The sequence below is a fragment of the Podarcis raffonei genome, chromosome 6, assembly GCF_027172205.1.
Source record: "Podarcis raffonei isolate rPodRaf1 chromosome 6, rPodRaf1.pri, whole genome shotgun sequence".
Classification (NCBI taxonomy): Eukaryota; Metazoa; Chordata; class Lepidosauria; order Squamata; family Lacertidae; genus Podarcis; species Podarcis raffonei.
Genome location: NC_070607.1, coordinates 15,127 through 87,215, shown reverse-complemented (window position 1 = coordinate 87,215; position 72,089 = coordinate 15,127).

The following is a 72,089-nucleotide window of genomic DNA, read 5'->3' as shown; positions in this document are numbered from 1 at the left end:
CTTGGAACGTGCTGGCTGACAGTGTGGGTGTGAAAAGCCAGTCGTCAAAATACTCCGCCGGCATGGGTCTGTGTGGGAAGATCGAATGGAACTCGTCTTTGAGATAGTGCTCCTCCACGGCGTAGCACGGCACCCACTCGTTGGCGCTGGCCGGAGTACCCTCCCTGGCGAGGAGATATTCAACTCCCTCTTCCCCCCATCTGGAGTCCAAAATCTCTGTGACCTCGTTGAGTGGCGTCGCCCTCTGTGGTCCCTCCCCTGCTGGCGATGGGCTACGTGGAGCTGGTGCGGTCCCTGGCGCCTGAAACCTGTGGGGTGCCTTGGAAGGCGTGAGCACTGACCTGTGAAAGACTGGGTGCATTCTGGAGCCCTCCGGGAGTGTCAACCGGTAGGCCACTGGATTGATTTGTGCCGCGACCTGGTAAGGTCCCAGCTGCTTGTGTCCTAGCTTCCTCTTAGCTAGCGTTCTGGCCGGCACTGCCTGAGCTGCTAACCAGACCCAGTCCCCTACCTGTATGTCTTCCCCAACCCTCCTGTGCCTGTCTGCCTGCATCTTGTAGGCGTGTTTCGCGAGTTCCAAGTGCCTTCGGAGTTGCTCATGGACCTCCTGTAACTCTGCGGCTAAGTGCTCTGCCCCCCGTGGCTCCCCCTCTGCCTCGGTCTCCAACCCCGGGAAGGTTCTGGGGTGGCGCCCATTGTTGGCGAAGAACGGTGTCACCCCTGTAGACCCGTGCTTCGTGTTGTTGTAGGCAAACTCGGCTAGCGGTAGGTAGTCCACCCAGGTCGAGGGCTGTTGATTGGCGTAGCATCGCAGGTACTGCTGCATGATGGCGTTGACCCTCTCCGCTTGTCCGTTGGTCTGCGGGTGTCGTGCCGACGCTAAGTTGATCTTGACGTTCAGGATGCCCAGCAGCTTCTGCCAAAAGTTCGAGATGAATTGGCGGCCCCGGTCGGACAGGATGGACCGCGGCAGGCCGTGAGCTTTGAACACGTGGTCTATGAACAGCTTGGCGGTCTGTTCCGCTGTGGCCACCTTCGCGCACGGAATGAAATGCGCCATTTTGGTGAAGAGGTCTACGACCACGAGTACTGCTGTTTTGCCGCGCGAACTGGGCAGATCTGTAACAAAGTCCAGGGCCACTTTCTCCCATGGTTCGAGCGGCGTCTGCAGCGGTTCCAGCAGACCCGCCGGCTTCCTGTGTACTGGCTTGGCCCTTTGGCAGGTGTCACACCTGGAAACGTAATCCGCAACTTCTCCCCGCACCTTGGGCCACCAAAAGTCCCTGGTGACTAATTCCGCCGTCTTGTCCTTGCCGAAGTGCCCAGCGCTGGGCGCGTCGTGCAGCTGCTGCAAGACTCTCGCGCGAAGGTCTTCTCCCGGTACGTAGAGAGCCCCTTTGCGGAGGAGTAGTCCGTCGCGTATCTGGAACTCGTCGTCCCTCGCTGTGCCGTTTCGCACCTCCTCCATCTTGGATTGCGCAAACGAATCCGCCTGTAGCGCACGACGGACTGCGTCCAGGTCCACTGCGGCTGAAGCGCACGCCCACACCTCTGGTGCGAAAATGTGTTTGGCCGCTGCCGGTGCCGCTTCCTCGAGATACTGCGGCTTCCTGGATAGCGCATCCGCCATGACGTTGTTGTCTCCCGGGATGTATTCTATCCGGAAATCGAAATCTGCAAAGAACTCCGCCCAGCGGATGTGTCTCTGGTTCAGGAATTTCGCCGTGCGCCAGTACTCCAGGTTCTTGTGGTCCGTGCGAACCTGCACCGTGTGTCTGGCTCCGACGAGGAAGTGCCGCCACGCCTTGAAAGCTGCATGAATGGCCAGCAACTCCCTGTCCCAGATGGTGTAGTTCTGCTCCGACGTGCTGAGCTTCCTGGAGTAGAATGCGCACGGTCTCCAGTCCCCTTGCGGATCTTGCTGCAACAGGACCGCCCCCACCGCTCTGTCCGAGGCGTCCGTTTCAACCCTCATCGGTTTGCTGGGGTTTACGTGTAGCAGCTGTTCTTCGGACGCGAAGAGACGCTTGAGCCTCCGAAAGGACTGCTCCGCCTGGTCCGTCCAGGTGAACTTCTTCTTCTTGGAGCTGAGGGTGTCCGTGATGGCCGCTGTCTCCTTCGCGAACCCCTTGATGAACTTGCGATAAAAGTTGGCGAAACCGACGAACTTCTGGACCTCCTTCCGGTTGCGCGGGCTCTTCCAGTCCAACACTGAGCGGACCTTGGCGCTGTCCATGGCAAGTCCCTTGTCGGACAGCTTGTAGCCCAGGAAATCCACCTCTGTCGTGTCGAACTGGCACTTCTCCAGTTTGGCGTAAAGTCTGTGCTCCCGTAGTCTCTGCAGGACCTCCTTGACGTCCTCCTCGTGCGCCTCCTGCGAGTCCGAAAAGATCAGGATATCATCTAAAAAGCAGACGCACTTCTTGTAGAGGAGTCCCGCTAGCACGTGGTGCATGAAAGCTTGGAAACAATGGGAGCCATTTTGGAGACCAAACGGCATGACTCTGTATTCATAGGTTCCTAAAGGCGTAAACATGGCTGTCTTCCACTCGTCGCCCTCCCGCATGCGTATAAGGTTGTAGGCCCCTCGTAAATCCAACTTGGTGAAGATCCGTCCCTTCCTCACCGTCGCGAGCAGGTCGTCAATTTTGGGCATGGGGAATGCTGTGGGCTTTGTCCTGGAATTGATGATTCTATAATCCACTATGAGCCTCCGTTCGGGCGTGTCTCTCTTCTTCACGAAAAACACGGGACTGCCCCCCACTGCTTTGGATTCCCGGATGAATCCCCGCTTCAAATTGCGATCTATGAACTCCCTGAGTTCTTGCATTTCGTCTTCAGACATGGAGTACAGTTTCCCAGTTGGCAGCGTCGCCCCTGGCAGGAGGTCAATCTTGCAGTCGTAGGGTCTGTGGGGAGGCAGCTTGTCTGCTTCCTTCTCGCAGAAGACTTCCAAAAAGTCCTTGTACTTGTTGGGCACCGCTTGCACCACGCCTAGGTGTAGCTGCGGTGCATCCTCTTGCCCCTCTCCTTCCTGGCAGGTCTGGAGGCAGTGCGCTGCGCAGTAGGAAGAGCAGAAGGTCAATTGCCGCTGGTACCACGCTAATGCCGGGCTGTGCCTATCCAGCCAACTCATGCCCAACACTATGGGCGTGTCCGACAGGTGGGTGACGTTGAAACTGATGACTTCGCGGTGGTTTCCAATTTGCATCACCAGAGGCGGTGTTTGCTGTACCACCTCTCCTCCCAGTATCTTCCTGCCATCTACCGTGACAACATTTAGGGGCATCGTGGCTGGCAGGAGTGCTATGCGATGCTGCTTGACGAAGTCCAACCCTACAAAGTCTGCGTTGCTACCAGAGTCAATGGTAATAGGGACCTCCAGGGTGAGCCCATCGGGCAGCTGGAGCGATGCAGTGAGTTGCACCACTGGTTTGGGTGGGAGGGGGTCTGTGGGCTGCAAAATCTCTGGGGACTGTTTCACTGACTCGCCTGGTTGAGCCCCAGAGCCTCCATCTCCAACCAGGCGTCGCCTTTTCCCTGCTGCTCAATTCCCTGCTGAATTCCTCCTTTAACAGTTGCTGAGGCTGCAGTGTGCTTCTGGAGCCTCTGGGGACACTCTTTCGCCATGTGCTGTGCACTGTCGCAGATGTAACACTTCCTGCTCCCTCTAGGAGCCTTCGCCTTGACTGCTCCTGGTGTCTGGGCTCTGCTTGCTGTCTGAGCCCTTGCACCTCCGATTTCCATTGGCTCCTCTCCACTTATGAGAGGAGGCGTGGACTGAGCGCGCTCTGTCTCTCTGGGTAGGAAGGGAGTCGTTCTAACTGACGTGTTTGCTCTTCGCCCCTCCTCCCTGCTCCACGGGCGTTCTTCCAGGCGCACCCCAATTGCAAGCGCCCTTTGGACTACTTCTGTTGTATTTTGGGGTCTCTCCCCCCTCGCCAGTTCATCTTTAACGGCTCCATTCAGCCCCTCCCAGAACAGATCCCTGACGGCAGCTGAGTTCTTCTGCCAGCCCAGCACATTTACTAACCCAAAAAAGCGGGAATGATACTGGCGCACCGTCGCTCTCCCTTGTCGCAATCCATGCATTTCCCTTCTAGCGACATCCACATCCACCGTTGATTTAAAGCAAGCGTCCATGGCTCCAATAAAAGCGCTTGAATCTTTGAGGGCGGGGTCATCTTCGCGTAGCAAAGTTCGCAGCCACGACTTAGCTTCCCCATGCAGATGAGTGATTATGAAACCCACTTTCTCCTCCTCATCTCTAAAATCTTTCCGAAGCAAATTGAGCGCGAAGACTACTTCTGCTCTGAAGTTAGGGTACTGCTGCAGGTTCCCGTCAAAATGGGTCACAAGGCTTGCCCCCCTTTTCCCGAGGCTAACTCCCTCCGGCTTGGCTCCCAGCTGCCCCTCCTTTCCCCATTTGTCCCACCTGGCTTGCAGATCCTGGCAGAGCGCAGCTGTGTCTTCTTCTTTTTTCCTAGACGCAGCTAATTCTGCGTAGAGCGTTGACACCGCTTCCTGCAATTGCTTGACTTTTTCCTCAGTCGTCATCTTTGCTTATCTCCGTGAGCTCGCAGAGTTTATTGGAGATGGGACTTACTGTCAGCGCTGCCCAAGGTCCCAGCTCACACAAGACCAACGCTGCTTCTTGCTCAAGTTCAAAAGTCTTTATTGAAGTTCAGTCTCATTTCCAGACGTGCAGCGCGCAACGCTACATCTATCCGTCAGATCATAGAAGTCCCATCTGAATCTCCGCCCCCCTGACACCAGCTTAAGATTCTAGCTTTACTCCACCTCTTCCTCTGTTCCTTCTTTCTCTGGGTCCTTCTGCTAGTCGGAGTCTCTGCCCTCCGAGATTCTTCTGACGCTGATTCTCCCGACTCCTCCTCCCCCCTCTTTCGGGCTTTAGGACCTGGCTCCCAATCCGGGTTTTCTGCTGTCCCGCGCTCCTCCACATTTGAACTTGGCGCGCGCGCGCAGCCTCCCACTTTCCTTCTGACCGTTACACTTGTGTCACTGCTCCCCCTTTCGGGGAGGCTAGCTGGACCTGCCCTTCCCTCCGTCTCCCCACTCCCCGATGGAGGAGACGCTGGTCCTGACTCCCATGCCTCTTCTCCCCCACTGTGCTTTGGTGGGGGAACTGGCCCTACTTCTCCGCTACTCCTTTGGGACTCCCCTCTGGTTCCCTGTTTATGGATCGTCCCCTCTGGGATTCGCCTCGCCCTTACCATAGGCGCCCCCTCCTGGGAATCTTCTGATTCGCTGGAGAAGCTCATGGAATCTCTCGGTCCACTGTCATATTCCCCTACGCTCCCCTCTGATTCCTCTCCTCCGCTCTCTATTTGCTCTCTCCCATGCTCTTCTGCTCCTGAGCCTCTGACAACCGTCTTTTGTTATTTTGGTCTCATTACATACAGTTTGCTATTTTTGGGTAAATGTGCATTAACACCAAAGAACACGACTTTGAAAATAGCGAAATGCAAGATTCTTCTTTCTATGTAGATGGAACCCAAAACAACCTGTTTTGCTTTGTTTATGCTTATGACACTTCGCTTTGCAGTTTCTGGGTGAATGAACTCCGAAAGTGCAATCCAATCTTCTTCTTCCTCTTTGTATTGAGATCGAACCAAAACATCTATGCTTTATTTGGGCTGATAACAAACATTTCACTATTCGATTTTTGGTTGAATGTGCATTCAAACCCCAAAAACACTAATTTGAAATAAGCCCAATGAGTGCGTTATCACCTTCTTTTTATGTAGATGGAAGCCAAAAAACCGTTTTGCTTTGGTTGGGGGTGATCCTGGTGCACACCGAAATAACACCATTCGAATTGAAATAAGCCCAATCGAAGCGTATTCATTTTCTTTCTACGCATATGGAAGTGAAAAGACGGTCTTTTGTTATTTTGATCTCATTACATACAGTTTGCGATTTCTGGGTAAATGTGCATTAACACGAAAGAACACGACTTTGAAATGAGTGAAATGCAAGATTCTTCTTTCTATGTAGATGGAACCCAAAACAACCTGTTTTGCTTTGTTTATGCTTATGACACTTCGCTTTGCAGTTTCTGGGTGAATGAACACCGAAAGTGCAATCCAAGCTTATTGCTCCTCTTTCTATTGAAATGAACCAAAACACCTATGCTTGATTTGGGCTGATAACAAACATTTCACTATGCGATTTTTTGTTGAATGTACATTCTAACACCAAAAGCACCAATTTGAAATAAGCCCAATCAGAGCGTTATCATCTTCTTTTTATGTAGATTGACCCAAAATACCTTTTTGCTTTGGTTTAGGGTGATTCTGGTGCACACCGAAATAACACCATTCGAATTGAAATAAGCCCAATCGAAGCTTATTCATTTTCTTTCTACGCATATGGAAGTGAAAAGACGGTCTTTTGTTATTTTGATCTCATTACATACAGTTTGCGATTTCTGGGTAAATGTGCATTAACACGAAAGAACACGACTTTGAAATGAGTGAAATGCAAGATTCTTCTTTCTATGTAGATGGAACCCAAAACAACCTGTTTTGCTTTGTTTATGCTTATGACACTTCGCTTTGCAGTTTCTGGGTGAATGAACACCGAAAGTGCAATCCAAGCTTATTGCTCCTCTTTCTATTGAAATGAACCAAAACACCTATGCTTGATTTGGGCTGATAACAAACATTTCACTCTGCGATTTTTGGTTGAATGTGCATTCAAACCCCAAAAACACTAATTTGAAATAAGCCCAATGAGTGCGTTATTAACTTCTTTTTATGTAGATGGAAGCCAAAACACCGTTTTGCTTTGGTTGGGGGTGATTCTGGTGCACACCGAAATAACACCATTCGAATTGAAATAAGCCAAATCGAAGCTTATTCGTCTTCTTTCTACCCATATGGAAGCGAAAAGACGGTCTTTTGCTATTTTGGTCTCATTACATACAGTTTGCTATTTTTGGGTAAATGTGCATTAACACCAAAGAACACGACTTTGAAAATAGCGAAATGCAAGATTCTTCTTTCTATGTAGATGGAACCCAAAACAACCTGTTTTGCTTTGTTTATGCTTATGACACTTCGCTTTGCAGTTTCTGGGTGAATGAACTCCGAAAGTGCAATCCAATCTTCTTCTTCCTCTTTGTATTGAGATCGAACCAAAACACCTATGCTTTATTTGGGCTGATAACAAACATTTCACTATGCGATTTTTGGTTGAATGTGCATTCAAACCCCAAAAACACTAATTTGAAATAAGCCCAATGAGTGCGTTATCACCTTCTTTTTATGTAGATGGAAGCCAAAACACCGTTTTGCTTTGGTTGGGGGTGATTCTGGTGCACACCGAAATAACACCATTCGAATTGAAATAAGCCAAATCGAAGCTTATTCGTCTTCTTTCTACCCATATGGAAGCGAAAAGACGGTCTTTTGTTATTTTGGTCTCATTACATACAGTTTGCTATTTTTGGGTAAATGTACATTAACACCAAAGAACACGACTTTGAAAATAGCGAAATGCAAGATTCTTCTTTCTATGTAGATGGAACCCAAAACAACCTGTTTTGATTTGTTTATGCTTATGACACTTCGCTTTGCAGTTTCTGGGTGAATGAACACCGAAAGTGCAATCCAAGCTTATTGCTCCTCTTTCTATTGAAATGAACCAAAACACCTATGCTTGATTTGGGCTGATAACAAACATTTCACTCTGCGATTTTTGGTTGAATGTGCATTCAAACCCCAAAAACACTAATTTGAAATAAGCCCAATGAGTGCGTTAACTTCTTTTTATGTAGATGGAAGCCAAAACACCTTCTTGCTATGGTTGGGGGTGATTCTGGTGCACACCGAAATAACACCATTCGAATTGAAATAAGCCAAATCGAAGCTTATTCGTCTTCTTTCTACCCATATGGAAGCGAAAAGACGGTCTTTTGTTATTTTGGTCTCATTACATACAGTTTGCTATTTTTGGGTAAATGTGCATTAACACCAAAGAACACGACTTTGAAAATAGCGAAATGCAAGATTCTTCTTTCTATGTAGATGGAACCCAAAACAACCTGTTTTGCTTTGTTTGTGCTTAGGACATTTCGCTTTGCAGTTTCTGGGTGAATGAACTCCGAAAGTGCAATCCAAGCTTATTGCTCCTCTTTCTATTGAAATGAACCAAAACACCTATGCTTGATTTGGGCAGATAACAAACATTTCACTCTGCGATTTTTTGTTGAATGTACATTCTAACACCAAAAGCACCAATTTGAAATAAGCCCAATCAGAGCGTTATCATCTTCTTTTTATGTAGATTGACCCAAAATACCTTTTTGCTTTGGTTTAGGGTGATTCTGGTGCACACCGAAATAACACCATTCGAATTGAAATAAGCCAAATCGATGCTTATTCGTCTTCTTTCTATGCATAAGGAAGCGAAAAGACCGTCTTTTGTAATTTTGATCTCATTGCATACACTTTGCGATTTCTGGGTAAATGTGCATTAACACCAAAGAACACGACTTTGAAATGTGCGAAATGCAAGATTCTTCTTTCTATGTAGATGGAACCCAAAACAACCTGTTTTGCTTTGTTTATGCTTATGACACTTCGCTTTGCAGTTTCTGGGTGAATGAACACCGAAAGTGCAATCCAAGCTTATTGCTCCTCTTTCTATTGAAATGAACCAAAACACCTATTGTCAGAGGCTCAGGAGCAGAAGAGCATGGGAGAGAGCAAATAGAGAGCGGAGGAGAGGAATCAGAGGGGAGCGTAGGGGAATATGACAGTGGACCGAGAGATTCCATGAGCTTCTCCAGCGAATCAGAAGATTCCCAGGAGGGGGCGCCTATGGTAAGGGCGAGGCGAATCCCAGAGGGGACGATCCATAAACAGGGAACCAGAGGGGAGTCCCAAAGGAGTAGCGGAGAAGTAGGGCCAGTTCCCCCACCAGAGCACAGTGGGGGAGAAGAGGCATGGGAGTCAGGACCAGCGTCTCCTCCATCGGGGAGTGGGGAGACGGAGGGAAGGGCAGGTCCAGCTAGCCTCCCCGAAAGGGGGAGCAGTGACACAAGTGTAACGGTCAGAAGGAAAGTGGGAGGCTGCGCGCGCGCGCCAAGTTCAAATGTGGAGGAGCGCGGGACAGCAGAAAACCCGGATTGGGAGCCAGGTCCTAAAGCCCGAAAGAGGGGGGAGGAGGAGTCGGGAGAATCAGCGTCAGAAGAATCTCGGAGGGCAGAGACTCCGACTAGCAGAAGGACCCAGAGAAAGAAGGAACAGAGGAAGAGGTGGAGTAAAGCTAGAATCTTAAGCTGGTGTCAGGGGGGCGGAGATTCAGATGGGACTTCTATGATCTGACGGATAGATGTAGCGTTGCGCGCTGCACGTCTGGAAATGAGACTGAACTTCAATAAAGACTTTTGAACTTGAGCAAGAAGCAGCGTTGGTCTTGTGTGAGCTGGGACCTTGGGCAGCGCTGACACCTATGCTTGATTTGGGCTGCTAACAAACATTTCACTACTAATTTGAAATAAGCCCAATGAGTGCGTTATCATCTTCTTTTTATGTAGATTGACCCAAAATACCTTTTTGCTTTGGTTTAGGGTGATTCTGGTGCACACCGAAATAACCATTCGAATTGAACTAAGCCAAATCGAAGCTTATTCATTTTCTTTCTACGCATATGGAAGTGAAAAGACGGTCTTTTGTTATTTTGGTCTCATTACATAGTTTGCTATTTTTGGGTAAATGTGCATTAACACCAAAGAACACGACTTTGAAAATAGCGAAATGCAAGATTCTTCTTGCTATGTAGATGGAACCCAAAACAACCTGTTTTGCTTTGTTTATGCTTAGGACACTTCGCTTTGCATTTTCTGGGTGAATGAACACCGAAAGTGCAATCCAAGCTTATTGCTCCTCTTTCTATTGAAATGAACCAAAACACCTATGCTTGATTTGGGCTGATAACAAACATTTCACTCTGAGATTTTTGGTTGAATGTGCATTCAAACCCCAAAAACACTAATTTGAAATAAGCCCAATCAGAGCGTTATCAACTTCTTTTTATGTAGATGTAAGCTAAAACACCGTTTTGCTTTGGTTGGGGGTGATTCTGGTGCACACCGAAATAACACCATTCGAATTGAAATAAGCCCAATCGAAGCTTATTCGTCTTCTTTCTATGCATAAGGAAGCGAAAAGACCGTCTTTTGTAATTTTGATATCATTGCATACACTTTGCGATTTCTGGGTAAATATGCATTAACACCAAAAAACACGACTTTGAAATGAGCGAAATGCAAGATTCTTCTTTCTATGTAGATGGAACCCAAAACAACCTGTTTTGCTTTGTTTATGCTTATGACACTTCGCTTTGCAGTTTCTGGGTGAATGAACTCCGAAAGTGCAATCCAATCTTCTTCTTCCTCTTTGTATTGAGATCGAACCAAAACACCTATGCTTGATTTGGGCTGATAACAAACATTTCACTATGCGATTTTTTGTTGAATGTACATTCTAACACCAAAAGCACCAATTTGAAATAAGCCCAATCAGAGCGTTATCATCTTCTTTTTATGTAGATTGACCCAAAATACCTTTTTGCTTTGGTTTAGGGTGATTCTGGTGCACACCGAAATAACACCATTCGAATTGAAATAAGCCAAATCGAAGCTTATTCGTCTTCTTTCTATGCATAAGGAAGCGAAAAGACCGTCTTTTGTAATTTTGATCTCATTGCATACACTTTGCGATTTCTGGGTAAATATGCATTAACACCAAAAAACACGACTTTGAAATGAGCGAAATGCAAGATTCTTCTTTCTATGTAGATGGAACCCAAAACAACCTGTTTTGCTTTGTTTATGCTTATGACACTTCGCTTTGCAGTTTCTGGGTGAATGAACTCCGAAAGTGCAATCCAAGCTTATTGCTCCTCTTTCTATTGAAATGAACCAAAACACCTATGCTTGATTTGGGCTGATAACAAACATTTCACTCTGCGATTTTTGGTTGAATGTGCATTCAAACCCCAAAAACACTAATTTGAAATAAGCCCAATGAGTGCGTTATTAACTTCTTTTTATGTAGATGGAAGCCAAAACACCGTTTTGCTTTGGTTGGGGGTGATTCTGGTGCACACCGAAATAACACCATTCGAATTGAAATAAGCCAAATCGAAGCTTATTCGTCTTCTTTCTACCCATATGGAAGCGAAAAGACGGTCTTTTGTTATTTTGGTCTCATTACATACAGTTTGCTATTTTTGGGTAAATGTGCATTAACACCAAAGAACACGACTTTGAAAATAGCGAAATGCAAGATTCTTCTTTCTATGTAGATGGAACCCAAAACAACCTGTTTTGCTTTGTTTATGCTTATGACACTTCGCTTTGCAGTTTCTGGGTGAATGAACTCCGAAAGTGCAATCCAATCTTCTTCTTCCTCTTTGTATTGAGATCGAACCAAAACACCTATGCTTTATTTGGGCTGATAACAAACATTTCACTCTGCGATTTTTGGTTGAATGTGCATTCAAACCCCAAAAACACTAATTTGAAATAAGCCCAATGAGTGCGTTATCACCTTCTTTTTATGTAGATGGAAGCCAAAACACCGTTTTGCTTTGGTTGGGGGTGATTCTGGTGCACACCGAAATAACACCATTCGAATTGAAATAAGCCAAATCGAAGCTTATTCGTCTTCTTTCTACCCATATGGAAGCGAAAAGACGGTCTTTTGTTATTTTGGTCTCATTACATACAGTTTGCTATTTTTGGGTAAATGTGCATTAACACCAAAGAACACGACTTTGAAAATAGCGAAATGCAAGATTCTTCTTTCTATGTAGATGGAACCCAAAACAACCTGTTTTGCTTTGTTTATGCTTATGACACTTCGCTTTGCAGTTTCTGGGTGAATGAACTCCGAAAGTGCAATCCAATCTTCTTCTTCCTCTTTGTATTGAGATCGAACCAAAACACCTATGCTTGATTTGGGCTGATAACAAACATTTCACTCTGCGATTTTTGGTTGAATGTGCATTCAAACCCCAAAAACACTAATTTGAAATAAGCCCAATGAGTGCGTTATCACCTTCTTTTTATGTAGATGGAAGCCAAAACACCGTTTTGCTTTGGTTGGGGGTGATTCTGGTGCACACCGAAATAACACCATTCGAATTGAAATAAGCCAAATCGAAGCTTATTCGTCTTCTTTCTACCCATATGGAAGCGAAAAGACGGTCTTTTGTTATTTTGGTCTCATTACATACAGTTTGCTATTTTTGGGTAAATGTGCATTAACACCAAAGAACACGACTTTGAAAATAGCGAAATGCAAGATTCTTCTTTCTATGTAGATGGAACCCAAAACAACCTGTTTTGCTTTGTTTATGCTTATGACACTTCGCTTTGCAGTTTCTGGGTGAATGAACACCGAAAGTGCAATCCAAGCTTATTGCTCCTCTTTCTATTGAAATGAACCAAAACACCTATGCTTGATTTGGGCTGATAACAAACATTTCACTCTGCGATTTTTGGTTGAATGTGCATTCAAACCCCAAAAACACTAATTTGAAATAAGCCCAATGAGTGCGTTAACTTCTTTTTATGTAGATGGACGCCAAAACACCGTTTTGCTTTGGTTGGAGGTGATTCTGGTGCACACCGAAATAACACCATTCGAATTGAAATAAGCCAAATCGAAGCTTATTCGTCTTCTTTCTACGCATATGGAAGCGAAAAGACGGTCTTTTGTTATTTTGGTCTCATTACATACAGTTTGCTATTTTTGGGTAAATGTGCATTAACACCAAAGAACACGACTTTGAAAATAGCGAAATGCAAGATTCTTCTTTCTATGTAGATGGAACCCAAAACAACCTGTTTTGCTTTGTTTGTGCTTAGGACATTTCGCTTTGCAGTTTCTGGGTGAATGAACACTGAAAGTGCAATCCAAGCTTATTGCTCCTCTTTCTATTGAAATGAACCAAAACACCTATGCTTGATTTGGGCAGATAACAAACATTTCACTCTGAGATTTTTTGTTGAATGTACATTCTAACACCAAAAGCACCAATTTGAAATAAGCCCAATCAGAGCGTTATCATCTTCTTTTTATGTAGATTGACCCAAAATACCTTTTTGCTTTGGTTTAGGGTGATTCTGGTGCACACCGAAATAACACCATTCGAATTGAAATAAGCCAAATCGATGCTTATTCGTCTTCTTTCTATGCATAAGGAAGCGAAAAGACCGTCTTTTGTAATTTTGATCTCATTGCATACACTTTGCGATTTCTGGGTAAATGTGCATTAACACCAAAGAACACGACTTTGAAATGTGCGAAATGCAAGATTCTTCTTTCTATGTAGATGGAACCCAAAACAACCTGTTTTGCTTTGTTTATGCTTATGACACTTCGCTTTGCAGTTTCTGGGTGAATGAACACCGAAAGTGCAATCCAAGCTTATTGCTCCTCTTTCTATTGAAATGAACCAAAACACCTATGCTTGATTTGGGCTGATAACAAACATTTCACTCTGCGATTTTTGGTTGAATGTGCATTCAAACCCCAAAAACACTAATTTGAAATAAGCCCAATGAGTGCGTTAACTTCTTTTTATGTAGATGGACGCCAAAACACCGTTTTGCTTTGGTTGGAGGTGATTCTGGTGCACACCGAAATAACACCATTCGAATTGAAATAAGCCAAATCGAAGCTTATTCGTCTTCTTTCTACGCATATGGAAGCGAAAAGACGGTCTTTTGTTATTTTGGTCTCATTACATACAGTTTGCTATTTTTGGGTAAATGTGCATTAACACCAAAGAACACGACTTTGAAAATAGCGAAATGCAAGATTCTTCTTTCTATGTAGATGGAACCCAAAACAACCTGTTTTGCTTTGTTTGTGCTTAGGACATTTCGCTTTGCAGTTTCTGGGTGAATGAACACTGAAAGTGCAATCCAAGCTTATTGCTCCTCTTTCTATTGAAATGAACCAAAACACCTATGCTTGATTTGGGCAGATAACAAACATTTCACTCTGAGATTTTTTGTTGAATGTACATTCTAACACCAAAAGCACCAATTTGAAATAAGCCCAATCAGAGCGTTATCATCTTCTTTTTATGTAGATTGACCCAAAATACCTTTTTGCTTTGGTTTAGGGTGATTCTGGTGCACACCGAAATAACACCATTCGAATTGAAATAAGCCAAATCGATGCTTATTCGTCTTCTTTCTATGCATAAGGAAGCGAAAAGACCGTCTTTTGTAATTTTGATCTCATTGCATACACTTTGCGATTTCTGGGTAAATGTGCATTAACACCAAAGAACACGACTTTGAAATGTGCGAAATGCAAGATTCTTCTTTCTATGTAGATGGAACCCAAAACAACCTGTTTTGCTTTGTTTATGCTTATGACACTTCGCTTTGCAGTTTCTGGGTGAATGAACACCGAAAGTGCAATCCAAGCTTATTGCTCCTCTTTCTATTGAAATGAACCAAAACACCTATGCTTGATTTGGGCTGCTAACAAACATTTCACTACTAATTTGAAATAAGCCCAATGAGTGCGTTATCATCTTCTTTTTATGTAGATTGACCCAAAATACCTTTTTGCTTTGGTTTAGGGTGATTCTGGTGCACACCGAAATAACACCATTCGAATTGAACTAAGCCAAATCGAAGCTTATTCATTTTCTTTCTACGCATATGGAAGTGAAAAGACGGTCTTTTGTTATTTTGGTCTCATTACATAGTTTGCTATTTTTGGGTAAATGTGCATTAACACCAAAGAACACGACTTTGAAAATAGCGAAATGCAAGATTCTTCTTGCTATGTAGATGGAACCCAAAACAACCTGTTTTGCTTTGTTTATGCTTAGGACACTTCGCTTTGCAGTTTCTGGGTGAATGAACACCGAAAGTGCAATCCAAGCTTATTGCTCCTCTTTCTATTGAAATGAACCAAAACACCTATGCTTGATTTGGGCTGATAACAAACATTTCACTCTGAGATTTTTGGTTGAATGTGCATTCAAACCCCAAAAACACTAATTTGAAATAAGCCCAATCAGAGCGTTATCATCTTCTTTTTATGTAGATTGACCCAAAATACCTTTTTGCTTTGGTTTAGGGTGATTCTGGTGCACACCGAAATAACACCATTCGAATTGAAATAAGCCCAATCGAAGCTTATTCATTTTCTTTCTACGCATATGGAAGTGAAAAGACGGTCTTTTGTTATTTTGATCTCATTACATACAGTTTGCGATTTCTGGGTAAATGTGCATTAACACGAAAGAACACGACTTTGAAATGAGTGAAATGCAAGATTCTTCTTTCTATGTAGATGGAACCCAAAACAACCTGTTTTGCTTTGTTTATGCTTATGACACTTCGCTTTGCAGTTTCTGGGTGAATGAACTCCGAAAGTGCAATCCAATCTTCTTCTTCCTCTTTGTATTGAGATCGAACCAAAACACCTATGCTTTATTTGGGCTGATAACAAACATTTCACTCTGCGATTTTTGGTTGAATGTGCATTCAAACCCCAAAAACACTAATTTGAAATAAGCCCAATGAGTGCGTTATCACCTTCTTTTTATGTAGATGGAAGCCAAAACACCGTTTTGCTTTGGTTGGGGGTGATTCTGGTGCACACCGAAATAACACCATTCGAATTGAAATAAGCCAAATCGAAGCTTATTCGTCTTCTTTCTACCCATATGGAAGCGAAAAGACGGTCTTTTGTTATTTTGGTCTCATTACATACAGTTTGCTATTTTTGGGTAAATGTGCATTAACACCAAAGAACACGACTTTGAAAATAGCGAAATGCAAGATTCTTCTTTCTATGTAGATGGAACCCAAAACAACCTGTTTTGCTTTGTTTATGCTTATGACACTTCGCTTTGCAGTTTCTGGGTGAATGAACACCGAAAGTGCAATCCAAGCTTATTGCTCCTCTTTCTATTGAAATGAACCAAAACACCTATGCTTGATTTGGGCTGATAACAAACATTTCACTCTGCGATTTTTGGTTGAATGTGCATTCAAACCCCAAAAACACTAATTTGAAATAAGCCCAATGAGTGCGTTAACTTCTTTTTATGTAGATGGAAGCCAAAACACCGTTTTGCTTTGGTTGGAGGTGATTCTGGTGCACACCGAAATAACACCATTCGAATTGAAATAAGCCAAATCGAAGCTTATTCGTCTTCTTTCTACGCATATGGAAGCGAAAAGACGGTCTTTTGTTATTTTGGTCTCATTACATACAGTTTGCTATTTTTGGGTAAATGTGCATTAACACCAAAGAACACGACTTTGAAAATAGCGAAATGCAAGATTCTTCTTTCTATGTAGATGCAACCCAAAACAACCTGTTTTGCTTTGTTTGTGCTTAGGACATTTCGCTTTGCAGTTTCTGGGTGAATGAACACTGAAAGTGCAATCCAAGCTTATTGCTCCTCTTTCTATTGAAATGAACCAAAACACCTATGCTTGATTTGGGCAGATAACAAACATTTCACTCTGAGATTTTTTGTTGAATGTACATTCTAACACCAAAAGCACCAATTTGAAATAAGCCCAATCAGAGCGTTATCATCTTCTTTTTATGTAGATTGACCCAAAATACCTTTTTGCTTTGGTTTAGGGTGATTCTGGTGCACACCGAAATAACACCATTCGAATTGAAATAAGCCAAATCGATGCTTATTCGTCTTCTTTCTATGCATAAGGAAGCGAAAAGACCGTCTTTTGTAATTTTGATCTCATTGCATACACTTTGCGATTTCTGGGTAAATGTGCATTAACACCAAAGAACACGACTTTGAAATGTGCGAAATGCAAGATTCTTCTTTCTATGTAGATGGAACCCAAAACAACCTGTTTTGCTTTGTTTATGCTTATGACACTTCGCTTTGCAGTTTCTGGGTGAATGAACACCGAAAGTGCAATCCAAGCTTATTGCTCCTCTTTCTATTGAAATGAACCAAAACACCTATTGTCAGAGGCTCAGGAGCAGAAGAGCAGGGGAGAGAGCAATTTGAGAGCGGAGGAGAGGAATCAGAGGGGAGCGTAGGGGAATATGACAGTGGACCGAGAGATTCCATGAGCTTCTCCAGCGAATCAGAAGATTCCCAGGAGGGGGCGCCTATGGTAAGGGCGAGGCGAATCCCAGAGGGGACGATCCATAAACAGGGAACCAGAGGGGAGTCCCAAAGGAGTAGCGGAGAAGTAGGGCCAGTTCCCCCACCAGAGCACAGTGGGGGAGAAGAGGCATGGGAGTCAGGACCAGCGTCTCCTCCATCGGGGAGTGGGGAGACGGAGGGAAGGGCAGGTCCAGCTAGCCTCCCCGAAAGGGGGAGCAGTGACACAAGTGTAACGGTCAGAAGGAAAGTGGGAGGCTGCGCGCGCGCGCCAAGTTCAAATGTGGAGGAGCGCGGGACAGCAGAAAACCCGGATTGGGAGCCAGGTCCTAAAGCCCGAAAGAGGGGGGAGGAGGAGTCGGGAGAATCAGCGTCAGAAGAATCTCGGAGGGCAGAGACTCCGACTAGCAGAAGGACCCAGAGAAAGAAGGAACAGAGGAAGAGGTGGAGTAAAGCTAGAATCTTAAGCTGGTGTCAGGGGGGCGGAGATTCAGATGGGACTTCTATGATCTGACGGATAGATGTAGCGTTGCGCGCTGCACGTCTGGAAATGAGACTGAACTTCAATAAAGACTTTTGAACTTGAGCAAGAAGCAGCGTTGGTCTTGTGTGAGCTGGGACCTTGGGCAGCGCTGACACCTATGCTTGATTTGGGCTGCTAACAAACATTTCACTACTAATTTGAAATAAGCCCAATGAGTGCGTTATCATCTTCTTTTTATGTAGATTGACCCAAAATACCTTTTTGCTTTGGTTTAGGGTGATTCTGGTGCACACCGAAATAACACCATTCGAATTGAACTAAGCCAAATCGAAGCTTATTCATTTTCTTTCTACGCATATGGAAGTGAAAAGACGGTCTTTTGTTATTTTGGTCTCATTACATAGTTTGCTATTTTTGGGTAAATGTGCATTAACACCAAAGAACACGACTTTGAAAATAGCGAAATGCAAGATTCTTCTTGCTATGTAGATGGAACCCAAAACAACCTGTTTTGCTTTGTTTATGCTTAGGACACTTTGCTTTGCATTTTCTGGGTGAATGAACACCGAAAGTGCAATCCAAGCTTATTGCTCCTCTTTCTATTGAAATGAACCAAAACACCTATGCTTGATTTGGGCTGATAACAAACATTTCACTCTGAGATTTTTGGTTGAATGTGCATTCAAACCCCAAAAACACTAATTTGAAATAAGCCCAATCAGAGCGTTATCAACTTCTTTTTATGTAGATGTAAGCTAAAACACCGTTTTGCTTTGGTTGGGGGTGATTCTGGTGCACACCGAAATAACACCATTCGAATTGAAATAAGCCCAATCGAAGCTTATTCGTCTTCTTTCTATGCATAAGGAAGCGAAAAGACCGTCTTTTGTAATTTTGATCTCATTGCATACACTTTGCGATTTCTGGGTAAATATGCATTAACACCAAAAAACACGACTTTGAAAATAGCGAAATGCAAGATTCTTCTTTCTATGTAGATGGAACCCAAAACAACCTGTTTTGCTTTGTTTATGCTTATGACACTTCGCTTTGCAGTTTCTGGGTGAATGAACTCCGAAAGTGCAATCCAATCTTCTTCTTCCTCTTTGTATTGAGATCGAACCAAAACACCTATGCTTGATTTGGGCTGATAACAAACATTTCACTATGCGATTTTTTGTTGAATGTACATTCTAACACCAAAAGCACCAATTTGAAATAAGCCCAATCAGAGCGTTATCATCTTCTTTTTATGTAGATTGACCCAAAATACCTTTTTGCTTTGGTTTAGGGTGATTCTGGTGCACACCGAAATAACACCATTCGAATTGAAATAAGCCCAATCGAAGCTTATTCGTCTTCTTTCTATGCATAAGGAAGCGAAAAGACCGTCTTTTGTAATTTTGATCTCATTGCATACACTTTGCGATTTCTGGGTAAATATGCATTAACACCAAAAAACACGACTTTGAAATGAGCGAAATGCAAGATTCTTCTTTCTATGTAGATGGAACCCAAAACAACCTGTTTTGCTTTGTTTATGCTTATGACACTTCGCTTTGCAGTTTCTGGGTGAATGAACTCCGAAAGTGCAATCCAAGCTTATTGCTCCTCTTTCTATTGAAATGAACCAAAACACCTATGCTTGATTTGGGCTGATAACAAACATTTCACTCTGCGATTTTTGGTTGAATGTGCATTCAAACCCCAAAAACACTAATTTGAAATAAGCCCAATGAGTGCGTTATTAACTTCTTTTTATGTAGATGGAAGCCAAAACACCGTTTTGCTTTGGTTGGGGGTGATTCTGGTGCACACCGAAATAACACCATTCGAATTGAAATAAGCCAAATCGAAGCTTATTCGTCTTCTTTCTACCCATATGGAAGCGAAAAGACGGTCTTTTGTTATTTTGGTCTCATTACATACAGTTTGCTATTTTTGGGTAAATGTGCATTAACACCAAAGAACACGACTTTGAAAATAGCGAAATGCAAGATTCTTCTTTCTATGTAGATGGAACCCAAAACAACCTGTTTTGCTTTGTTTATGCTTATGACACTTCGCTTTGCAGTTTCTGGGTGAATGAACTCCGAAAGTGCAATCCAATCTTCTTCTTCCTCTTTGTATTGAGATCGAACCAAAACACCTATGCTTTATTTGGGCTGATAACAAACATTTCACTCTGCGATTTTTGGTTGAATGTGCATTCAAACCCCAAAAACACTAATTTGAAATAAGCCCAATGAGTGCGTTATCACCTTCTTTTTATGTAGATGGAAGCCAAAACACCGTTTTGCTTTGGTTGGGGGTGATTCTGGTGCACACCGAAATAACACCATTCGAATTGAAATAAGCCAAATCGAAGCTTATTCGTCTTCTTTCTACCCATATGGAAGCGAAAAGACGGTCTTTTGTTATTTTGGTCTCATTACATACAGTTTGCTATTTTTGGGTAAATGTGCATTAACACCAAAGAACACGACTTTGAAAATAGCGAAATGCAAGATTCTTCTTTCTATGTAGATGGAACCCAAAACAACCTGTTTTGCTTTGTTTATGCTTATGACACTTCGCTTTGCAGTTTCTGGGTGAATGAACTCCGAAAGTGCAATCCAATCTTCTTCTTCCTCTTTGTATTGAGATCGAACCAAAACACCTATGCTTGATTTGGGCTGATAACAAACATTTCACTCTGCGATTTTTGGTTGAATGTGCATTCAAACCCCAAAAACACTAATTTGAAATAAGCCCAATGAGTGCGTTATCACCTTCTTTTTATGTAGATGGACGCCAAAACACCGTTTTGCTTTGGTTGGAGGTGATTCTGGTGCACACCGAAATAACACCATTCGAATTGAAATAAGCCAAATCGAAGCTTATTCGTCTTCTTTCTACCCATATGGAAGCGAAAAGACGGTCTTTTGTTATTTTGGTCTCATTACATACAGTTTGCTATTTTTGGGTAAATGTGCATTAACACCAAAGAACACGACTTTGAAAATAGCGAAATGCAAGATTCTTCTTTCTATGTAGATGGAACCCAAAACAACCTGTTTTGCTTTGTTTGTGCTTAGGACATTTCGCTTTGCAGTTTCTGGGTGAATGAACACTGAAAGTGCAATCCAAGCTTATTGCTCCTCTTTCTATTGAAATGAACCAAAACACCTATGCTTGATTTGGGCAGATAACAAACATTTCACTCTGAGATTTTTTGTTGAATGTACATTCTAACACCAAAAGCACCAATTTGAAATAAGCCCAATCAGAGCGTTATCATCTTCTTTTTATGTAGATTGACCCAAAATACCTTTTTGCTTTGGTTTAGGGTGATTCTGGTGCACACCGAAATAACACCATTCGAATTGAAATAAGCCAAATCGATGCTTATTCGTCTTCTTTCTATGCATAAGGAAGCGAAAAGACCGTCTTTTGTAATTTTGATCTCATTGCATACACTTTGCGATTTCTGGGTAAATGTGCATTAACACCAAAGAACACGACTTTGAAATGTGCGAAATGCAAGATTCTTCTTTCTATGTAGATGGAACCCAAAACAACCTGTTTTGCTTTGTTTATGCTTATGACACTTCGCTTTGCAGTTTCTGGGTGAATGAACACCGAAAGTGCAATCCAAGCTTATTGCTCCTCTTTCTATTGAAATGAACCAAAACACCTATGCTTGATTTGGGCTGATAACAAACATTTCACTCTGCGATTTTTGGTTGAATGTGCATTCAAACCCCAAAAACACTAATTTGAAATAAGCCCAATGAGTGCGTTAACTTCTTTTTATGTAGATGGACGCCAAAACACCGTTTTGCTTTGGTTGGAGGTGATTCTGGTGCACACCGAAATAACACCATTCGAATTGAAATAAGCCAAATCGAAGCTTATTCGTCTTCTTTCTACGCATATGGAAGCGAAAAGACGGTCTTTTGTTATTTTGGTCTCATTACATACAGTTTGCTATTTTTGGGTAAATGTGCATTAACACCAAAGAACACGACTTTGAAAATAGCGAAATGCAAGATTCTTCTTTCTATGTAGATGGAACCCAAAACAACCTGTTTTGCTTTGTTTGTGCTTAGGACATTTCGCTTTGCAGTTTCTGGGTGAATGAACACTGAAAGTGCAATCCAAGCTTATTGCTCCTCTTTCTATTGAAATGAACCAAAACACCTATGCTTGATTTGGGCAGATAACAAACATTTCACTCTGAGATTTTTTGTTGAATGTACATTCTAACACCAAAAGCACCAATTTGAAATAAGCCCAATCAGAGCGTTATCATCTTCTTTTTATGTAGATTGACCCAAAATACCTTTTTGCTTTGGTTTAGGGTGATTCTGGTGCACACCGAAATAACACCATTCGAATTGAAATAAGCCAAATCGATGCTTATTCGTCTTCTTTCTATGCATAAGGAAGCGAAAAGACCGTCTTTTGTAATTTTGATCTCATTGCATACACTTTGCGATTTCTGGGTAAATGTGCATTAACACCAAAGAACACGACTTTGAAATGTGCGAAATGCAAGATTCTTCTTTCTATGTAGATGGAACCCAAAACAACCTGTTTTGCTTTGTTTATGCTTATGACACTTCGCTTTGCAGTTTCTGGGTGAATGAACACCGAAAGTGCAATCCAAGCTTATTGCTCCTCTTTCTATTGAAATGAACCAAAACACCTATGCTTGATTTGGGCTGCTAACAAACATTTCACTACTAATTTGAAATAAGCCCAATGAGTGCGTTATCATCTTCTTTTTATGTAGATTGACCCAAAATACCTTTTTGCTTTGGTTTAGGGTGATTCTGGTGCACACCGAAATAACACCATTCGAATTGAACTAAGCCAAATCGAAGCTTATTCATTTTCTTTCTACGCATATGGAAGTGAAAAGACGGTCTTTTGTTATTTTGGTCTCATTACATAGTTTGCTATTTTTGGGTAAATGTGCATTAACACCAAAGAACACGACTTTGAAAATAGCGAAATGCAAGATTCTTCTTGCTATGTAGATGGAACCCAAAACAACCTGTTTTGCTTTGTTTATGCTTAGGACACTTCGCTTTGCAGTTTCTGGGTGAATGAACACCGAAAGTGCAATCCAAGCTTATTGCTCCTCTTTCTATTGAAATGAACCAAAACACCTATGCTTGATTTGGGCTGATAACAAACATTTCACTCTGAGATTTTTGGTTGAATGTGCATTCAAACCCCAAAAACACTAATTTGAAATAAGCCCAATCAGAGCGTTATCATCTTCTTTTTATGTAGATTGACCCAAAATACCTTTTTGCTTTGGTTGGGGGTGATTCTGGTGCACACCGAAATAACACCATTCGAATTGAAATAAGCCAAATCGAAGCTTATTCGTCTTCTTTCTACGCATATGGAAGTGAAAAGACGGTCTTTTGTTATTTTGATCTCATTACATACAGTTTGCGATTTCTGGGTAAATGTGCATTAACACGAAAGAACACGACTTTGAAATGAGTGAAATGCAAGATTCTTCTTTCTATGTAGATGGAACCCAAAACAACCTGTTTTGCTTTGTTTATGCTTATGACACTTCGCTTTGCAGTTTCTGGGTGAATGAACTCCGAAAGTGCAATCCAATCTTCTTCTTCCTCTTTGTATTGAGATCGAACCAAAACACCTATGCTTGATTTGGGCTGATAACAAACATTTCACTCTGCGATTTTTGGTTGAATGTGCATTCAAACCCCAAAAACACTAATTTGAAATAAGCCCAATGAGTGCGTTATCACCTTCTTTTTATGTAGATGGAAGCCAAAACACCGTTTTGCTTTGGTTGGGGGTGATTCTGGTGCACACCGAAATAACACCATTCGAATTGAAATAAGCCAAATCGAAGCTTATTCGTCTTCTTTCTACCCATATGGAAGCGAAAAGACGGTCTTTTGTTATTTTGGTCTCATTACATACAGTTTGCTATTTTTGGGTAAATGTGCATTAACACCAAAGAACACGACTTTGAAAATAGCGAAATGCAAGATTCTTCTTTCTATGTAGATGGAACCCAAAACAACCTGTTTTGCTTTGTTTATGCTTATGACACTTCGCTTTGCAGTTTCTGGGTGAATGAACACCGAAAGTGCAATCCAAGCTTATTGCTCCTCTTTCTATTGAAATGAACCAAAACACCTATGCTTGATTTGGGCTGATAACAAACATTTCACTCTGCGATTTTTGGTTGAATGTGCATTCAAACCCCAAAAACACTAATTTGAAATAAGCCCAATGAGTGCGTTAACTTCTTTTTATGTAGATGGAAGCCAAAACACCGTTTTGCTTTGGTTGGAGGTGATTCTGGTGCACACCGAAATAACACCATTCGAATTGAAATAAGCCAAATCGAAGCTTATTCGTCTTCTTTCTACGCATATGGAAGCGAAAAGACGGTCTTTTGTTATTTTGGTCTCATTACATACAGTTTGCTATTTTTGGGTAAATGTGCATTAACACCAAAGAACACGACTTTGAAAATAGCGAAATGCAAGATTCTTCTTTCTATGTAGATGGAACCCAAAACAACCTGTTTTGCTTTGTTTGTGCTTAGGACATTTCGCTTTGCAGTTTCTGGGTGAATGAACACTGAAAGTGCAATCCAAGCTTATTGCTCCTCTTTCTATTGAAATGAACCAAAACACCTATGCTTGATTTGGGCAGATAACAAACATTTCACTCTGAGATTTTTTGTTGAATGTACATTCTAACACCAAAAGCACCAATTTGAAATAAGCCCAATCAGAGCGTTATCATCTTCTTTTTATGTAGATTGACCCAAAATACCTTTTTGCTTTGGTTTAGGGTGATTCTGGTGCACACCGAAATAACACCATTCGAATTGAAATAAGCCAAATCGATGCTTATTCGTCTTCTTTCTATGCATAAGGAAGCGAAAAGACCGTCTTTTGTAATTTTGATCTCATTGCATACACTTTGCGATTTCTGGGTAAATGTGCATTAACACCAAAGAACACGACTTTGAAATGTGCGAAATGCAAGATTCTTCTTTCTATGTAGATGGAACCCAAAACAACCTGTTTTGCTTTGTTTATGCTTATGACACTTCGCTTTGCAGTTTCTGGGTGAATGAACACCGAAAGTGCAATCCAAGCTTATTGCTCCTCTTTCTATTGAAATGAACCAAAACACCTATGCTTGATTTGGGCTGCTAACAAACATTTCACTACTAATTTGAAATAAGCCCAATGAGTGCGTTATCATCTTCTTTTTATGTAGATTGACCCAAAATACCTTTTTGCTTTGGTTTAGGGTGATTCTGGTGCACACCGAAATAACACCATTCGAATTGAACTAAGCCAAATCGAAGCTTATTCATTTTCTTTCTACGCATATGGAAGTGAAAAGACGGTCTTTTGTTATTTTGGTCTCATTACATAGTTTGCTATTTTTGGGTAAATGTGCATTAACACCAAAGAACACGACTTTGAAAATAGCGAAATGCAAGATTCTTCTTGCTATGTAGATGGAACCCAAAACAACCTGTTTTGCTTTGTTTATGCTTAGGACACTTCGCTTTGCAGTTTCTGGGTGAATGAACACCGAAAGTGCAATCCAAGCTTATTGCTCCTCTTTCTATTGAAATGAACCAAAACACCTATGCTTGATTTGGGCTGATAACAAACATTTCACTCTGAGATTTTTGGTTGAATGTGCATTCAAACCCCAAAAACACTAATTTGAAATAAGCCCAATCAGAGCGTTATCATCTTCTTTTTATGTAGATTGACCCAAAATACCTTTTTGCTTTGGTTGGGGGTGATTCTGGTGCACACCGAAATAACACCATTCGAATTGAAATAAGCCCAGTCGAAGCTTATTCATTTTCTTTCTACGCATATGGAAGTGAAAAGACGGTCTTTTGTTATTTTGATCTCATTACATACAGTTTGCGATTTCTGGGTAAATGTGCATTAACACGAAAGAACACGACTTTGAAATGAGTGAAATGCAAGATTCTTCTTTCTATGTAGATGGAACCCAAAACAACCTGTTTTGCTTTGTTTATGCTTATGACACTTCGCTTTGCAGTTTCTGGGTGAATGAACTCCGAAAGTGCAATCCAATCTTCTTCTTCCTCTTTGTATTGAGATCGAACCAAAACACCTATGCTTGATTTGGGCTGATAACAAACATTTCACTCTGCGATTTTTGGTTGAATGTGCATTCAAACCCCAAAAACACTAATTTGAAATAAGCCCAATGAGTGCGTTATCACCTTCTTTTTATGTAGATGGAAGCCAAAACACCGTTTTGCTTTGGTTGGGGGTGATTCTGGTGCACACCGAAATAACACCATTCGAATTGAAATAAGCCAAATCGAAGCTTATTCGTCTTCTTTCTACCCATATGGAAGCGAAAAGACGGTCTTTTGTTATTTTGGTCTCATTACATACAGTTTGCTATTTTTGGGTAAATGTGCATTAACACCAAAGAACACGACTTTGAAAATAGCGAAATGCAAGATTCTTCTTTCTATGTAGATGGAACCCAAAACAACCTGTTTTGCTTTGTTTATGCTTATGACACTTCGCTTTGCAGTTTCTGGGTGAATGAACACCGAAAGTGCAATCCAAGCTTATTGCTCCTCTTTCTATTGAAATGAACCAAAACACCTATGCTTGATTTGGGCTGATAACAAACATTTCACTCTGCGATTTTTGGTTGAATGTGCATTCAAACCCCAAAAACACTAATTTGAAATAAGCCCAATGAGTGCGTTAACTTCTTTTTATGTAGATGGAAGCCAAAACACCGTTTTGCTTTGGTTGGAGGTGATTCTGGTGCACACCGAAATAACACCATTCGAATTGAAATAAGCCAAATCGAAGCTTATTCGTCTTCTTTCTACGCATATGGAAGCGAAAAGACGGTCTTTTGTTATTTTGGTCTCATTACATACAGTTTGCTATTTTTGGGTAAATGTGCATTAACACCAAAGAACACGACTTTGAAAATAGCGAAATGCAAGATTCTTCTTTCTATGTAGATGGAACCCAAAACAACCTGTTTTGCTTTGTTTGTGCTTAGGACATTTCGCTTTGCAGTTTCTGGGTGAATGAACACTGAAAGTGCAATCCAAGCTTATTGCTCCTCTTTCTATTGAAATGAACCAAAACACCTATGCTTGATTTGGGCAGATAACAAACATTTCACTCTGAGATTTTTTGTTGAATGTACATTCTAACACCAAAAGCACCAATTTGAAATAAGCCCAATCAGAGCGTTATCATCTTCTTTTTATGTAGATTGACCCAAAATACCTTTTTGCTTTGGTTTAGGGTGATTCTGGTGCACACCGAAATAACACCATTCGAATTGAAATAAGCCAAATCGATGCTTATTCGTCTTCTTTCTATGCATAAGGAAGCGAAAAGACCGTCTTTTGTAATTTTGATCTCATTGCATACACTTTGCGATTTCTGGGTAAATGTGCATTAACACCAAAGAACACGACTTTGAAATGTGCGAAATGCAAGATTCTTCTTTCTATGTAGATGGAACCCAAAACAACCTGTTTTGCTTTGTTTATGCTTATGACACTTCGCTTTGCAGTTTCTGGGTGAATGAACACCGAAAGTGCAATCCAAGCTTATTGCTCCTCTTTCTATTGAAATGAACCAAAACACCTATGCTTGATTTGGGCTGCTAACAAACATTTCACTACTAATTTGAAATAAGCCCAATGAGTGCGTTATCATCTTCTTTTTATGTAGATTGACCCAAAATACCTTTTTGCTTTGGTTTAGGGTGATTCTGGTGCACACCGAAATAACACCATTCGAATTGAACTAAGCCAAATCGAAGCTTATTCATTTTCTTTCTACGCATATGGAAGTGAAAAGACGGTCTTTTGTTATTTTGGTCTCATTACATAGTTTGCTATTTTTGGGTAAATGTGCATTAACACCAAAGAACACGACTTTGAAAATAGCGAAATGCAAGATTCTTCTTGCTATGTAGATGGAACCCAAAACAACCTGTTTTGCTTTGTTTATGCTTAGGACACTTCGCTTTGCAGTTTCTGGGTGAATGAACACCGAAAGTGCAATCCAAGCTTATTGCTCCTCTTTCTATTGAAATGAACCAAAACACCTATGCTTGATTTGGGCTGATAACAAACATTTCACTCTGAGATTTTTGGTTGAATGTGCATTCAAACCCCAAAAACACTAATTTGAAATAAGCCCAATCAGAGCGTTATCAACTTCTTTTTATGTAGATGGAAGCTAAAACACCGTTTTGCTTTGGTTGGGGGTGATTCTGGTGCACACCGAAATAACACCATTCGAATTGAAATAAGCCCAATCGAAGCTTATTCGTCTTCTTTCTATACATAAGGAAGCGAAAAGACCGTCTTTTGTAATTTTGATCTCATTGCATACACTTTGCGATTTCTGGGTAAATATGCATTAACACCAAAAAACACGACTTTGAAATGAGCGAAATGCAAGATTCTTCTTTCTATGTAGATGGAACCCAAAACAACCTGTTTTGCTTTGTTTGTGCTTAGGACATTTCGCTTTGCAGTTTCTGGGTGAATGAACACTGAAAGTGCAATCCAAGCTTATTGCTCCTCTTTCTATTGAAATGAACCAAAACACCTATGCTTGATTTGGGCAGATAACAAACATTTCACTCTGAGATTTTTTGTTGAATGTACATTCTAACACCAAAAGCACCAATTTGAAATAAGCCCAATCAGAGCGTTATCATCTTCTTTTTATGTAGATTGACCCAAAATACCTTTTTGCTTTGGTTTAGGGTGATTCTGGTGCACACCGAAATAACACCATTCGAATTGAAATAAGCCAAATCGATGCTTATTCGTCTTCTTTCTATGCATAAGGAAGCGAAAAGACCGTCTTTTGTAATTTTGATCTCATTGCATACACTTTGCGATTTCTGGGTAAATGTGCATTAACACCAAAGAACACGACTTTGAAATGTGCGAAATGCAAGATTCTTCTTTCTATGTAGATGGAACCCAAAACAACCTGTTTTGCTTTGTTTATGCTTATGACACTTCGCTTTGCAGTTTCTGGGTGAATGAACACCGAAAGTGCAATCCAAGCTTATTGCTCCTCTTTCTATTGAAATGAACCAAAACACCTATGCTTGATTTGGGCTGCTAACAAACATTTCACTACTAATTTGAAATAAGCCCAATGAGTGCGTTATCATCTTCTTTTTATGTAGATTGACCCAAAATACCTTTTTGCTTTGGTTTAGGGTGATTCTGGTGCACACCGAAATAACACCATTCGAATTGAACTAAGCCAAATCGAAGCTTATTCATTTTCTTTCTACGCATATGGAAGTGAAAAGACGGTCTTTTGTTATTTTGGTCTCATTACATAGTTTGCTATTTTTGGGTAAATGTGCATTAACACCAAAGAACACGACTTTGAAAATAGCGAAATGCAAGATTCTTCTTGCTATGTAGATGGAACCCAAAACAACCTGTTTTGCTTTGTTTATGCTTAGGACACTTCGCTTTGCAGTTTCTGGGTGAATGAACACCGAAAGTGCAATCCAAGCTTATTGCTCCTCTTTCTATTGAAATGAACCAAAACACCTATGCTTGATTTGGGCTGATAACAAACATTTCACTCTGAGATTTTTGGTTGAATGTGCATTCAAACCCCAAAAACACTAATTTGAAATAAGCCCAATCAGAGCGTTATCATCTTCTTTTTATGTAGATTGACCCAAAATACCTTTTTGCTTTGGTTGGGGGTGATTCTGGTGCACACCGAAATAACACCATTCGAATTGAAATAAGCCCAATCGAAGCTTATTCATTTTCTTTCTACGCATATGGAAGTGAAAAGACGGTCTTTTGTTATTTTGATCTCATTACATACAGTTTGCGATTTCTGGGTAAATGTGCATTAACACGAAAGAACACGACTTTGAAATGAGTGAAATGCAAGATTCTTCTTTCTATGTAGATGGAACCCAAAACAACCTGTTTTGCTTTGTTTATGCTTATGACACTTCGCTTTGCAGTTTCTGGGTGAATGAACTCCGAAAGTGCAATCCAATCTTCTTCTTCCTCTTTGTATTGAGATCGAACCAAAACACCTATGCTTGATTTGGGCTGATAACAAACATTTCACTCTGCGATTTTTGGTTGAATGTGCATTCAAACCCCAAAAACACTAATTTGAAATAAGCCCAATGAGTGCGTTATCACCTTCTTTTTATGTAGATGGAAGCCAAAACACCGTTTTGCTTTGGTTGGGGGTGATTCTGGTGCACACCGAAATAACACCATTCGAATTGAAATAAGCCAAATCGAAGCTTATTCGTCTTCTTTCTACCCATATGGAAGCGAAAAGACGGTCTTTTGTTATTTTGGTCTCATTACATACAGTTTGCTATTTTTGGGTAAATGTGCATTAACACCAAAGAACACGACTTTGAAAATAGCGAAATGCAAGATTCTTCTTTCTATGTAGATGGAACCCAAAACAACCTGTTTTGCTTTGTTTATGCTTATGACACTTCGCTTTGCAGTTTCTGGGTGAATGAACACCGAAAGTGCAATCCAAGCTTATTGCTCCTCTTTCTATTGAAATGAACCAAAACACCTATGCTTGATTTGGGCTGATAACAAACATTTCACTCTGCGATTTTTGGTTGAATGTGCATTCAAACCCCAAAAACACTAATTTGAAATAAGCCCAATGAGTGCGTTAACTTCTTTTTATGTAGATGGAAGCCAAAACACCGTTTTGCTTTGGTTGGAGGTGATTCTGGTGCACACCGAAATAACACCATTCGAATTGAAATAAGCCAAATCGAAGCTTATTCGTCTTCTTTCTACGCATATGGAAGCGAAAAGACGGTCTTTTGTTATTTTGGTCTCATTACATACAGTTTGCTATTTTTGGGTAAATGTGCATTAACACCAAAGAACACGACTTTGAAAATAGCGAAATGCAAGATTCTTCTTTCTATGTAGATGGAACCCAAAACAACCTGTTTTGCTTTGTTTGTGCTTAGGACATTTCGCTTTGCAGTTTCTGGGTGAATGAACACTGAAAGTGCAATCCAAGCTTATTGCTCCTCTTTCTATTGAAATGAACCAAAACACCTATGCTTGATTTGGGCAGATAACAAACATTTCACTCTGAGATTTTTTGTTGAATGTACATTCTAACACCAAAAGCACCAATTTGAAATAAGCCCAATCAGAGCGTTATCATCTTCTTTTTATGTAGATTGACCCAAAATACCTTTTTGCTTTGGTTTAGGGTGATTCTGGTGCACACCGAAATAACACCATTCGAATTGAAATAAGCCAAATCGATGCTTATTCGTCTTCTTTCTATGCATAAGGAAGCGAAAAGACCGTCTTTTGTAATTTTGATCTCATTGCATACACTTTGCGATTTCTGGGTAAATGTGCATTAACACCAAAGAACACGACTTTGAAATGTGCGAAATGCAAGATTCTTCTTTCTATGTAGATGGAACCCAAAACAACCTGTTTTGCTTTGTTTATGCTTATGACACTTCGCTTTGCAGTTTCTGGGTGAATGAACACCGAAAGTGCAATCCAAGCTTATTGCTCCTCTTTCTATTGAAATGAACCAAAACACCTATGCTTGATTTGGGCTGCTAACAAACATTTCACTACTAATTTGAAATAAGCCCAATGAGTGCGTTATCATCTTCTTTTTATGTAGATTGACCCAAAATACCTTTTTGCTTTGGTTTAGGGTGATTCTGGTGCACACCGAAATAACACCATTCGAATTGAACTAAGCCAAATCGATGCTTATTCGTCTTCTTTCTATGCATAAGGAAGCGAAAAGACCGTCTTTTGTAATTTTGATCTCATTACATACACTTTGCGATTTCTGGGTAAATGTGCATTAACACCAAAGAACACGACTTTGAAATGTGCGAAATGCAAGATTCTTCTTTCTATGTAGATGGAACCCAAAACAACCTGTTTTGCTTTGTTTATGCTTATGACACTTCGCTTTGCAGTTTCTGGGTGAATGAACACCGAAAGTGCAATCCAAGCTTATTGCTCCTCTTTCTATTGAAATGAACCAAAACACCTATGCTTGATTTGGGCTGATAACAAACATTTCACTCTGAGATTTTTGGTTGAATGTGCATTCAAACCCCAAAAACACTAATTTGAAATAAGCCCAATCAGAGCGTTATCAACTTCTTTTTATGTAGATGGAAGCTAAAACACCGTTTTGCTTTGGTTGGGGGTGATTCTGGTGCACACCGAAATAACACCATTCGAATTGAAATAAGCCCAATCGAAGCTTATTCGTCTTCTTTCTATGCATAAGGAAGCGAAAAGACCGTCTTTTGTAATTTTGATCTCATTGCATACACTTTGCGATTTCTGGGTAAATATGCATTAACACCAAAAAACACGACTTTGAAATGAGCGAAATGCAAGATTCTTCTTTCTATGTAGATGGAACCCAAAACAACCTGTTTTGCTTTGTTTGTGCTTAGGACATTTCGCTTTGCAGTTTCTGGGTGAATGAACACTGAAAGTGCAATCCAAGCTTATTGCTCCTCTTTCTATTGAAATGAACCAAAACACCTATGCTTGATTTGGGCAGATAACAAACATTTCACTCTGAGATTTTTTGTTGAATGTACATTCTAACACCAAAAGCACCAATTTGAAATAAGCCCAATCAGAGCGTTATCATCTTCTTTTTATGTAGATTGACCCAAAATACCTTTTTGCTTTGGTTTAGGGTGATTCTGGTGCACACCGAAATAACACCATTCGAATTGAAATAAGCCAAATCGATGCTTATTCGTCTTCTTTCTATGCATAAGGAAGCGAAAAGACCGTCTTTTGTAATTTTGATCTCATTGCATACACTTTGCGATTTCTGGGTAAATGTGCATTAACACCAAAGAACACGACTTTGAAATGTGCGAAATGCAAGATTCTTCTTTCTATGTAGATGGAACCCAAAACAACCTGTTTTGCTTTGTTTATGCTTATGACACTTCGCTTTGCAGTTTCTGGGTGAATGAACACCGAAAGTGCAATCCAAGCTTATTGCTCCTCTTTCTATTGAAATGAACCAAAACACCTATGCTTGATTTGGGCTGCTAACAAACATTTCACTACTAATTTGAAATAAGCCCAATGAGTGCGTTATCATCTTCTTTTTATGTAGATTGACCCAAAATACCTTTTTGCTTTGGTTTAGGGTGATTCTGGTGCACACCGAAATAACACCATTCGAATTGAACTAAGCCAAATCGAAGCTTATTCATTTTCTTTCTACGCATATGGAAGTGAAAAGACGGTCTTTTGTTATTTTGGTCTCATTACATAGTTTGCTATTTTTGGGTAAATGTGCATTAACACCAAAGAACACGACTTTGAAAATAGCGAAATGCAAGATTCTTCTTGCTATGTAGATGGAACCCAAAACAACCTGTTTTGCTTTGTTTATGCTTAGGACACTTCGCTTTGCAGTTTCTGGGTGAATGAACACCGAAAGTGCAATCCAAGCTTATTGCTCCTCTTTCTATTGAAATGAACCAAAACACCTATGCTTGATTTGGGCTGATAACAAACATTTCACTCTGAGATTTTTGGTTGAATGTGCATTCAAACCCCAAAAACACTAATTTGAAATAAGCCCAATCAGAGCGTTATCAACTTCTTTTTATGTAGATGGAAGCTAAAACACCGTTTTGCTTTGGTTGGGGGTGATTCTGGTGCACACCGAAATAACACCATTCGAATTGAAATAAGCCCAATCGAAGCTTATTCGTCTTCTTTCTATGCATAAGGAAGCGAAAAGACCGTCTTTTGTAATTTTGATCTCATTGCATACACTTTGCGATTTCTGGGTAAATATGCATTAACACCAAAAAACACGACTTTGAAATGAGCGAAATGCAAGATTCTTCTTTCTATGTAGATGGAACCCAAAACAACCTGTTTTGCTTTGTTTGTGCTTAGGACATTTCGCTTTGCAGTTTCTGGGTGAATGAACACTGAAAGTGCAATCCAAGCTTATTGCTCCTCTTTCTATTGAAATGAACCAAAACACCTATGCTTGATTTGGGCAGATAACAAACATTTCACTCTGAGATTTTTTGTTGAATGTACATTCTAACACCAAAAGCACCAATTTGAAATAAGCCCAATCAGAGCGTTATCATCTTCTTTTTATGTAGATTGACCCAAAATACCTTTTTGCTTTGGTTTAGGGTGATTCTGGTGCACACCGAAATAACACCATTCGAATTGAAATAAGCCAAATCGATGCTTATTCGTCTTCTTTCTATGCATAAGGAAGCGAAAAGACCGTCTTTTGTAATTTTGATCTCATTGCATACACTTTGCGATTTCTGGGTAAATGTGCATTAACACCAAAGAACACGACTTTGAAATGTGCGAAATGCAAGATTCTTCTTTCTATGTAGATGGAACCCAAAACAACCTGTTTTGCTTTGTTTATGCTTATGACACTTCGCTTTGCAGTTTCTGGGTGAATGAACACCGAAAGTGCAATCCAAGCTTATTGCTCCTCTTTCTATTGAAATGAACCAAAACACCTATGCTTGATTTGGGCTGCTAACAAACATTTCACTACTAATTTGAAATAAGCCCAATGAGTGCGTTATCATCTTCTTTTTATGTAGATTGACCCAAAATACCTTTTTGCTTTGGTTTAGGGTGATTCTGGTGCACACCGAAATAACACCATTCGAATTGAACTAAGCCAAATCGAAGCTTATTCATTTTCTTTCTACGCATATGGAAGTGAAAAGACGGTCTTTTGTTATTTTGGTCTCATTACATAGTTTGCTATTTTTGGGTAAATGTGCATTAACACCAAAGAACACGACTTTGAAAATAGCGAAATGCAAGATTCTTCTTGCTATGTAGATGGAACCCAAAACAACCTGTTTTGCTTTGTTTATGCTTAGGACACTTCGCTTTGCAGTTTCTGGGTGAATGAACACCGAAAGTGCAATCCAAGCTTATTGCTCCTCTTTCTATTGAAATGAACCAAAACACCTATGCTTGATTTGGGCTGATAACAAACATTTCACTCTGAGATTTTTGGTTGAATGTGCATTCAAACCCCAAAAACACTAATTTGAAATAAGCCCAATCAGAGCGTTATCATCTTCTTTTTATGTAGATTGACCCAAAATACCTTTTTGCTTTGGTTTAGGGTGATTCTGGTGCACACCGAAATAACACCATTCGAATTGAAATAAGCCCAATCGAAGCTTATTCATTTTCTTTCTACGCATATGGAAGTGAAAAGACGGTCTTTTGTTATTTTGATCTCATTACATACAGTTTGCGATTTCTGGGTAAATGTGCATTAACACGAAAGAACACGACTTTGAAATGAGTGAAATGCAAGATTCTTCTTTCTATGTAGATGGAACCCAAAACAACCTGTTTTGCTTTGTTTATGCTTATGACACTTCGCTTTGCAGTTTCTGGGTGAATGAACTCCGAAAGTGCAATCCAATCTTCTTCTTCCTCTTTGTATTGAGATCGAACCAAAACACCTATGCTTGATTTGGGCTGATAACAAACATTTCACTCTGCGATTTTTGGTTGAATGTGCATTCAAACCCCAAAAACACTAATTTGAAATAAGCCCAATGAGTGCGTTAACTTCTTTTTATGTAGATGGAAGCCAAAACACCGTTTTGCTTTGGTTGGAGGTGATTCTGGTGCACACCGAAATAACACCATTCGAATTGAAATAAGCCAAATCGAAGCTTATTCGTCTTCTTTCTACGCATATGGAAGCGAAAAGACGGTCTTTTGTTATTTTGGTCTCATTACATACAGTTTGCTATTTTTGGGTAAATGTGCATTAACACCAAAGAACACGACTTTGAAAATAGCGAAATGCAAGATTCTTCTTTCTATGTAGATGGAACCCAAAACAACCTGTTTTGCTTTGTTTGTGCTTAGGACATTTCGCTTTGCAGTTTCTGGGTGAATGAACACTGAAAGTGCAATCCAAGCTTATTGCTCCTCTTTCTATTGAAATGAACCAAAACACCTATGCTTGATTTGGGCAGATAACAAACATTTCACTCTGAGATTTTTTGTTGAATGTACATTCTAACACCAAAAGCACCAATTTGAAATAAGCCCAATCAGAGCGTTATCATCTTCTTTTTATGTAGATTGACCCAAAATACCTTTTTGCTTTGGTTTAGGGTGATTCTGGTGCACACCGAAATAACACCATTCGAATTGAAATAAGCCAAATCGATGCTTATTCGTCTTCTTTCTATGCATAAGGAAGCGAAAAGACCGTCTTTTGTAATTTTGATCTCATTGCATACACTTTGCGATTTCTGGGTAAATGTGCATTAACACCAAAGAACACGACTTTGAAATGTGCGAAATGCAAGATTCTTCTTTCTATGTAGATGGAACCCAAAACAACCTGTTTTGCTTTGTTTATGCTTATGACACTTCGCTTTGCAGTTTCTGGGTGAATGAACACCGAAAGTGCAATCCAAGCTTATTGCTCCTCTTTCTATTGAAATGAACCAAAACACCTATGCTTGATTTGGGCTGATAACAAACATTTCACTACTAATTTGAAATAAGCCCAATGAGTGCGTTATCATCTTCTTTTTATGTAGATTGACCCAAAATACCTTTTTGCTTTGGTTTAGGGTGATTCTGGTGCACACCGAAATAACACCATTCGAATTGAACTAAGCCAAATCGAAGCTTATTCATTTTCTTTCTACGCATATGGAAGTGAAAAGACGGTCTTTTGTTATTTTGGTCTCATTACATAGTTTGCTATTTTTGGGTAAATGTGCATTAACACCAAAGAACACGACTTTGAAAATAGCGAAATGCAAGATTCTTCTTGCTATGTAGATGGAACCCAAAACAACCTGTTTTGCTTTGTTTATGCTTAGGACACTTCGCTTTGCAGTTTCTGGGTGAATGAACACCGAAAGTGCAATCCAAGCTTATTGCTCCTCTTTCTATTGAAATGAACCAAAACACCTATGCTTGATTTGGGCTGATAACAAACATTTCACTCTGAGATTTTTGGTTGAATGTGCATTCAAACCCCAAAAACACTAATTTGAAATAAGCCCAATCAGAGCGTTATCAACTTCTTTTTATGTAGATGGAAGCTAAAACACCGTTTTGCTTTGGTTGGGGGTGATTCTGGTGCACACCGAAATAACACCATTCGAATTGAAATAAGCCCAATCGAAGCTTATTCGTCTTCTTTCTATGCATAAGGAAGCGAAAAGACCGTCTTTTGTAATTTTGATCTCATTGCATACACTTTGCGATTTCTGGGTAAATATGCATTAACACCAAAAAACACGACTTTGAAATGAGCGAAATGCAAGATTCTTCTTTCTATGTAGATGGAACCCAAAACAACCTGTTTTGCTTTGTTTATGCTTATGACACTTCGCTTTGCAGTTTCCGGGTGAATGAACTCCGAAAGTGCAATCCAATCTTCTTCTTCCTCTTTGTATTGAGATCGAACCAAAACACCTATGCTTGATTTGGGCTGATAACAAACATTTCACTATGCGATTTTTGGTTGAATGTACATTCTAACACCAAAAGCACCAATTTGAAATAAGCCCAATCAGAGCGTTATCATCTTCTTTTTATGTAGATTGACCCAAAATACCTTTTTGCTTTGGTTTAGGGTGATTCTGGTGCACACCGAAATAACACCATTCGAATTGAAATAAGCCCAATCGAAGCTTATTCATTTTCTTTCTACGCATATGGAAGTGAAAAGACGGTCTTTTGTTATTTTGATCTCATTACATACAGTTTGCGATTTCTGGGTAAATGTGCATTAACACGAAAGAACACGACTTTGAAATGAGTGAAATGCAAGATTCTTCTTTCTATGTAGATGGAACCCAAAACAACCTGTTTTGCTTTGTTTATGCTTATGACACTTCGCTTTGCAGTTTCTGGGTGAATGAACTCCGAAAGTGCAATCCAATCTTCTTCCTCTTTGTATTGAGATCGAACCAAAACACCTATGCTTGATTTGGGCTGATAACAAACATTTCACTATGCGATTTTTTGTTGAATGTACATTCTAACACCAAAAGCACCAATTTGAAATAAGCCCAATCAGAGCGTTATCATCTTCTTTTTATGTAGATTGACCCAAAATACCTTTTTGCTTTGGTTTAGGGTGATTCTGGTGCACACCGAAATAACACCATTCGAATTGAAATAAGCCAAATCGAAGCTTATTCGTCTTCTTTCTACCCATATGGAAGCGAAAAGACGGTCTTTTGTTATTTTGATCTCATTACATACAGTTTGCGATTTCTGGGTAAATGTGCATTAACACGAAAGAACACGACTTTGAAATGAGTGAAATGCAAGATTCTTCTTTCTATGTAGATGGAACCCAAAACAACCTGTTTTGCTTTGTTTATGCTTATGACACTTCGCTTTGCAGTTTCTGGGTGAATGAACACCGAAAGTGCAATCCAAGCTTATTGCTTTTCTTTCTATTGAAATGAACCAAAACACCTATGCTTGATTTGGGCTGATAGCAAACATTTCACTCTGCGATTTTTTGTTGAGTGTACATTCAAACCCCAAAAACACTAATTTGAAATAAGCCCAATCAGAGCGTTATCATCTTCTTTTTATGTAGATTGACCCAAAATACCTTTTTGCTTTGGTTTAGGGTGATTCTGGTGCACACCGAAATAACACCCTTCAAATTGAAATAAGCCCAATCGAAGCTTATTCGTCTTCTTTCTACCCATATGGAAGCGAAAAGACGGTCTTTTGTTATTTTGGTCTCATTACATACAGTTTGCTATTTTTGGGTAAATGTGCATTAACACCAAAGAACACGACTTTGAAAATAGCGAAATGCTAGATTCTTCTTTCTATGTTTTGCTTTGTTTATGCTTAGGACATTTCGCTTTGCAGTTTCTGGGTGAATGAACACTGAAAGTGCAATCCAAGCTTATTGCTCCTCTTTCTATTGAAATGAACCAAAACACCTATGCTTGATTTGGGCAGATAACAAACATTTCACTCTGCGGTTTTTTGTTGAATGTCCATTCTAACACCAAAAGCACCAATTTGAAATGAGCCCAATCAGAGCGTTATCATCTTCTTTTTATGTAGATTGACCCAAAATACCTTTTTGCTTTGGTTTAGGGTGATTATGGTGCACACCGAAATAACACCCTTCAAATTGAAATAAGCCCAATCGAAGCTTATTCGTCTTATTTCTATGCATAATTAAGCGAAAAGACCGTCTTTTGTAATTTTGATCTCATTGCATACACTTTGCGATTTCTGGGTAAATATGCATTAACACCAAAGAACACGACTTTGAAATGAGTGAAATGCAAGATTCTTCTTTCTATGTAGATGGAACCCAAAACAACCTGTTTTGCTTTGTTTATGCTTATGACACTTCGCTTTGCAGTTTCTGGGTGAATGAACACCGAAAGTGCAATCCAAGCTTATTGCTCCTCTTTCTATTGAAATGAACCAAAACACCTATGCTTGATTTGGGCTGATAACAAACATTTCACTCTGCGATTTTTGGTTGAATGTGCATTCAAACCCCAAAAACACCAATTTCAAATAAGCCCAATGAGTGCGTTATCAACTTCTTTTTATGTAGATGGAAGCCAAAACACCGTTTTGCTTTGGTTGGGGGTGATCCTGGTGCACACCGAAATAACACCATTCGAATTGAAATAAGCCAAATCGAAGCTTATTCGTCTTCTTTCTACGCATATGGAAGCGAAAAGACGGTCTTTTGTTATTTTGGTCTCAATACATACAGTTTGCTATTTTTGGGTAAATGTGCATTAACACCAAAGAACACGACTTTGAAAAGAGCGAAATGCAAGATTCTTCTTTCTATGTAGATGGAACCCAAAACAACCTGTTTTGCTTTGTTTATGCTTATGACATTTCGCTTTGCAGTTTCTGGGTGAATGAACACTGAAAGTGCAATCCAAGCTTATTGCTCCTCTTTCTATTGAAATGAACCAAAACACCTATGCTTGATTTGGGCAGATAACAAACATTTCACTCTGCGATTTTTTGTTGAATGTCCATTCTAACACCAAAAGCACCAATTTGAAATAAGCCCAATCAGAGCGTTATCATCTTCTTTTTATGTAGATTGACCCAAAATACCTTTTTGCTTTGGTTTAGGGTGATTCTGGTGCACACCGAAATAACACCCTTCAAATTGAAATAAGCCCAATCGAAGCTTATTCGTCTTCTTTCTATGCATAAGGAAGCAAAAAGACCGTCTTTTGTAATTTTGATCTCATTGCATACACTTTGCGATTTCTGGGTAAATGTGCATTAACACCAAAGAACACGACTTTGAAATGAGTGAAATGCAAGATTCTTCTTTCTATGTAGATGGAACCCAAAACAACCTGTTTTGCTTTGTTTATGCTTATGACACTTCGCTTTACAGTTTCTGGGTGAATGAACTCCGAAAGTGCAATCCAATCTTCTTCCTCTTTGTATTGAGATCGAACCAAAACACCTATGCTTGATTTGGGCTGATAACAAACATTTCACTATGCGATTTTTTGTTGAATGTACATTCTAACACCAAAAGCACCAATTTGAAATAAGCCCAATGAGTGAGTTATCATCTTCTTTTTATGTAGATTGACCCAAAATACCTTTTTGCTTTGGTTTAGGGTGATTCTGGTGCACACCGAAATAACACCATTCGAATTGAAATAAGCCAAATCGAAGCTTATTCATTTTCTTTCTACGCATATGGAAGTGAAAAGACGGTCTTTTGTTATTTTGATCTCATTACATACAGTTTGCGATTTCTGGGTAAATGTGCATTAACACGAAAGAACACGACTTTGAAATGAGTGAAATGCAAGATTCTTCTTTCTATGTAGATGGAAGCCAAAACAACCTGTTTTGCTTTGTTTATGCTTATGACACTTCGCTTTGCAGTTTCTGGGTGAATGAACACCGAAAGTGCAATCCAAGCTTATTGCTCCTCTTTCTATTGAAATGAACCAAAACACCTATGCTTGATTTGGGCTGATAACAAACATTTCACTATGCGATTTTTGGTTGAATGTGCATTCAAACCCCAAAAACACTAATTTGAAATAAGCCCAATGAGTGCGTTATCAACTTCTTTTTATGTAGATGGAAGCCAAAACACCGTTTTGCTTTGGTTGGGGGTGATCCTGGTGCACACCGAAATAACACCATTCGAATTGAAATAAGCCAAATCGAAGCTTATTCGTCTTCTTTCTACGCATATGGAAGCGAAAAGACGGTCTTTTGTTATTTTGGTCTCAATACATACAGTTTGCTATTTTTGGGTAAATGTGCATTAACACCAAAGAACACGACTTTGAAAATAGCGAAATGCAAGATTCTTCTTTCTATGTAGATGGAACCCAAAACAACCTGTTTTGCTTTGTTTATGCTTATGACATTTCGCTTTGCAGTTTCTGGGTGAATGAACACTGAAAGTGCAATCCAAGCTTATTGCTCCTCTTTCTATTGAAATGAACCAAAACACCTATGCTTGATTTGGGCAGATAACAAACATTTCACTCTGCGGTTTTTTGTTGAATGTCCATTCTAACACCAAAAGCACCAATTTGAAATAAGCCCAATCAGAGCGTTATCATCTTCTTTTTATGTAGATTGACCCAAAATACCTTTTTGCTTTGGTTTAGGGTGATTCTGGTGCACACCGAAATAACACCCTTCAAATTGAAATAAGCCCAATCGAAGCTTATTCGTCTTATTTCTATGCATAATTAAGCGAAAAGACCGTCTTTTGTAATTTTGATCTCATTGCATACACTTTGCGATTTCTGGGTAAATATGCATTAACACGAAAGAACACGAGTTTGAAATGAGCGAAATGCAAGATTCTTCTTTCTATGTAGATGGAACCCAAAACAACCTGTTTTGCTTTGTTTATGCTTATGACACTTCGCTTTGCTGTTTGTGGGTGAATGAACACCGAAAGTGCAATCCAAGCTTATTGCTCCTCTTTCTATTGAAATGAACCAAAACACCTATGCTTGATTTGGGCTGATAACAAACATTTCACTCTGCGATTTTTGGTTGAATGTGCATTCAAACCCCAAAAACACCAATTTCAAATAAGCCCAATGAGTGCGTTATCAACTTCTTTTTATGTAGATGGAAGCCAAAACACCGTTTTGCTTTGGTTGGGGGTGATCCTGGTGCACACCGAAATAACACCATTCGAATTGAAATAAGCCAAATCGAAGCTTATTCGTCTTCTTTCTACGCATATGGAAGCGAAAAGACGGTCTTTTGTTATTTTGGTCTCATTACATACAGTTTGCTATTTTTGGGTAAATGTGCATTAACACCAAAGAACACGACTTTGAAAAGAGCGAAATGCAAGATTCTTCTTTCTATGTAGATGGAACCCAAAACAACCTGTTTTGCTTTGTTTATGCTTATGACATTTCGCTTTGCAGTTTCTGGGTGAATGAACACTGAAAGTGCAATCCAAGCTTATTGCTCCTCTTTCTATTGAAATGAACCAAAACACCTATGCTTGATTTGGGCAGATAACAAACATTTCACTCTGCGATTTTTTGTTGAATGTCCATTCTAACACCAAAAGCACCAATTTGAAATAAGCCCAATCAGAGCGTTATCATCTTCTTTTTATGTAGATTGACCCAAAATACCTTTTTGCTTTGGTTTAGGGTGATTCTGGTGCACACCGAAATAACACCCTTCAAATTGAAATAAGCCCAATCGAAGCTTATTCGTCTTCTTTCTATGCATAAGGAAGCAAAAAGACCGTCTTTTGTAATTTTGATCTCATTGCATACACTTTGCGATTTCTGGGTAAATATGCATTAACACCAAAAAACACGACTTTGAAATGAGCGAAATGCAAGATTCTTCTTTCTATGTAGATGGAACCCAAAACAACCTGTTTTGCTTTGTTTATGCTTATGACACTTCGCTTTACAGTTTCTGGGTGAATGAACTCCGAAAGTGCAATCCAATCTTCTTCCTCTTTGTATTGAGATCGAACCAAAACACCTATGCTTGATTTGGGCTGATAACAAACATTTCACTATGCGATTTTTGGTTGAATGTACATTCTAACACCAAAAGCACCAATTTGAAATAAGCCCAATGAGTGAGTTATCATCTTCTTTTTATGTAGATTGACCCAAAATACCTTTTTGCTTTGGTTTAGGGTGATTCTGGTGCACACCGAAATAACACCATTCGAATTGAAATAAGCCAAATCGAAGCTTATTCATTTTCTTTCTACGCATATGGAAGTGAAAAGACGGTCTTTTGTTATTTTGATCTCATTACATACAGTTTGCGATTTCTGGGTAAATGTGCATTAACACGAAAGAACACGACTTTGAAATGAGTGAAATGCAAGATTCTTCTTTCTATGTAGATGGAAGCCAAAACAACCTGTTTTGCTTTGTTTATGCTTATGACACTTCGCTTTGCAGTTTCTGGGTGAATGAACACCGAAAGTGCAATCCAAGCTTATTGCTCCTCTTTCTATTGAAATGAACCAAAACACCTATGCTTGATTTGGGCTGATAACAAACATTTCACTATGCGATTTTTGGTTGAATGTGCATTCAAACCCCAAAAACACTAATTTGAAATAAGCCCAATGAGTGCGTTATCAACTTCTTTTTATGTAGATGGAAGCCAAAACACCGTTTTGCTTTGGTTGGGGGTGATCCTGGTGCACACCGAAATAACACCATTCGAATTGAAATAAGCCAAATCGAAGCTTATTCGTCTTCTTTCTACGCATATGGAAGCGAAAAGACGGTCTTTTGTTATTTTGGTCTCAATACATACAGTTTGCTATTTTTGGGTAAATGTGCATTAACACCAAAGAACACGACTTTGAAAATAGCGAAATGCAAGATTCTTCTTTCTATGTAGATGGAACCCAAAACAACCTGTTTTGCTTTGTTTATGCTTATGACATTTCGCTTTGCAGTTTCTGGGTGAATGAACACTGAAAGTGCAATCCAAGCTTATTGCTCCTCTTTCTATTGAAATGAACCAAAACACCTATGCTTGATTTGGGCAGATAACAAACATTTCACTCTGCGGTTTTTTGTTGAATGTCCATTCTAACACCAAAAGCACCAATTTGAAATAAGCCCAATCAGAGCGTTATCATCTTCTTTTTATGTAGATTGACCCAAAATACCTTTTTGCTTTGGTTTAGGGTGATTCTGGTGCACACCGAAATAACACCCTTCAAATTGAAATAAGCCCAATCGAAGCTTATTCGTCTTATTTCTATGCATAATTAAGCGAAAAGACCGTCTTTTGTAATTTTGATCTCATTGCATACACTTTGCGATTTCTGGGTAAATATGCATTAACACCAAAGAACACGAGTTTGAAATGAGCGAAATGCAAGATTCTTCTTTCTATGTAGATGGAACCCAAAACAACCTGTTTTGCTTTGTTTATGCTTATGACACTTCGCTTTGCTGTTTGTGGGTGAATGAACACCGAAAGTGCAATCCAAGCTTATTGCTCCTCTTTCTATTGAAATGAACCAAAACACCTATGCTTGATTTGGGCTGATAACAAACATTTCACTCTGCGATTTTTGGTTGAATGTGCATTCAAACCCCAAAAACACCAATTTCAAATAAGCCCAATGAGTGCGTTATCAACTTCTTTTTATGTAGATGGAAGCCAAAACACCGTTTTGCTTTGGTTGGGGGTGATCCTGGTGCACACCGAAATAACACCATTCGAATTGAAATAAGCCAAATCGAAGCTTATTCGTCTTCTTTCTACGCATATGGAAGCGAAAAGACGGTCTTTTGTTATTTTGGTCTCATTACATACAGTTTGCTATTTTTGGGTAAATGTGCATTAACACCAAAGAACACGACTTTGAAAAGAGCGAAATGCAAGATTCTTCTTTCTATGTAGATGGAACCCAAAACAACCTGTTTTGCTTTGTTTATGCTTATGACATTTCGCTTTGCAGTTTCTGGGTGAATGAACACTGAAAGTGCAATCCAAGCTTATTGCTCCTCTTTCTATTGAAATGAACCAAAACACCTATGCTTGATTTGGGCAGATAACAAACATTTCACTCTGCGATTTTTTGTTGAATGTCCATTCTAACACCAAAAGCACCAATTTGAAATAAGCCCAATCAGAGCGTTATCATCTTCTTTTTATGTAGATTGACCCAAAATACCTTTTTGCTTTGGTTTAGGGTGATTCTGGTGCACACCGAAATAACACCCTTCAAATTGAAATAAGCCCAATCGAAGCTTATTCGTCTTCTTTCTATGCATAAGGAAGCAAAAAGACCGTCTTTTGTAATTTTGATCTCATTGCATACACTTTGCGATTTCTGGGTAAATATGCATTAACACCAAAAAACACGACTTTGAAATGAGCGAAATGCAAGATTCTTCTTTCTATGTAGATGGAACCCAAAACAACCTGTTTTGCTTTGTTTATGCTTATGACACTTCGCTTTACAGTTTCTGGGTGAATGAACTCCGAAAGTGCAATCCAATCTTCTTCCTCTTTGTATTGAGATCGAACCAAAACACCTATGCTTGATTTGGGCTGATAACAAACATTTCACTATGCGATTTTTGGTTGAATGTACATTCTAACACCAAAAGCACCAATTTGAAATAAGCCCAATGAGTGAGTTATCATCTTCTTTTTATGTAGATTGACCCAAAATACCTTTTTGCTTTGGTTTAGGGTGATTCTGGTGCACACCGAAATAACACCATTCGAATTGAAATAAGCCAAATCGAAGCTTATTCATTTTCTTTCTACGCATATGGAAGTGAAAAGACGGTCTTTTGTTATTTTGATCTCATTACATACAGTTTGCGATTTCTGGGTAAATGTGCATTAACACGAAAGAACACGACTTTGAAATGAGTGAAATGCAAGATTCTTCTTTCTATGTAGATGGAAGCCAAAACAACCTGTTTTGCTTTGTTTATGCTTATGACACTTCGCTTTGCAGTTTCTGGGTGAATGAACACCGAAAGTGCAATCCAAGCTTATTGCTCCTCTTTCTATTGAAATGAACCAAAACACCTATGCTTGATTTGGGCTGATAGCAAACATTTCACTCTGCGATTTTTGTTTGAATGTGCATTCAAACCCCAAAAACACTAATTTGAAATAAGCCCAATGAGTGCGTTATTAACTTCTTTTTATGTAGATGGAAGCCAGAACACCGTTTTGCTTTGGTTGGGGGTGATTCTGGTGCACACCGAAATAACACCATTCGAATTGAAATAAGCCAAATCGAAGCCTATTCGTCTTCTTTCTACCCATATGGAAGCGAAAAGACGGTCTTTTGTTATTTTGGTCTCATTACATACAGTTTGCTATTTTTGGGTAAATGTGCATTAACACCAAAGAACACAGCTTTGAAAATAGCGAAATGCAAGATTCTTCTTTCTATGTAGATGGAACCCAAAACAACCTGTTTTGCTTTGTTTATGCTTATGACATTTCGCTTTGCAGTTTCTGGGTGAATGAACACTGAAAGTGCAATCCAAGCTTATTGCTCCTCTTTCTATTGAAATGAACCAAAACACCTATGCTTGATTTGGGCAGATAACAAACATTTCACTCTGCGATTTTTTGTTGAATGTCCATTCTAACACCAAAAGCACCAATTTGAAATAAGCCCAATCAGAGCGTTATCATCTTCTTTTTATGTAGATTGACCCAAAATACCTTTTTGCTTTGGTTTAGGGTGATTCTGGTGCACACCGAAATAACACCCTTCAAATTGAAATAAGCCCAATCGAAGCTTATTCGTCTTCTTTCTATGCATAAGGAAGCAAAAAGACCGTCTTTTGTAATTTTGATCTCATTGCATACACTTTGCGATTTCTGGGTAAATATGCATTAACACCAAAGAACACGAGTTTGAAATGAGCGAAATGCAAGATTCTTCTTTCTATGTAGATGGAACCCAAAACAACCTGTTTTGCTTTGTTTATGCTTATGACACTTCGCTTTGCTGTTTGTGGGTGAATGAACACCGAAAGTGCAATCCAAGCTTATTGCTCCTCTTTCTATTGAAATGAACCAAAACACCTATGCTTGATTTGGGCTGATAACAAACATTTCACTCTGCGATTTTTGGTTGAATGTGCATTCAAACCCCAAAAACACCAATTTCAAATAAGCCCAATGAGTGCGTTATCAACTTCTTTTTATGTAGATGGAAGCCAAAACACCGTTTTGCTTTGGTTGGGGGTGATCCTGGTGCACACCGAAATAACACCATTCGAATTGAAATAAGCCAAATCGAAGCTTATTCGTCTTCTTTCTACGCATATGGAAGCGAAAAGACGGTCTTTTGTTATTTTGGTCTCATTACATACAGTTTGCTATTTTTGGGTAAATGTGCATTAACACCAAAGAACACGACTTTGAAAATAGCGAAATGCAAGATTCTTCTTTCTATGTAGATGGAACCCAAAACAACCTGTTTTGCTTTGTTTATGCTTATGACACTTCGCTTTACAGTTTCTGGGTGAATGAACTCCGAAAGTGCAATCCAATCTTCTTCCTCTTTGTATTGAGATCGAACCAAAACACCTATGCTTGATTTGGGCTGATAACAAACATTTCACTATGCGATTTTTGGTTGAATGTACATTCTAACACCAAAAGCACCAATTTGAAATAAGCCCAATGAGTGAGTTATCATCTTCTTTTTATGTAGATTGACCCAAAATACCTTTTTGCTTTGGTTTAGGGTGATTCTGGTGCACACCGAAATAACACCATTCGAATTGAAATAAGCCAAATCGAAGCTTATTCATTTTCTTTCTACGCATATGGAAGTGAAAAGACGGTCTTTTGTTATTTTGATCTCATTACATACAGTTTGCGATTTCTGGGTAAATGTGCATTAACACGAAAGAACACAACTTTGAAATGAGTGAAATGCAAGATTCTTCTTTCTATGTAGATGGAAGCCAAAACAACCTGTTTTGCTTTGTTTATGCTTATGACACTTCGCTTTGCAGTTTCTGGGTGAATGAACACCGAAAGTGCAATCCAAGCTTATTGCTCCTCTTTCTATTGAAATGAACCAAAACACCTATGCTTGATTTGGGCTGATAGCAAACATTTCACTATGCGATTTTTGGTTGAATGTGCATTCAAACCCCAAAAACACTAATTTGAAATAAGCCCAATGAGTGCGTTATTAACTTCTTTTTATGTAGATGGAAGCCAGAACACCGTTTTGCTTTGGTTGGGGGTGATTCTGGTGCACACCGAAATAACACCATTCGAATTGAAATAAGCCAAATCGAAGCCTATTCGTCTTCTTTCTACCCATATGGAAGCGAAAAGACGGTCTTTTGTTATTTTGGTCTCATTACATACAGTTTGCTATTTTTGGGTAAATGTGCATTAACACCAAAGAACACGACTTTGAAAATAGCGAAATGCAAGATTCTTCTTTCTATGTAGATGGAAGCCAAAACAACCTGTTTTGCTTTGTTTGTGCTTAGGACATTTCGCTTTGCAGTTTCTGGGTGAATGAACACTGAAAGTGCAATCCAAGCTTATTGCTCCTCTTTCTATTGAAATGAACCAAAACACCTATGCTTGATTTGGGCAGATAACAAACATTTCACTCTGCGATTTTTTGTTGAATGTACATTCTAACACCAAAAGCACCAATTTGAAATAAGCCCAATCAGAGCGTCATCATCTTCTTTTTATGTAGATTGACCCAAAATACCTTTTTGCTTTGGTTTAGGGTGATTCTGGTGCACACCGAAATAACACCCTTCAAATTGAAATAAGCCCAATCGAAGCTTATTCGTCTTATTTCTATGCATAATTAAACGAAAAGACCGTCTTTTGTAATTTTGATCTCACTGCATACACTTTGCGATTTCTGGGTAAATATGCATTAACACCAAAGAACACGACTTTGAAATGAGCGAAATGCAAGATTCTTCTTTCTATGTAGATGGAACCCAAAACAACCTGTTTTGCTTTGTTTATGCTTATGACACTTCGCTTTGCTGTTTGTGGGTGAATGAACACCGAAAGTGCAATCCAAGCTTATTGCTCCTCTTTCTATTGAAATGAACCAAAACACCTATGCTTGATTTGGGCTGATAACAAACATTTCACTCTGCGATTTTTGGTTGAATGTGCATTCAGACCCCAAAAACACCAATTTCAAATAAGCCCAATGAGTGCGTTATCAACTTCTTTTTATGTAGATGGAAGCCAAAACACCGTTTTGCTTTGGTTGGGGTGATTCTGGTGCACACCCAAAAAACACCATTCAAATTGAAATAAGCCCAATCGAAGCTTATTCGTCTTCTTTCTACGCATATGGAAGCGAAAAGACGGTCTTTTGTTATTTTGGTCTCATTACATACAGTTTGCTATTTTTGGGTAAATGTGCATTAACACCAAAGAACACGACTTTGAAATGAGGGAAATGCAAGATTCTTCTTTCTATGTAGATGGAACCCAAAACAATCTGTTTTGCTTTTTTTATGCTTATGACATTTCGCTTTGCAGTTTCTGGGTGAATGAACACTGAAAGTGCAATCCAAGCTTATTGCTCCTCTTTCTATTGAAATGAACCAAAACACCTGTCAGCTCTGCCCAAGGTCCCAGCTCACACAAGACCAACGCTGCTTCTTCCTCAAGTAAAAAGGTCTTTATTGAAGTTCAGTTTCATTTCCAGGCGCGCAGCGCGCAACGCTACGTCTATGCCTCAGACCGTAGAAGTCCCATCTGAATCTCCTCCCCCCTGACACCAGCTTAAGATTCTAGCCTTACTCCACCTCTTCCTCTGTTCCTTCTTTCTCTGGGTCCTCCTGCCAGTCGGAGTTTCAGCCCTCCTAGATTCTTCTGACGCTGAGTCCCCCGACTCTTCTCCCCCCCTCCTTCGGGCTTTAGGACCTGGCTCCCAATCCGGGTTTTCTGCTGTCCCGCGCTCCTCCACATTTGAACTTGGCGCGCGCGCGCAGCCTCCCACTTTCCTTCTGACCGTTACACTTGTGTCACTGCTCCCTCTTTCGGGGAGGCTAGCTGGACCTGGCCTTCCCTCCGTTTCCCCACTCCCCGATGGGGGCGTGGTTACCCCTGACTCATCTTCTCTCCCCGCTGGAGGAGAAGCTGGTCCTGACTCATGTGACTCTTCCCCCCCACTGTGCTCTGGTGGGGGAACTGGTCCTGATCCACCGCTACTCCTTTGGGACTCCCCTCTGGTTCTTTGTTTATGGAACGTCCACCCTGGGACTCCCCTCGCCCTTACCATAGGCGCCCCCTCCTGGGAATCTTCTGATTCGCTGGAGAAGCTCATGGAATCTCTCGGGCCACTGTCATATTCCCCTACACTCCCCTCTGATTCCTCTCCTCCGCTCTCTATTTGCTCTCTCCCCTGCTCTTCTGCTCCTGAGCCTCTGACATCTATCCCCCCCTCGAAGCCCCCCCTTCCCCCCTCCCCCTCTTCGGGTGTGGGTTCCAGGTGCTCCAGCGCTGGGGGTGTGAGTGCTGGCTTCCGTTCTCTCCCCCTGGTGTGCAACCGGCCAGCGGGATCAGGCCCCCCCATGATGGGTTCGTCGACGTCGACTTCCTCTGCTTCCATTTCTCTGCTGTCGTGCTCGAAACCAAGATCCTCCCCCCACACGTCCATGTCCTCCTCTCCACCCGGTCGCTCGGGTGAGGCTGTGTGCAAGGGCCCCCTCAGCAATTCCCTGCTCCACCCCACTTCTGGTTGAGTGTCCCACCAATAGGAGCGGTCCGTGACAAACCCCGAGAGCGACCCCTCCGAGGAGCTCATCCCAGGCGTCGGCTCCTCATCTGAGGAGAAACCCTGGAACGTGCTGGCTGACAGTGTGGGTGTGAAAAGCCAGTCGTCGAAATACTCCGCCGGCATGGGTCTGTGTGGGAAGATCGAATGGAACTCGTCTTTGAGGTAGTGCTCCTTCACGGCATAGCACGGCACCCACTCGTTGGCGCTGGCCGGAGTACCCTCCCTGGCGAAGAGATATTCAACTCCCTCTTCCCCCCATCTGGAGTCCAAAATCTCTGTGACCTCGTTGAGTGGCGTCGCCCTCTGTGGTCCCTCCCCTGTTGGCGATGGGCTACGTGGGTCTGGTGCGGTCCCTGGCGCCTGAAACCTGTGGGGTGCCTTGGAAGGCGTGAGCACTGACCTGTGAAAGACTGGGTGCATTCTGGAGCCCTCCGGGAGTGTCAACCGGTAGGCCACTGGATTGATTTGTGCCGCGACCTGGTAAGGTCCCAGCTGCTTGTGTCCTAGCTTCTTCTTAGCTAGCGTTCTGGCCGGCACTGCCTGAGCTGCTAACCAGACCCAGTCCCCTACCTGTATGTCTTCCCGAAACCTCCTGTGCCTGTCTGCCTGCATCTTGTAGGCGTGTTTCGCGAGCTCCAAGTGCCTTCGGAGATGCTCATGGACCTCCTGTAACTCTGCAGCTAAGTGCTCTGCCCCCCGTGGCTCCCCCTCTGCCTCGGTCTCCAACCCCGGGAAGGTTCTGGGGTGGCGCCTGTCAGCGCTGCCCAAGGTCCCAGCTCACACAAGACCAACGCTGCTTCTTCCTCAAGTTAAAAAGTCTTTATTGAAGTTCAGTTTCATTTCCAGACGCGCAGCGCGCAACGCTACGTCTATGCCTCACACCGTAGAAGTCCCATCTGAATCTCCTCCCCCCTGACACCAGCTTAAGATTCTAGCCTTACTCCACCTCTTCCTCTGTTCCTTCTTTCTCTGGGTCCTCCTGCTAGTCGGAGTCTCAGCCCTCCTCGATTCTTCTGACGCTGAGTCCGCCGACTCTTCTCCCCCCCTCCTTCGGGCCTTAGGACCTGGCTCCCAATCCGGGTTTTCTGCTGTCCCACGCTCCTCCACATTTGAACTTGGCGCGCGCGCGCAGCCTCCCACTTTCCTTCTGACCGTTACACTTGTGTCACTGCTCCCTCTTTCGGGGAGGCTAGCTGGACCTGGCCTTCCCTCCGTTTCCCCACTCCCCGATGGAGGAGAAGCTGGTCCTGACTCATGTGACTCTTCCCCCCCACTGTGCTCTTGTGGGGGAACTGGTCCTAATCCTCCGCTACTCCTTTGGGACTCCCCTCTGGTTCCTTGTTTATGGATCGTCCCCCCTGGGACTCGCCTCGCCCTTACCATAGGCGCCCCCTCCTGGGAATCTTCTGATTCGCTGGAGAAGCTCATGGAATCTCTCGGGCCACTGTCATATTCCCCTACGCTCCCCTCTGATTCCTCTCCTCCGCTCTCTATTTGCTCTCTCCCCTGCTCTTCTGCTCCTGAGCCTCTGACATCCACCCCCCCCTCGAAGTCCCCCCTTCCCCCCTCCCCCTCTTCGGGTGTGGGTTCCAGGTGCTCCAGCGCTGGGGGTGTGAGTGCTGGCTTCCGTTCTCTCCCCCTGGTGTGCAACCGGCCAGCGGGATCAGGCCCCCCCACGATGGGTTCGTCGACGTCGACTTCCTCTGCTTCCATTTCTCTGCTGTCGTGCTCGAAACCAAGATCCTCCCCCCACACGTCCATGTACTCCTCTCCACCCGGTCCCTCGGGTGAGGCTGTGTGCAAGGGCCCCCTCAGCAGTTCCCTGCTCCACCCCACTTCTGGTTGAGTGTCCCACCAATAGGAGCGGTCCGTGACAAACCCCGAGAGCGACTCCTCCTGGGAGCTCATCCCAGGCGTCGGCTCCTCATCTGAGGAGAAACCCTGGAACGTGCTGGCTGACAGTGTGGGTGTGAAAAGCCAGTCGTCGAAATACTCCGCCGGCATGGGTCTGTGTGGGAAGATCGAATGGAACTCGTCTTTGAGGTAGTGCTCCTCCACGGCATAGCACGGCACCCACTCGTTGGCGCTGGCCGGAGTACCCTCCCTGGCGAGGAGATATTCAACTCCCTCTTCCCCCCATCTGGAGTCCAAAATCTCCGTGACCTCGTTGAGTGGCGTCGCCCTCTGTGGTCCCTCCCCTGTTGGCGATGGGCTACGTGGGGCTGGTGCGGTCCCTGGCGCCTGAAACCTGTGGGGTGCCTTGTAAGGTGTGAGCACTGACCTGTGAAAGACTGGGTGCATTCTGGAGCCCTCCGGGAGTGTCAACCGGTAGGCCACTGGATTGATTTGTGCCGCGACCTGGTAAGGTCCCAGCTGCTTGTGCCCGAGCTTCTTCTTAGCTAGCGTTCTGGCCGGCACTGCCTGAGCTGCTAACCAGACCCAGTCCCCTACCTGTATGTCTTCCCCAACCCTCCTGTGCCTGTCTGCCTGCACCTTGTAAGCGTGTTTCACGTGTTCCAAGTGCCTTCGGAGTTGCTCATGGACCTCCTGTAATTCTGCGGCTAAGTGCTCTGCCCCCCGTGGCTCCCCCTCCCCCTCGGTCTCCAACCCCGGGAAGGTTCTGGGGTGGCGCCCATTGTTGGCGAAGAACGGTGTCACCCCTGTAGACCCGTGCTTCGTGTTGTTGTAGGCAAACTCGGCTAGCGGTAGGTAGTCCACCCAGGTCGAGGGCTGTTGATTGGCGTAGCATCGCAGGTACTGCTGCATGATGGCGTTGACCCTCTCCGCTTGTCCATTGGTCTGCGGGTGTCGTGCCGACGCTAAGTTGATCTTGACGTTCAGGATGCCCAGCAGCTTCTGCCAGAAGTTCGAGATGAATTGGCGGCCCCGGTCGGACAGGATGGACCGCGGCAAGCCGTGAGCTTTGAACACGTGGTCTATGAACAGCTTGGCGGTCTGTTCCGCTGTGGCCACCTTCGCGCACGGAATGAAATGCGCCATCTTGGTGAAGAGGTCTACGACCACGAGTACCGCTATTTTGCCGCGCGAACTGGGCAGATCTGTAACAAAGTCCAGGGCCACTTTCTCCCATGGTTCGAGCGGCGTCTGCAGCGGTTCCAGCAAACCCGCCGGCTTCCTGTGTACTGGCTTGGCCCTTTGGCAGGTGTCACACCTGGAAACGTAATCCGCAACTTCTCCCCGCACCTTGGGCCACCAAAAGTCCCTGGTGACTAATTCCGCCGTCTTGTCCTTGGCGAAGTGCCCAGCGCTGGGCGCGTCGTGCAGCTGCTACAAGACTCTCGCGCGAAGGTCGTCTCCCGGTACGTAGAGAGCCCCTTTGCGGAGGAGTAGTCCGTCGCGTATCTGGAACTCGTCGTCCCTCGCTGTGCCGTTTCGCACCTCCTCCATCTTGGATTGCGCAAACGAATCCGCCTGTAGCGCGCGACGGACTGCGTCCAGGTCCACTGCGGCTGAAGCGCACGCCCACACCTCTGGTGCGAAAATGTTTTTGGCCGCTGCCGGTGCCGCTTCCTCGAGATACTGCGGCTTCCTGGATAGCGCATCCGCCATGACGTTGTTGTCTCCCGGGATGTATTCTATCCGGAAATCGAAATCTGCAAAGAACTCCGCCCAGCGGATGTGTCTCTGGTTCAGGAACTTCGCCGTGCGCCAGTACTCCAGGTTCTTATGGTCCGTGCGGACCTGCACTGTGTGTCTGGCTCCGACGAGGACGTGCCGCCATGCCTTGAAGGCTGCATGAATGGCCAGCAACTCCCTGTCCCAGATGGTGTAGTTCTGCTCCGACGTGCTGAGCTTCCTGGAGTAGAATGCGCACGGTCTCCAGTCCCCTTGCGGATCTTGCTGCAACAGGACCGCCCCCACCGCTCTGTCCGAGGCGTCCGTTTCAACCCTCATCGGTTTGCTGGGGTTTACGTGTAGCAGCTGTTCTTCGGACGCGAAGAGACGCTTGAGCCTCCGAAAAGACTGCTCCGCCTGGGCCGTCCAGGTGAACTTCTTCTTCTTGGAGCTGAGGGTGTCCGTGATGGCCGCCGTCTCCTTCGCGAACCCCTTGATGAACTTGCGATAAAAGTTGGCGAAACCGACGAACTTCTGGACCTCCTTCCGGTTGCGCGGGCTCTTCCAGTCCAACACTGAGCGGACCTTGGCGCTGTCCATGGCAAGTCCCTTGTCGGACAGCTTGTAGCCCAGGAAATCCACCTCTGTCGTGTCGAACTGGCACTTCTCCAGTTTGGCGTAAAGTCTGTGCTCCCGTAGTCTCTGCAGGACCTCCTTGACGTCCTCCTCGTGCGCCTCCTGCGATTCCGAAAAGATCAGGATGTCATCTAAGAAGCAGACGCACTTCTTGTAGAGGAGTCCCGCTAGCACGTGGTGCATGAAAGCTTGGAAGCAATGGGAGCCATTTTGGAGACCAAACGGCATGACTCTGTATTCATAGGTTCCTAAAGGCGTAAACATGGCTGTCTTCCACTCGTCTCCCTCCCGCATGCGTATAAGGTTGTAGGCCCCTCGTAGATCCAACTTGGTGAAGATCCGTCCCTTCCTCACCGTCGCGAGCAGGTCGTCAATTTTGGGCATGGGGAATGCTGTGGGCTTTGTCCTGGAATTGATGATTCTATAATCCACTATGAGCCTCCGTTCGGGCGTGTCTCTCTTCTTCACGAAAAACACGGGACTGCCCCCCACTGCTTTGGATTCCCGGATGAATCCCCGCTTCAAATTGCGATCTATGAACTCCCTGAGTTCTTGCATTTCGTCTTCAGACATGGAGTACAGTCTCCCAGTCGGCAGCGTCGCCCCCGGCAGGAGGTCAATCTTGCAGTCGTAGGGCCTGTGGGGAGGCAGCTTGTCTGCTTCCTTCTCGCAGAAGACTTCCAAAAAGGCCTTGTACTTGTTGGGCACCGCTTGCACCATGGCTAGGTGTAGCTGCGGTGCATCCTCTTGCCCCTCTTCTTCCTGGCAGGTCTGGATGCAGTGCGCTGCGCAGTAGGAAGAGCAGAAGGTCAATTGCCGCTGGTACCACGCTAATGCCGGGCTATGCCTATCCAGCCAACTCATGCCCAACACTATGGGCGTGTCCGACAGGTGGGTGACGTTGAAACTGATGACTTCACGGTGGTTCCCAATTTGCATCACCAGAGGCGGTGTCTGCTGTACCACCTCTCCTCCCAGTATCTTCCTGCCATCTACCGTGACAACATTTAGGGGCGTCGTGGCTGGCAGGAGTGCTATGCGATGCTGCTTGACGAAGTCCAACCCTACAAAGTCTGTGTTGCTACCAGAGTCAATGGTAATAGGGACCTCCAGGGTGAGCCCATCGGGCAGCTGGAGCGATGCAGTGAGTTGCACCACTGGTTTGGGTGGGAGGGGGTCTGTGGGCTGCAAAATCTCTGGGGACTGCTTCACTGACTCGCCTGGTTGAGCCCCAGTGCCTCCGTCTCCAACCAGGCTTCGTCGTTTCCCTGCTGCTGTTCCCCCTGCTGAATTGCTCCTTTTACAGTTGCTGAGGCTGCAGTGTGCTTCTGGAGCCTCTGGGGACACTCTTTGGCCATGTGCAGTGCACTGTCGCAGATGTAACACTTCCTGCTCCCTCTAGGAGCCTTCGCCTTGACTGCTCCTGGTGTTTGGGCTCTGCTTGCTGTCTGAGCCCTTGCACCTCCAACCTCCATCGGCTCCTCTCCCCTCCCCAGCGGAAGCGTTGATTGAGCGCGCTCTGTCTCTCTGGGTAGGAAGGGAGTTGTTCTAACTGACGTGTGTGCTCTTCGTCCCTCCTCCCTGCTCCACGGGCGTTCTTCCAGGCGCACCCCAATTGCGAGCGCCCTTTGGACTACTTCTGTGGTATTTTGGGGTCTCTCCCCCCTGGCCAGCTCATCTTTCACGGCTCCATTCAGCCCCTCCCAGAACAGATCCCTGACGGCAGCTGAGTCCTTCTGCCAGCCCAGCACATTTACTAACCCAAAAAAGCGGGAATGATACTGGCGCACCGTCGCTCTCCCTTGTCGCAATCCATGCATTTCCCTTCTAGCGACATCCACATCCACCGTTGATTTAAAGCAAGCGTCCATTGCTTCAATAAAGGTGCTTGAATCTTTGAGGGCGGGGTCATTTTCGCGTAACAAGGTTCGCAGCCACGACTTAGCTTCCCCATGCAGATGAGTGATTATGAAACCCACTTTCTCCTCCTCATCCCTAAAGTCTTTCCGAAGCAATTTGAGCGCGAAAACTACTTCTGCTCTGAAGTTAGGGTACTGCTGCAGGTTCCCGTCAAAATGGGTCACAATACTGGCCCCCCTTTTCCCGAGGCCAACTCCCTCCGGCTTGGCTCCCAGCTGCCCCTCCTTTCCCCATCTGTCCCACCTGGCTTGCAGATCCTGGCAGAGCGCAGGTGTTTCTCCTTCCTTTTTCTTAGACGCAGCCAATTCTGCATAGAGCGTTGAGACCGCTTCCTGCAGTTGCTTGACTTTCTCCTCTGTAGTCATCTTTGCCTATCTTCGTGAGCTTGCAGAGTTTTTTTAGGAGATGGGACTTACTGTCAGCGCTGCCCAAGGTCCCAGCTCACACAAGACCAATGCTGCTTCTTCCTCAAGTTAAAAAGTCTTTATTGAAGTTCAGTTTCATTTCCAGACGCGCAGCGCGCAACGCTACGTCTATGCCTCACACCGTAGAAGTCCCATCTGAATCTCCTCCCCCCTGACACCAGCTTAAGATTCTAGCCTTATTCCACCTCTTCCTCTGTTCCTTCTTTCTCTGGGTCCTCCTGCTAGTCGGAGTCTCAGCCCTCCTTGATTCTTCTGACGCTGAGTCCGCCGACTCTTCTCCCCCCCTCCTTCGGGCCTTAGGACCTGGCTCCCAATCCGGGTTTTCTGCTGTCCCGCGCTCCTCCACATTTGAACTTGGCGCGCGCGCGCAGCCTCCCACTTTCCTTCTGACCGTTACACTTGTGTCACTGCTCCCTCTTTCGGGGAGGCTAGCTGGACCTGGCCTTCCCTCCGTTTCCCCACTCCCCGATGGAGGAGAAGCTGGTCCTGACTCATGTGACTCTTCCCCCCCACTGTGCTCTGGTGGGGGAACTGGTCCTAATCCTCCGCTACTCCTTTGGGACTCCCCTCTGGTTCCTTGTTTATGGATCGTCCCCCCTGGGACTCCCCTCGCCCTTACCATAGGCGCCCCCTCCTGGGAATCTTCTGATTCGCTGGAGAAGCTCATGGAATCTCTCGGGCCAATGTCATATTCCCCTACGCTCCCCTCTGATTCCTCTCCTCCGCTCTCTATTTGCTCTCTCCCCTGCTCTTCTGCTCCTGAGCCTCTGACAGCGCCCATTGTTGGCGAAGAACGGTGTCACCCCTGTAGACCCGTGCTTCGTGTTGTTGTAGGCAAACTCGGCTAGCGGTAGGTAGTCCACCCAGGTCGAGGGCTGTTGATTGGCGCAGCATCGCAGGTACTGCTGCATGATGGCGTTGACCCTCTCCGCTTGTCCATTGGTCTGCGGGTGTCGTGCCGACGCTAAGTTGATCTTGACGTTCAGGATGCCCAGCAGCTTCTGCCAGAAGTTCGAGATGAATTGGCGGCCCCGGTCGGACAGGATGGACCGCGGCAAGCCGTGAGCTTTGAACACGTGGTCTATGAACAGCTTGGCGGTCTGTTCCGCTGTGGCCACCTTCGCGCACGGAATGAAATGCGCCATCTTGGTGAAGAGGTCTACGACCACGAGTACCGCTATTTTGCCGCGCGAACTGGGCAGATCTGTGACAAAGTCCAGGGCCACTTTCTCCCATGGTTCGAGCGGCGTCTGCAGCGGTTCCAGCAAACCCGCCGGCTTCCTGTGTACTGGCTTGGCCCTTTGGCAGGTGTCACACCTGGAAACGTAATCCGCAACTTCTCCCCGCACCTTGGGCCACCAAAAGTCCCTGGTGACTAATTCCGCCGTCTTGTCCTTGGCGAAGTGCCCAGCGCTGGGCGCGTCGTGCAGCTGCTACAAGACTCTCGCGCGAAGGTCGTCTCCCGGTACGTAGAGAGCCCCTTTGCGGAGGAGTAGTCCGTCGCGTATCTGGAACTCGTCGTCCCTCGCTGTGCCGTTTCGCACCTCCTCCATCTTGGATTGCGCAAACGAATCCGCCTGTAGCGCGCGACGGACTGCGTCCAGGTCCACTGCGGCTGAAGCGCACGCCCACACCTCTGGTGCGAAAATGTTTTTGGCCGCTGCCGGTGCCGCTTCCTCGAGATACTGCGGCTTCCTGGATAGCGCATCCGCCATGACGTTGTTGTCTCCCGGGATGTATTCTATCCGGAAATCGAAATCTGCAAAGAACTCCGCCCAGCGGATGTGTCTCTGGTTCAGGAACTTCGCCGTGCGCCAGTACTCCAGGTTCTTATGGTCCGTGCGGACCTGCACTGTGTGTCTGGCTCCGACGAGGACGTGCCGCCATGCCTTGAAGGCTGCATGAATGGCCAGCAACTCCCTGTCCCAGATGGTGTAGTTCTGCTCCGACGTGCTGAGCTTCCTGGAGTAGAATGCGCACGGTCTCCAGTCCCCTTGCGGATCTTGCTGCAACAGGACCGCCCCCACCGCTCTGTCCGAGGCGTCCGTTTCAACCCTCATCGGTTTGCTGGGGTTTACGTGTAGCAGCTGTTCTTCGGACGCGAAGAGACGCTTGAGCCTCCGAAAAGACTGCTCCGCCTGGTCCGTCCAGGTGAACTTCTTCTTCTTGGAGCTGAGGGTGTCCGTGATGGCCGCCGTCTCCTTCGCGAACCCCTTGATGAACTTGCGATAAAAGTTGGCGAAACCGACGAACTTCTGGACCTCCTTCCGGTTGCGCGGGCTCTTCCAGTCCAACACTGAGCGGACCTTGGCGCTGTCCATGGCAAGTCCCTTGTCGGACAGCTTGTAGCCCAGGAAATCCACCTCTGTCGTGTCGAACTGGCACTTCTCCAGTTTGGCGTAAAGTCTGTGCTCCCGTAGTCTCTGCAGGACCTCCTTGACGTCCTCCTCGTGCGCCTCCTGCGATTCCGAAAAGATCAGGATGTCATCTAAGAAGCAGACGCACTTCTTGTAGAGGAGTCCCGCTAGCACGTGGTGCATGAAAGCTTGGAAGCAATGGGAGCCATTTTGGAGACCAAACGGCATGACTCTGTATTCATAGGTTCCTAAAGGCGTAAACATGGCTGTCTTCCACTCGTCTCCCTCCCGCATGCGTATAAGGTTGTAGGCCCCTCGTAGATCCAACTTGGTGAAGATCCGTCCCTTCCTCACCGTCGCGAGCAGGTCGTCAATTTTGGGCATGGGGAATGCTGTGGGCTTTGTCCTGGAATTGATGATTCTATAATCCACTATGAGCCTCCGTTCGGGCGTGTCTCTCTTCTTCACGAAAAACACGGGACTGCCCCCCACTGCTTTGGATTCCCGGATGAATCCCCGCTTCAAATTGCGATCTATGAACTCCCTGAGTTCTTGCATTTCGTCTTCAGACATGGAGTACAGTCTCCCAGTCGGCAGCGTCGCCCCCGGCAGGAGGTCAATCTTGCAGTCGTAGGGCCTGTGGGGAGGCAGCTTGTCTGCTTCCTTCTCGCAGAAGACTTCCAAAAAGGCCTTGTACTTGTTGGGCACCGCTTGCACCATGGCTAGGTGTAGCTGCGGTGCATCCTCTTGCCCCTCTTCTTCCTGGCAGGTCTGGATGCAGTGCGCTGCGCAGTAGGAAGAGCAGAAGGTCAATTGCCGCTGGTACCACGCTAATGCCGGGCTGTGCCTATCCAGCCAACTCATGCCCAACACTATGGGCGTGTCCGACAGGTGGGTGACGTTGAAACTGATGACTTCACGGTGGTTCCCAATTTGCATCACCAGAGGCGGTGTCTGCTGTACCACCTCTCCTCCCAGTATCTTCCTGCCATCTACCGTGACAACATTTAGGGGCGTCGTGGCTGGCAGGAGTGCTATGCGATGCTGCTTGACGAAGTCCAACCCTACAAAGTCTGCGTTGCTACCAGAGTCAATGGTAATAGGGACCTCCAGGGTGAGCCCATCGGGCAGCTGGAGCGATGCAGTGAGTTGCACCACTGGTTTGGGTGGGAGGGGGTCTGTGGGCTGCAAAATCTCTGGGGACTGCTTCACTGACTCGCCTGGTTGAGCCCCAGTGCCTCCGTCTCCAACCAGGCTTCGTCGTTTCCCTGCTGCTGTTCCCCCTGCTGAATTGCTCCTTTTACAGTTGCTGAGGCTGCAGTGTGCTTCTGGAGCCTCTGGGGACACTCTTTGGCCATGTGCAGTGCACTGTCGCAGATGTAACACTTCCTGCTCCCTCTAGGAGCCTTCGCCTTGACTGCTCCTGGTGTTTGGGCTCTGCTTGCTGTCTGAGCCCTTGCACCTCCAACCTCCATCGGCTCCTCTCCCCTCCCCAGCGGAAGCGTTGATTGAGCGCGCTCTGTCTCTCTGGGTAGGAAGGGAGTTGTTCTAACTGACGTGTGTGCTCTTCGTCCCTCCTCCCTGCTCCACGGGCGTTCTTCCAGGCGCACCCCAATTGCGAGCGCCCTTTGGACTACTTCTGTGGTATTTTGGGGTCTCTCCCCCCTGGCCAGCTCATCTTTCACGGCTCCATTCAGCCCCTCCCAGAACAGATCCCTGACGGCAGCTGAGTCCTTCTGCCAGCCCAGCACATTTACTAACCCAAAAAAGCGGGAATGATACTGGCGCACCGTCGCTTTTCCTTGCCGCAATCCATGCATTTCCCTTCTAGCGACATCCACATCCACCGTTGATTTAAAGCAAGCGTCCATTGCTTCAATAAAGGTGCTTGAATCTTTGAGGGCGGGGTCATTTTCGCGTAACAAGGTTCGCAGCCACGACTTAGCTTCCCCATGCAGATGAGTGATTATGAAACCCACTTTCTCCTCCTCATCCCTAAAGTCTTTCCGAAGCAATTTGAGCGCGAAAACTACTTCTGCTCTGAAGTTAGGGTACTGCTGCAGGTTCCCGTCAAAATGGGTCACAATACTGGCCCCCCTTTTCCCGAGGCCAACTCCCTCCGGCTTGGCTCCCAGCTGCCCCTCCTTTCCCCATCTGTCCCACCTGGCTTGCAGATCCTGGCAGAGCGCAGGTGTTTCTCCTTCCTTTTTCTTAGACGCAGCCAATTCTGCATAGAGCGTTGAGACCGCTTCCTGCAGTTGCTTGACTTTCTCCTCTGTAGTCATCTTTGCCTATCTTCGTGAGCTTGCAGAGTTTTTTTAGGAGATGGGACTTACTGTCAGCGCTGCCCAAGGTCCCAGCTCACACAAGACCAATGCTGCTTCTTCCTCAAGTTAAAAAGTCTTTATTGAAGTTCAGTTTCATTTCCAGACGCGCAGCGCGCAACGCTACGTCTATGCCTCAGACCGTAGAAGTCCCATCTGAATCTCCTCCCCCCTGACACCAGCTTAAGATTCTAGCCTTATTCCACCTCTTCCTCTGTTCCTTCTTTCTCTGGGTCCTCCTGCTAGTCGGAGTCTCAGCCCTCCTTGATTCTTCTGACGCTGAGTCCGCCGACTCTTCTCCCCCCCTCCTTCGGGCCTTAGGACCTGGCTCCCAATCCGGGTTTTCTGCTGTCCCGCGCTCCTCCACATTTGAACTTGGCGCGCGCGCGCAGCCTCCCACTTTCCTTCTGACCGTTACACTTGTGTCACTGCTCCCTCTTTCGGGGAGGCTAGCTGGACCTGGCCTTCCCTCCGTTTCCCCACTCCCCGATGGAGGAGAAGCTGGTCCTGACTCATGTGACTCTTCCCCCCCACTGTGCTCTGGTGGGGGAACTGGTCCTAATCCTCCGCTACTCCTTTGGGACTCCCCTCTGGTTCCTTGTTTATGGATCGTCCCCCCTGGGACTCCCCTCGCCCTTACCATAGGCGCCCCCTCCTGGGAATCTTCTGATTCGCTGGAGAAGCTCATGGAATCTCTCGGGCCACTGTCATATTCCCCTACGCTCCCCTCTGATTCCTCTCCTCCGCTCTCTATTTGCTCTCTCCCCTGCTCTTCTGCTCCTGAGCCTCTGACAGCGCCCATTGTTGGCGAAGAACGGTGTCACCCCTGTAGACCCGTGCTTCGTGTTGTTGTAGGCAAACTCGGCTAGCGGTAGGTAGTCCACCCAGGTCGAGGGCTGTTGATTGGCGCAGCATCGCAGGTACTGCTGCATGATGGCGTTGACCCTCTCCGCTTGTCCATTGGTCTGCGGGTGTCGTGCCGACGCTAAGTTGATCTTGACGTTCAGGATGCCCAGCAGCTTCTGCCAGAAGTTCGAGATGAATTGGCGGCCCCGGTCGGACAGGATGGACCGCGGCAAGCCGTGAGCTTTGAACACGTGGTCTATGAACAGCTTGGCGGTCTGTTCCGCTGTGGCCACCTTCGCGCACGGAATGAAATGCGCCATCTTGGTGAAGAGGTCTACGACCACGAGTACCGCTATTTTGCCGCGCGAACTGGGCAGATCTGTAACAAAGTCCAGGGCCACTTTCTCCCATGGTTCGAGCGGCGTCTGCAGCGGTTCCAGCAAACCCGCCGGCTTCCTGTGTACTGGCTTGGCCCTTTGGCAGGTGTCACACCTGGAAACGTAATCCGCAACTTCTCCCCGCACCTTGGGCCACCAAAAGTCCCTGGTGACTAATTCCGCCGTCTTGTCCTTGGCGAAGTGCCCAGCGCTGGGCGCGTCGTGCAGCTGCTACAAGACTCTCGCGCGAAGGTCGTCTCCCGGTACGTAGAGAGCCCCTTTGCGGAGGAGTAGTCCGTCGCGTATCTGGAACTCGTCGTCCCTCGCTGTGCCGTTTCGCACCTCCTCCATCTTGGATTGCGCAAACGAATCCGCCTGTAGCGCGCGACGGACTGCGTCCAGGTCCACTGCGGCTGAAGCGCACGCCCACACCTCTGGTGCGAAAATGTTTTTGGCCGCTGCCGGTGCCGCTTCCTCGAGATACTGCGGCTTCCTGGATAGCGCATCCGCCATGACGTTGTTGTCTCCCGGGATGTATTCTATCCGGAAATCGAAATCTGCAAAGAACTCCGCCCAGCGGATGTGTCTCTGGTTCAGGAACTTCGCCGTGCGCCAGTACTCCAGGTTCTTATGGTCCGTGCGGACCTGCACTGTGTGTCTGGCTCCGACGAGGACGTGCCGCCATGCCTTGAAGGCTGCATGAATGGCCAGCAACTCCCTGTCCCAGATGGTGTAGTTCTGCTCCGACGTGCTGAGCTTCCTGGAGTAGAATGCGCACGGTCTCCAGTTCCCTTGCGGATCTTGCTGCAACAGGACCGCCCCCACCGCTCTGTCCGAGGCGTCCGTTTCAACCCTCATCGGTTTGCTGGGGTTTACGTGTAGCAGCTGTTCTTCGGACGCGAAGAGACGCTTGAGCCTCCGAAAAGACTGCTCCGCCTGGGCCGTCCAGGTGAACTTCTTCTTCTTGGAGCTGAGGGTGTCCGTGATGGCCGCCGTCTCCTTCGCGAACCCCTTGATGAACTTGCGATAAAAGTTGGCGAAACCGACGAACTTCTGGACCTCCTTCCGGTTGCGCGGGCTCTTCCAGTCCAACACTGAGCGGACCTTGGCGCTGTCCATGGCAAGTCCCTTGTCGGACAGCTTGTAGCCCAGGAAATCCACCTCTGTCGTGTCGAACTGGCACTTCTCCAGTTTGGCGTAAAGTCTGTGCTCCCGTAGTCTCTGCAGGACCTCCTTGACGTCCTCCTCGTGCGCCTCCTGCGATTCCGAAAAGATCAGGATGTCATCTAAGAAGCAGACGCACTTCTTGTAGAGGAGTCCCGCTAGCACGTGGTGCATGAAAGCTTGGAAGCAATGGGAGCCATTTTGGAGACCAAACGGCATGACTCTGTATTCATAGGTTCCTAAAGGCGTAAACATGGCTGTCTTCCACTCGTCTCCCTCCCGCATGCGTATAAGGTTGTAGGCCCCTCGTAGATCCAACTTGGTGAAGATCCGTCCCTTCCTCACCGTCGCGAGCAGGTCGTCAATTTTGGGCATGGGGAATGCTGTGGGCTTTGTCCTGGAATTGATGATTCTATAATCCACTATGAGCCTCCGTTCGGGCGTGTCTCTCTTCTTCACGAAAAACACGGGACTGCCCCCCACTGCTTTGGATTCCCGGATGAATCCCCGCTTCAAATTGCGATCTATGAACTCCCTGAGTTCTTGCATTTCGTCTTCAGACATGGAGTACAGTCTCCCAGTCGGCAGCGTCGCCCCCGGCAGGAGGTCAATCTTGCAGTCGTAGGGCCTGTGGGGAGGCAGCTTGTCTGCTTCCTTCTCGCAGAAGACTTCCAAAAAGGCCTTGTACTTGTTGGGCACCGCTTGCACCATGGCTAGGTGTAGCTGCGGTGCATCCTCTTGCCCCTCTTCTTCCTGGCAGGTCTGGATGCAGTGCGCTGCGCAGTAGGAAGAGCAGAAGGTCAATTGCCGCTGGTACCACGCTAATGCCGGGCTGTGCCTATCCAGCCAACTCATGCCCAACACTATGGGCGTGTCCGACAGGTGGGTGACGTTGAAACTGATGACTTCACGGTGGTTCCCAATTTGCATCACCAGAGGCGGTGTCTGCTGTACCACCTCTCCTCCCAGTATCTTCCTGCCATCTACCGTGACAACATTTAGGGGCGTCGTGGCTGGCAGGAGTGCTATGCGATGCTGCTTGACGAAGTCCAACCCTACAAAGTCTGCGTTGCTACCAGAGTCAATGGTAATAGGGACCTCCAGGGTGAGCCCATCGGGCAGCTGGAGCGATGCAGTGAGTTGCACCACTGGTTTGGGTGGGAGGGGGTCTGTGGGCTGCAAAATCTCTGGGGACTGCTTCACTGACTCGCCTGGTTGAGCCCCAGTGCCTCCGTCTCCAACCAGGCTTCGTCGTTTCCCTGCTGCTGTTCCCCCTGCTGAATTGCTCCTTTTACAGTTGCTGAGGCTGCAGTGTGCTTCTGGAGCCTCTGGGGACACTCTTTGGCCATGTGCAGTGCACTGTCGCAGATGTAACACTTCCTGCTCCCTCTAGGAGCCTTCGCCTTGACTGCTCCTGGTGTTTGGGCTCTGCTTGCTGTCTGAGCCCTTGCACCTCCAACCTCCATCGGCTCCTCTCCCCTCCCCAGCGGAAGCGTTGATTGAGCGCGCTCTGTCTCTCTGGGTAGGAAGGGAGTTGTTCTAACTGACGTGTGTGCTCTTCGTCCCTCCTCCCTGCTCCACGGGCGTTCTTCCAGGCGCACCCCAATTGCGAGCGCCCTTTGGACTACTTCTGTGGTATTTTGGGGTCTCTCCCCCCTGGCCAGCTCATCTTTCACGGCTCCATTCAGCCCCTCCCAGAACAGATCCCTGACGGCAGCTGAGTCCTTCTGCCAGCCCAGCACATTTACTAACCCAAAAAAGCGGGAATGATACTGGCGCACCGTCGCTTTTCCTTGCCGCAATCCATGCATTTCCCTTCTAGCGACATCCACATCCACCGTTGATTTAAAGCAAGCGTCCATTGCTTCAATAAAGGTGCTTGAATCTTTGAGGGCGGGGTCATTTTCGCGTAACAAGGTTCGCAGCCACGACTTAGCTTCCCCATGCAGATGAGTGATTATGAAACCCACTTTCTCCTCCTCATCCCTAAAGTCTTTCCGAAGCAATTTGAGCGCGAAAACTACTTCTGCTCTGAAGTTAGGGTACTGCTGCAGGTTCCCGTCAAAATGGGTCACAATACTGGCCCCCCTTTTCCCGAGGCCAACTCCCTCCGGCTTGGCTCCCAGCTGCCCCTCCTTTCCCCATCTGTCCCACCTGGCTTGCAGATCCTGGCAGAGCGCAGGTGTTTCTCCTTCCTTTTTCTTAGACGCAGCCAATTCTGCATAGAGCGTTGAGACCGCTTCCTGCAGTTGCTTGACTTTCTCCTCTGTAGTCATCTTTGCCTATCTTCGTGAGCTTGCAGAGTTTTTTTAGGAGATGGGACTTACTGTCAGCGCTGCCCAAGGTCCCAGCTCACACAAGACCAATGCTGCTTCTTCCTCAAGTTAAAAAGTCTTTATTGAAGTTCAGTTTCATTTCCAGACGCGCAGCGCGCAACGCTACGTCTATGCCTCAGACCGTAGAAGTCCCATCTGAATCTCCTCCCCCCTGACACCAGCTTAAGATTCTAGCCTTATTCCACCTCTTCCTCTGTTCCTTCTTTCTCTGGGTCCTCCTGCTAGTCGGAGTCTCAGCCCTCCTTGATTCTTCTGACGCTGAGTCCGCCGACTCTTCTCCCCCCCTCCTTCGGGCCTTAGGACCTGGCTCCCAATCCGGGTTTTCTGCTGTCCCGCGCTCCTCCACATTTGAACTTGGCGCGCGCGCGCAGCCTCCCACTTTCCTTCTGACCGTTACACTTGTGTCACTGCTCCCTCTTTCGGGGAGGCTAGCTGGACCTGGCCTTCCCTCCGTTTCCCCACTTCCCGATGGGGGCGTGGTTACCCCTGACTCATCTTCTCTCCCCGCTGGAGGAGAAGCTGGTTCTGACTCATGTGACTCTTCCCCCCCACTGTGCTCTGGTGGGGGAACTGGTCCTGATCCTCCGCTACTCCCTTGGGAGTCCCCTCTGGTTCCTTGTTTATGGAGCGTCCCCCCTGGGACTCGCCTCGCCCTTACCATAGGCGCCCCCTCCTGGGAATCTTCTGATTCGCTGGAGAAGCTCATGGAATCTCTTGGGCCACTGTCATATTCCCCTACGCTCCCCTCTGATTCCTCTCCTCCGCTCTCTATTTGCTCTCTCCCCTGCTCTTCTGCTCCTGAGCCTCTGACACATACAGTTTCCGATTTCTGGGTAAATGTGCATTAACACCAAAGAACACGACTTTGAAATGAGCGAAATGCAAGATTCTTCTTTCTATGTAGATGGAACCCAAAACAATCTGTTTTGCTTTGTTTATGCTTATGACACTTTGCTTTGCTGTTTGTGGGTGAATGAACACCGAAAGTGCAATCCAAGCTTATTGCTCCTCTTTCTATTGAAATGAACCAAAACACCTATGCTTGATTTGGGCTGATAACAAACATGTCACTCTGCGATTTTTGGTTGAATGTGCATTCAAACCCCAAAAACACTAATTTGAAATAAGTCCAATGAGTGCGTTATCAACTTCTTTTTATGTAGATGGAAGCCAAAACACCGTTTTGCTTTGGTTGGGGTGATTCTGGTGCACACCCAAAAAACACCATTCGAATTGAAATAAGCCCAATCAAAGCTTATTCGTCTTCTTTCTATGCATAAGGAAGCGAAAAGACCGTCTTTTGTAATTTTGATCTCATTGCATACACTTTGCGATTTCTGGGTAAATGTGCATTAACACCAAAAAACACGACTTTGAAAATAGCGAAATGCAAGATTCTTCTTTCTATGTAGATGGAACCCAAAACAACCTGTTTTGCTTTGTTTATGCTTATGACACTTCGCTTTGCAGTTTCTGGGTGAATGAACTCTGAAAGTGCAATCCAATCTTCCTCTTTGTATTGAGATCGAACCAAAACACCTATGCTTGATTTGGGCTGATAACAAACATTTCACTCTGCGATTCTTGGTTGAATGTGCATTCTAACCCCATAAACACCAATTTGAAATAAGCCCAATGATGATCTTTCTATGTAGATGGAAGCCAAAACACCGTTTTGCTTCGGTTGGGGGTGATTCTGATGCACCCCCAAATAACACCATGCGAGTTGAAATAAGCCCAATCGAAGCATATTCGTCTTCTTTCTATGCATAAGAAAGCGAAAAGACCGTCTTTTGTAATTTTGATCTCATTGCATACACTTTGCGATTTCTGGGTAAATGTGCATTAACACCAAAAAACACGACTTTGAAAATGGATGTCAGAAGCTCAGGAGCAGAAGAGCAGGGGAGAGAGCAAATAGAGAGCGGAGGAGAGGAATCAGAGGGGAGCGTAGGGGAATATGACAGTGGCCCGAGAGATTCCATGAGCTTCTCCAGCGAATCAGAAGATTCCCAGGAGGGGGCGCCTATGGTAAGGGCGAGGGGAGTCCCAGGGGGGACGCTCCATAAACAAGGAACCAGAGGGGACTCCCAAGGGAGTAGCGGAGGATCAGGACCAGTTCCCCCACCAGAGCACAGTGGGGGGGAAGAGTCACATGAGTCAGAACCAGCTTCTCCTCCAGCGGGGAGAGAAGATGAGTCAGGGGTAACCACGCCCCCATCGGGAAGTGGGGAGACGGAGGGAAGGCCAGGTCCAGCTAGCCTCCCCGAAAGGGGGAGCAGTGACACAAGTGTAACGGTCAGAAGGAAAGTGGGAGGCTGCGCGCGCGCGCCAAGTTCAAATGTGGAGGAGCGCGGGACAGCAGAAAACCCGGATTGGGAGCCAGGTCCTAAAGCCCGAAAGAGGGGGGGGAGGAGTCGGGAGAATCAGCGTCAGAAGAATCTCGGAGGGCAGAGACTCCGACTAGCAGAAGGACCCAGAGAAAGAAGGAACAGAGGAAGAGGTGGAGTAAAGCTAGAATCTTAAGCTGGTGTCAGGGGGGCGGAGATTCAGATGGGACTTCTACGGTCTGACGGATAGATGTAGCGTTGCGCGCTGCACGTCTGGAAATGAGACTGAACTTCAATAAAGACTTTTAAACTTGAGCAAGAAGCAGCCTCTGCCTCGTTCTCCAACCCCGGGAAGGTCCTGGGGTGGCGCCCATTGTTGGCGAAGAACGGTGTCACCCCTGTAGACCCGTGCTTCGTGTTGTTGTAGGCAAACTCGGCTAGCGGTAGGTAGTCCACCCAGGTCGAGGGCTGTTGATTGGCGTAGCATCGCAGGTACTGCTGCATGATGGCGTTGACCCTCTCCGCTTGTCCGTTGGTCTGCGGGTGTCGTGCCGACGCTAAGTTGATCTTGACGTTCAGGATGCCCAGCAGCTTCTGCCAAAAGTTCGAGATGAATTGGCGGCCCCGGTCGGACAGGATGGACCGCGGCAGGCCGTGAGCTTTGAAAACGTGGTCTATGAACAGCTTGGCGGTCTGTTCCGCTGTGGCCACCTTCGCGCACGGAATGAAATGCGCCATCTTGGTGAAGAGGTCTACGACCACGAGTACCGCTGTTTTGCCGCGCGAACTGGGCAGATCTGTAACAAAGTCCAGGGCCACTTTCTCCCATGGTTCGAGCGGCGTCTGCAGCGGTTCCAGCAGCCCCGCCGGCTTCCTGTGTACTGGCTTGGCCCTTTGGCAGGTGTCACACCTGGAAACGTAATCCGCAACTTCTCCCCGCACCTTGGGCCACCAAAAGTCCCTGGTGACTAATTCCGCCGTCTTGTCCTTGCCGAAGTGCCCAGCGCTGGGCGCGTCGTGCAGCTGCTGCAAGACTCTCGCGCGAAGGTCGTCTCCCGGTACGTAGAGAGCCCCTTTACGGAGGAGTAGTCCGTCGCGTATCTGGAACTCGTCGTCCCTCGCTGTGCCGTTTCGCACCTCCTCCATCTTGGTTTGCGCAAACGAATCCGCCTGTAGCGCGTGACGGACTGCGTCCAGGTCCACTGCTGCTGAAGCGCACGCCCACACCTCTGGTGCGAAAATGTGTTTGGCCGCTGCCGTTGCCGCTTCCTCGAGATACTGCGGCTTCCTGGATAGCGCATCCGCCATGACGTTGTTGTCTCCCGGGATGTATTCTATCCGGAAATCGAAATCTGCAAAGAACTCCGCCCAGCGGATGTGTCTCTGGTTCAGGAACTTCTGATTCGCTGGAGAAGCTCATGGAATCTCTCGGGCCACTGTCATATTCCCCTACGCTCCCCTCTGATTCCTCTCCTCCGCTCTCTATTTGCTCTCTCCCCTGCTCTTCTGCTCCTGAGCCTCTGACAGGTGCACACCGAAATAACAGCATGCGAATTGAAATAAGCCAAATCCAAGCTTATTCGTCTTCTTTCTACGCATATGGAAGCGAAAAGACGGTCTTTTGTTGTTTTGGTCTCATTACATACTGTCAGGGGCTCAGGAGCAGAAGCACAGGGGAGAGAGGAAATGGAGAGCGAAGGGGAGGGATCCGAGGGGAGCGTAGGGGAGTATGACAGTGACCCGAGAGATTCCATGAGCTTCTCCAGCGAATCAGAAGATTCCCAGAAGGGGGCGCCGATGGTGAGGGCAAGGGGGGCCCCAGGGGGGACGCACCAGAAGCGGGGGGCCAGCGGGAACTCCCAAGGCAGCAGCAGGCGATCAGGACCAGCTTCCTCACCAGAGCGTAGTGGGGGGGAAGAGTCACATGTGTCAGGGCCAGCCTCTCCTCCAGCAGGGAGAGAAGATGAGTCAGGGCTGACCACGCCCCATCGGAAAGTGGGGAAACGGAGGGGAGGTCAGTTCCAGCTAGCCTCCCCGAAGGAGGGAGTAGTGACAGCAGTGTAACGGTCAGAAGGAAAGTGGGAGGCTCGGCGCGCGCGCCAAGTTCAAATGTACAGGCGCGCGGGACAGCAGGAAACCCGGATTGGGAGCCAGGTCCTAAAGCCCGACGGAGGGAGGGGGAAGAGTCAGGGGACTCAGCGTCAGAGGAGTCTAGGAAGGGAGAGACCCCGACGGGCAAGCGGACCCAGAGGAGAAAAGAACAAAGGAGGAGGTGGAGCAAGGCTAGAATCTTAAACTGGTGTCAGGGGGGAGGAGATTCAGATGGAGCTTCGGCGGTCTAAGGTTACAGACGTAGCGTTGCACGCTGCACCTGTGGAAGTGAAACTGAACTTCAATAAAGACTTTTATACTAAACAACGAAGCAGCGTTGGTCTTCTGTGAGCTGGGACCTTGGGCAGCGCTTGACACATACAGTTTGCTATTTTTGGGTAAATGTGCATTAACACCAAAGAACACGACTTTGAAATGAGCGAAATGCAAGATTCTTCTTTCTATGTAGATGGAACCCAAAACAACCTGTTTTGCTTTGTTTATGCTTATGACACTTCGCTTTGCTGTTTGTGGGTGAAAGTGCAATCCAAGCTTATTGCTCCTCTTTCTATTGAAATGAACCAAAACACCTATGCTTGATTTGGGCTGATAACAAACATTTCACTCTGCGATTTTTGGTTGAATGTGCATTCAAACCCCCAAAAAACCAATTTGAAATAAGCCCAATCAGAGCGTTATCAACTTCTTTTTATGTAGATTGAACCCAAAATACCTTTTTGCATTGATTGGGGCTGATTCTGGTGCACACCGAAATAACAGCATTCGAATTGAAATAAGCCAAATCGAATCTTATTCGTCTTCTGTCTACGCTATGGAAGCGGAAAGACGGTGTTTTGTTATTTTTGTCTCATTACATACACTTTGCGATTTCTGGGTAAATGTGCATTAACACCAAAGAACACGACTTTGAAATGAGCGAAATGCAAGATTCTTCTTTCTATGTAGATGGAACCCAAAACAACCTGTTTTGATTGTTTATGCTTATGACACTTCGCTTTGCTGTTTGTGGGTGAATGAACACCGAAATTGCAATCCAAGCTTATTGCTCCTCTTTCTATTGAAATGAACCAAAACACCTATGCTTGATTTGGGCTGATAACAAA